The sequence below is a fragment of the Schistocerca piceifrons genome, chromosome 3 (assembly GCF_021461385.2).
Source record: "Schistocerca piceifrons isolate TAMUIC-IGC-003096 chromosome 3, iqSchPice1.1, whole genome shotgun sequence".
Lineage (NCBI taxonomy): Eukaryota > Metazoa > Arthropoda > Insecta > Orthoptera > Acrididae > Schistocerca > Schistocerca piceifrons.
The window spans coordinates 906,207,906-906,279,994 of record NC_060140.1 but is presented as its reverse complement, the minus strand read 5'-3'; the positions used below and the strand labels follow the sequence as shown (position 1 = coordinate 906,279,994).

The 72,089-nt window shown below is 39.0% G+C and overlaps 1 protein-coding gene across 2 annotated transcripts; it reads left to right on the top strand.

The window, feature by feature from the left end:
• Positions 1-16,549: 16,549 nt before the first annotated feature.
• On the top strand, positions 16,550-44,989 carry LOC124790018 (zinc finger protein 721-like). Of its 2 annotated transcripts, XM_047257569.1 has the most exons (3): positions 16,550-16,715; positions 16,817-16,942; positions 43,199-44,989. In XM_047257569.1, the coding sequence occupies exons 2-3, from the start codon at positions 16,882-16,884 to the stop codon at positions 43,489-43,491; spliced, it is 354 nt and encodes a 117-aa protein (XP_047113525.1). In that variant the 5' UTR covers positions 16,550-16,715; positions 16,817-16,881; the 3' UTR covers positions 43,492-44,989. The 2 variants fall into 2 exon arrangements, with proteins under 2 accessions (XP_047113525.1, XP_047113526.1); XM_047257570.1 differs by having other exon boundaries at positions 16,550-16,942.
• The last annotated feature ends 27,100 nt before the right edge of the window (positions 44,990-72,089 follow it).

The following is a 72,089-nucleotide window of genomic DNA, read 5'->3' as shown; positions in this document are numbered from 1 at the left end:
TTTCTGGGGGAGGTGGGGCTGCTGCTGTAACTGATGTTGGTTTTTCCTCACATACTGCTGGTTCTTCTGCTGTTGATTTAGATTTATTTGTTGTTGCTGTTTCCTCTGTTGTCGTCATTGTTTTTGTTGATGTTGTCGTTGGCGGTGGCATTGTCGTTGGCGGTGGCGGTACTGCTGCTTCTTTTTCTTCTGCAGGTGACATTATGCCTAAAAAATTCTTGGTGTGTTTATTGAGTATGGTTTCTGCTTCTTGGTGATGATCAAGTGGTGAAGTTATTTTTGGGGCTTGCAAAATTTGTGCTTCATTCACTACCGTCCTTTTGCCTTGAACCGTTTCATAATTTGAGGCTGTTTTACAATTTGATGGTTTGTTCCTGGCCTACTTGGTTTAAACCACTTCGTAATTTGCAACTGATTGTGTGCCTTACTGTTTGCTGCTTGCCAAAAACGGTTTGTAATTTGCCTTAGATTGCTACTTTTCCTGGTTTCTTTATTGTCAGGTGAGATACTAGTAAATATTTTATCAGCAAGAACCTCTTTTCCTGATGCATTTAAATGAAGGCCGTGAGCTGTATAGAACCTTCACTCTAAAATGTTTGTGTCTATAACATCAACATTCTGGAAATGAGTACATATTTCCATGAAACTCTTATTAGCGACAGTAATTTCGTGGTTTATGCTTGATCAACTCAGTAAGTCATGACGCTGTGGGACATTCACAAAGAGAATATTTGTTTGAGTTAAATTATTTAGACAATTTCGCAGTTCTGTGCTAGCCTTGTATGATTCATTTCTATAAACTTCATTAGCTCCTCCAAGCAAAACAACAAAATCATCCTTAGTCAAGCTAGTTACTTCATTAAATTTTGTTAGGTTTGTTAGTTCTCATAATGGGGCTCCAGGCTTCACAAATCCACATGCCTGAAGTTGTATTTTTCTGCTAATACTGCAGAAATTCCCCAGGTGTGACTATCCTCTAATACACAGATCTTCTCATGTTTTCCAATTTTTGCACTCAGGGGATCAATTAGCAACGGTCTGTTAACTTTATGTGATTCATTTCCAAACTTTTTGGCTCAGACTGGCATGTTCAGAGTATCTTCAGCATTGTGCACAATAAGGTTTTTATGTACTTGTGATTGACTGTTTTTAGGCACTAAGGTTTCACTGTTTTTACACACAGAAGTTTCAGTTTTATTTTGAGATTGCACTTCCTGGTAACAGTTTTATTCTGTTTTCCACTTGTTTCCTGATGACAAATCTTCTTTGTTCATCAGCGTCTCACATATTCGCGATTGATGTTTCTTTATGTCCATTTTTAAAGCACCGATTATAAATTGTAAACTGAAAATACATCAATTAAGCCTTGAAATTTCATCTTTACAATTTACACACATTTTCTTTTTACCACCGAAATTTACTTTATTCCGCGAAGAAGTACGATTTACTTTTACTCGCCACCATCTTGCTGAGTTGATGTCATTTGTGTAAGAGGGTAGGTTATGTGTAATAAGTTGAAGGTCTTGGCCCATGACGGCAGAGGTTGTCTCTGTGGGGCCACAGTAACCAGCCGAAATGGACTGTCCTGATGGTAGTGTTTATGTACTATAGGAATCCTGTAGAAGGTAGGAGAGCAGGGAGTGGTGGGGATGAGGAGAAAGGTAGCCTAAGGAGAGAGGTTCCGGGATGGACCTAAGGATTTCAGGAGGGACTAGAAATCATGCTGAATTGCTGGAATGGAGTCAGTGTGACAGGGTTTATAGACATATGTGTCTGACAGCTGATGGAGGCCCTCTGCCGTGTAATTCCTCTGCTTAGTAAGCATGCTGTCAGAGCCTTTGTTGGCAGGTAGCATTGTTAAGGTCAAAATTAGGTTTTAGGTAGTGTATTCTGGTTATTTCTGTGAATGTGAGGTTGGTTTACATGTTGAGGAATTTGGGGAATGGTGGCGAGGCAAGGTTCGATGTTAAGAAATTCTGGGAAGCTAACAGAGGATGATTTGGGGGCAGTGGGAGTGGATCGTGGTTAGATGGAGTAGTAAATTGAGTCAGACAGGGTCAAATGTTGGTTTTTGGATCAAGTCTGGTTGATACTGTTAGTGATGAAAAAGTATTTCCACTGGAAAGAGTGGAAGAAAGAGAGAGCTCAGGATGGTTGAATTTGGGAGTGGTGCAAAAGTAAAAAGTTTGGAAAGGACTGATACTTCTGTGAGACAGAGGCTTTTGGTGGATAAGTTCATGACTGTGTTGTGTGTCAGTTTAGGCTCTGGATTCTCTAGGGTGGCAGGAGTGAGTTTCTGAGGGTGTAGCAAATGCAGTATGTCAGCAAGCCAGAATCTGGCAGCTATGAGGAGTTGTGGGGGGAGGTTTAAGGGAGGTCCTGCCAGTGGTGGTGGGTAGTGGTGGCCAAGGCAGGAAAGTTTCGTGGATATAATTTTCAAAAGAGTAGTATTCAATGTCTGTAATTTTGTTCATCAAAATATCAAAGAGTGGGATAATCCCATGGTTAAATAACACAATTACTCTTTATTACAAACCAAGTGTAACATAGTAACAATGATGAAGAAACCAAAGATACATGCCTTATAATCTCTCAAGCTGACCATATGTAAGTGCCCCCTGACATGTTCATATATTAAAAAGAAGGTTATCAATAGCGTTGCCACTTTTTGATGTAAGAAATAAAGGATATTTACCTAAAAATATTGGATTTTTCACAAAAATAAGCAATAGTTTATAAATGCTTGGAAATCACACATTTCATAGCAAATTTAACTACATTGTAATTAGTGTAATTAATGGAAATATGTAATTATTGAAATTCATAAAAGAAACTAATAACTTACACCCTCTTATATGTGCATGCAGTACAACGACTTAGGTATGACAACACATGTAGAAAAAACATTAAAGAAATCCCGCTTTTTATCCATATGTACTTGATTGACTGATCTGGCCGTGTAACATTCACCAAAACAGTCTTGCTGTGCTGGTACTGCGAGTGGCTGCAAACAAGGGGAAACTACAGCCATAATTTTTCCCGAGGGATTGCAACTTTACTGTATGGTTAAATGATGATGGTGTCCTCTTGGGTAAAATATTCCGCAGGTAAAATAGTCCCCCCTTTGGATTTCTGGGTGGAGACTACTCAGGAGGGCATCATTATCAGGAGAAAGAAAACTGGAATTCTACAGGTCGGAGCGTGGAATGTCAGATCACTTAATCAGGCAGGTAGGTTAGAAAATTTAAAAAGGGAAAAGGATAGGTTAAAGTTAGATATAGTGGGAATTAATGAAGTTCGATGGCAGGAGGAACAAGACTTCTGGTCAGGTGAATACAGGGTTATAAATACAAAATCAAATAGGGGTAATGCAGGAGTAGGTTTAATAATGAATAAAAAAACAGGAGTGCGGGTAAGCTACTATGAACAGCATAGTGAATGCATTATTGTAGACAAGATTAACATGAAGCCCATGCCTACCACAGCAGTACAAGTCTATATGCCAACTAGCTCTGCAGATGATGAAGAGGTTGATGAAACGTATGATGAGATAAAAGAAGTTATTCAAATAGTGAAGTGAGATGAAAATTTAATAGTCATGGGTGACTGGAATTTGATAGTAGGAAAAGGAAGAGGAGGAAAAGTAGTAGGTGAGCATGGAATGGGGGTAAGGAATGAAAGAGGAAGCCGCCTGGTAGAATTTTGCAAAGAGCATAACTTGGTTCAAGAATCATGAAAGAAGGTTGTATACATGGAAGAGGCCTGGAGATACAGGAAGGTTTCAGATGGATTATATAATGGTAAGACAGAGATTTAGGAACCAGGTTTTAAATTGTAAGACATTTCCAGGAGCAGATGTGGACTCTGACCACAATCTGTTGGTTATGAACTGTAGATTAAAACTGAAGAAACTGCAAAAAGGTGGGAATTTAAAGAGATGGAACCTGGATAAACCAACAGAACCAGGGGTTGTATAGAGTTTCAGGGACAGCTTTAGGGAACAACTGACAAGACCGGGGAAAAGAAATACAGTAGAAAAAGAGTGGGTAGATTTGAGGAATGAAATAGTGAAGAGGGCAGAGGATCAAGTAGGTAAAAAGGTGAGGGCTAGTAGAAGTCCTTGGGTAACAGAAGAAATATTGAATTTAATTGATGAAAGGAGAAAATATAAAAATGCAGTTAAATGAAGCAGGCAAAAAGGAATAAAAACATCTCAAAAATGAGATCAACAGGAAGTGAAAAATGGCTAAGCAGGGCTGGTTAGAGGACAAATTTAAGGATGTAGAGACATATATCACTAGGGTAAGATAGATACTGCCTACAGGAAAATTGAAGAGCCCTTTGGAGAAACGAGAGCCACTTGTATGAATATACTTCACCAGCGGCTGCCTTGAGCAGCCGCTGGTGAAGTATCAGTACAGCAGCAGTGCAGTAGTGAGTCGCATATTTAGCTTTCATATTTGTTTTGTAGTTTGATTCTTAATTTCTTTCTGAGTGTTTGTGCACTTGCATATTTAATTACATAAAATCCTTGCTTATTCTTGTATTTGAGGGGATTAAATTCTTATTGATAGCTGTAGAGTATAAATTCGCAGAGCCATTAGATATTTGCAGTAGGATGGATAGGGTGTGTGTATGCTATGTGCGGGTGCAGGAGGAACTGGCCGCAGCTCATGAGCAACTGAGTGTGCTGTTGGCCATGGTCAGCCGCCTTCAGGCTGCTGCCTCGCCGTGCAGCGACGGTGGAGGGTCTGGCACGTCGCTTGAGACACCCCAGGTGTCGCTTCCTGCGTCCGCTGACTCAGCCGCCGAGGCACCTTCTAGTGTACCCAGCATGTTGGGGCTGCCCTCACCTCAAGGCGGAGGGCCAATGCGGAGGCTGGCCAGCTGGCCTCACCCATTCATCCTGTCAGTGGGCAGGTGGCCACTCCTTCAGCAGGGCCTGAGCAGGCACACAGGGGCAAAGGCTTGCTGGTTATTGGGAGCTCCAACGTTAGGCGGGTGATGGAACGCCTTAGGGAAATAGCATACAGGGCTGGAAAGAAATTCAATGTGCACTCTGTTTGTCTGCCTGGGGTCCTCATCCAAGATGTGGAGGCGGCCTTGCTTGCGGCTATCGAGCGTACGGGGTGCAGTTGTCTGCAAGTAGTTGCTCGCGTCAGCACCAATGATGCCTGTTGCTTGGGTTCTGAGGCGATCCTCAGTTCGTACCGGCGGCTGGAAGATTTTGTGAAGACCGCTGGCCTCGCACGCAGGGTGCAAGCAGAGCTCTCTATTTGCAGCATCGTTCCCAGATTGGATCAGGGTACTTTGGTTTGGAGCCGAGTGGAGGGTCTCAACCAGAGGCTTTGTCAACTCTGTGACGGTCTTGGCTGCAGATTTCTATACTTGCGCTATTGGGTGGGGAATTGTAGGACGCCCCTAGATAGGTCAGGGGTGCACTACACAAAGGAAGCGGCTACTCGGGTAGCAGAGTACTTGTGGCGTGCATATGGGGGTTTTTTAGGCTAGGCAGTAGTGCGAGGTGTCCTGATGAACACTCACCAGTCGATGTGCAGGCAGGGAAATCAGGACGCGCTCAGTATAAAGACTTTTCTGATATCAAGATATTATCAGTAAATTTTCAGAGTATTCGGAATAAAGTACCAGAATTTACTGCCCTCCAGGAAGCATGTGGCACGCAAATTATTTTCGGGGCTGAGACCTGGCTGAGCCCTGAGATAGGAAGTTCTGAAATATTTAGTGAGGGTTGGAACGTGTTTCGGAAAGACAGATTAGACACTGTAGGAGGTGGTGTCTTCATTGCAGATGACAAAAATATTGTGTCTACTGAGGTCGAAGTAGAGTGTGATTGTGAAGTTATCTGGACATGTTTAACAGGGCTAGGGGAAATAAAGTTAATTGTGGGGTGTTATTACCGGCCACCAGGTTCCACCATGACAGTAATAGAATCATTCAAAGGGAGTCTACATTTTGTATCGCAGAAGTACCCGGATCATGCTATATTAGCCGGAGGTGACTTCAACCTACATAGTATACATTGGGATGTCTATTGATTCATTACAGTTGGTACAGACAAGCCGTAGTGTGAATTACTTTTGAACACATTATCCAAAACTGTCTTGAGTAGCTAAATCGACAGCCAACGTGTAATGGAAATATTTTAGATTTGGTAGCCACGAACAGACCAGACCTCATCGACGGTGTCAGTGTTGAGACAGGGATTAGTGATCATGATGATGTCATTACGACTATGGTTACGAAAGTTAAAAAGTCAGTCAAGAAGGCTAGGAGAGTATTCTTACTAGAAAGAGCAGATAAGCATTTGTTAGCATCCCACTTAGTAAATAAATTGACTTCATTTACTTACAGTACGATGGACATGGAAGAATTATGGGCAAATTTTAAACACATTGTAAATCACGCATTGGACAAGTATGTGCCAAAAAAGTGGGTTATGGACAGAAAAGACCCACCGTGGTTTAACAGCGCAATTCGGAGAATGCTCAGGAAGCAAAGGCAGTTGCACTCGTGGTACAAGAAAGATTGGGAGAATGAGGGCAGGCAAAAGTTAGTAGAGATTCATGCTGCTGTAAAAAGAGTGATGCGCGAAGCATTCAACCACTACCACCGTCATACCTTAGCAAAATATCTTGCTGAAAACCCAAGGAAATTCTGGTCTTACGTAAAATCGGTAAGCGCGTCGAAGGCTGCCATCCAGTCACTCACTGATCAGTCTGGCCTGGCAATGGAAGGCAGCAAAACGAAAGCTGAAATTTTAAATTTAGCATTTGAGAAATCTTTCACGCAGGAGGATCGTACAAATATACCGCCGTTTGAGTCTCGTACAGATTCCCATATGGGGGACATAGTGATAGACATCCCTGGGGTTGTGAAGCAGCTGAATGGGTTGAAACTAAATAAATCGCCAGGTCCTGATGGGGTTCCAATTCGGGTTTACAGAGAGTACTCTACTGCATTGTCTCCTTACTTAGCTTGTATTTATCATGAATCTCTTGCCCAACGTAAAGTCCCGAGCGACTGGAAAAAAGCGCAGGTGACGCCTGTATATAAGAAGGGTAGAAGGAAGGATCCTCAAAATTACAGACCAATATCCTTAACATCGGTTTGTTGCAGGATTCTCAAACATATTCTCAGTTTGAATATAATGAATTTCCGTGAGACAGAGAAGTTGCTGTCAATGCATCAGCATGGCTTTAGAAAGCATCGCTCCTGCGAAACGCAACTCGCCATTTTTTCACTTGATATATTGCGAACCATGGATGAAGGGTATCAGACAGATGCCATATTCCTTGACTTCCGGAAAGCATTTGACTCGGTGCCCCACTGCAGACTCCTAACTAAGGTACGAGCATATGGGATTGGTTCCCAAGTATGTGAGTGGCTCAAAGACTTCTTAAGTAATAGAACCCAGTACATTGTTCTCGATGGTGAGTGTTCATCGGAGGTGAAGGTATCATCTGGAGTGTCCCAGGGAAGTGTGGTAGGTCTGCTGTTGTTTTCTATCTACATAAATGATCTTTTGGATAGGGTGGATAGCAATGTGCAGCTGTGTGCTGATGATGCTGTGGTGTATGGGAAGGTGTCATTGTTGAGTGACTGTAGGAGGATACAAGATGACTTGGACAGGATTTGTGATTGGTGTAAAGAATGGCAGCTAACTCTAAATATAGATAAACGTAAATTAATGCAGATGAATAGGAAAAAGAATCCTGTAATATTTGAATACTCCATTAGTAGTGTAGCGCTTGACACAGTCACATCTATTAAATATTTGGGTGTAACATTGCAGAGTGATATGAAGTGGGACAAGCATGTAATGGCAGTTGTGGGGAAGGTGGATAGTCATTTATTTATTTATTTATTTATTTATTTATTGTTCCGTGGGACCACATTTAGGAGAAGTCTCCATGGTCATGGAACGAGTCAATACATGAAATTATAACACGATTGTAGAAACACATAAAATGAAACAAGTCGTTAGTTTAAATAAAGAAAATAAAGAATGTAACACTGGAATTTGCTTAATTTTTTATCTCTTCCAGGAGCTCCTCGACAGAATAGAAGGAGTGAGCCATGAGGAAACTCTTCAGTTTAGACTTGAAAGTGTTTGGGCTACTGCTAAGATTTTTGAGTTCTTGTGGTAGCTTATTGAAAATGGATGCAGCAGAATACTGCACTCCTTTCTGCACAGGAGTCAAGGAAGTGCATTCCACATGCAGATTTGATTTCTGCCTAGTATTAACTGAATGAAAGCTGCTAACTCTTGGGAATAAGCTAATATTGCTAACAACAAACGACATTAAAGAAAATACATACTGTGAGGGCAATGTCAAAATTCCCAGACTATTGAATAGGGGTCGACAAGAGGTTTTCGAACTTACACCATACATAGCTCGAACAGCCCGTTTTTGAGCCAAAAATACCCTTTTTGAATCAGAAGAATTACCCCAAAAAATAATACCATATGACATAAGCGTATGAAAATATGCGAAGTATACTACTTTTCGTGTTGAAATGTCACTTATTTCAGATACTGTTCTAATGGTAAATAAAGCGGCATTTAGTTTCTGAACAAGATCCTGAACATGGGCTTTCCACAACAGCTTACTATCTATCCGTACGCCTAGGAACTTGAACTGTTCCGTCTCGCTTATAACATGCCCATTCTGTCTGATTAAAATGTCAGTTCTTGTTGAATTGTGGGTTAGAAACTGTAAAAACTGAGTCTTACTGTGATTTAGCATCAAATTATTTTCCACAAGCCACGAACTTACTTCATGAACTACATTATTTGATAATGTTTCAATATTACACACAAGATCCTTCACTACCAAGGTGGTGTCATCAGCAAACAGAAATATTTTTGAATCACCTGTAATACTAGAAGGCATATCATTTACATAAATAAGGAACAGCAGTGGCCCCAGCACCGACCCTTGGGGAACGCCCCATTTAACAGTGCCCCATTGGGACTGAACATCATTACCACTCTCAATATTGCGGAGGATTACCTTCTGCTTTCTGTTCTTAAAGTAGGAGGCGAACCAATTGTAAGCTACTCCCCTTACTCCATAATGTTCCAACTTCTGCAGTAATATTTTGTGGTCAACACAGTCAAAAGCCTTCGTTAAATCAAAGAAAACACCTAACGTTCTCAACCTTTTATTTAATCCGTCCAAAACCTCACAGAGAAAAGAGAATATAGCATTTTCAGTTGTTAAGCCATTTCTAAAACCAAACTGTACATTTGACAGCAAATTATGTGAATTTAAATGCTGCAGTAACCTTGTATATACAAGCCTCTCGATAACTTTAGCAAACACCGATGGCATAGAAATAGGTCTATAATTGTCAACATTATCCCTGTCTCCCTTTTTATAAAGTGGCTTCACTACCGAGTACTTTAATCGGTCAGGAAACCGACCACTGCTAAAGGAAAAGTTACAGATATGGCTAAGTACTGAGCTAATATACGTGGAACAATACTTCAGTATTCTGCTAGATACCCCGTCATATCCATGAGAGTTCTTGGTCTTTAGTGATTTAATTATTAACTCAATCTCCCTCTTGTCAGTATCATGGAGGAGCATTTCAGGTAACAGTCTCGGAACACTTTTTTCTAAGAGCGCTATATGATTCCCTGTTGGGACTAGGTTTCTATTTAGTTCACCTGCTATATTCAGAAAGTGATTATTAAGTACTGTACATATATGCGACTTATCAGCAACACGGACATCCCCACTACGCACTGATTCTATATCCTCGACCTGTCTCTGCAGACCAGCCACTTCCTTTACGACTGACCATATGGTTTTAATTTTATCCTGAGACTTAGCTATTCTATCTGCATACCACATACTTTTTGCCTTCCTAATAACTTTTTTAAGCACCTTACAATACTGTTTGTAATGGGCTGCTGCATTTAGATTTTGACTGTTTCTAACGTTTTGATATAATTGCCACTTTGTTCTACAAGATATTCTTATCCCTTTAGTCAGCCACCCAGGCTGCCTGTTTGTGCTAGTACCCTGTTTTAAACGTTCTAACGGAAAGCAACTTTCAAAGAGCACGAGAAAAGTCTTGAGGAAAGCATTATATTTATCGTCTACTGTATCAGCACTATAAACATCTTGCCAATCTTGTTCCTTGATAAGGTTTACAAAAGTCTGTACAGCAACTGGATCAGCTTTCCTAAAAAGTTGGTAACTATATTTAACATGTGTTGAAGCACAAAAATCTTTTAGACTTAAAATTTGTGCATCATGATCTGAAAGGCCATTTACCTTTTTGCTAACAGAATGCCCTTCTAATAATGACGAATGAACAAAAATATTGTCTATGGTTGTTCTACTGTTCCCTTGTACTCTCGTTGGAAAGAATACGGTTTGCATAAGATTATATGAATTAAGGAGGTCTACCAGCATCCTTTTCCTTGCACAATCACTTATACAATTAATATTGAAGTCACCACATATAACTAACTTTTTGTATTTCCTATAAAGTGAACCAAGAACCTCCTCTAGCTTTAGCAAAAATGTTGTGAAATCGGAGTCTGGGGATCTATAAATAACAACAGTAAGAAGTTTAGCTCCACTAAATTTAACCACACCTGCACAACATTCAAACACCTTTTCAGTGCAGTACTTTGAAACATCAATTGACTCAAATGGGATACCGTTTCTCACATACATGGCTACTCCCCCACACCGCAAAGAGCTCCTAGAAAAGCTGCCAGTCAACCTGTATCCTGGTAAAGGAAGCCTCTGAATTATCTCCTTATCTTCGGTTCATTGGTAGAATATTGGGAAGATGTGGTTCATCTGTAAAGGAGACCGCTTATAAAACACTAATACGACCTATTCTTGAGTACTGCTTGAGCATTTGGGATCCCTATCAGGTCGGATTGAGGGAGGACATAGAAGCAATTCAAAGGTGGGCTGCTAGATTTGTAACTGGTAGGTTCGATCATCATGCGAGTGTTACGTAGATGCTTCAGGAACTCGGGTGGAAGTCTCTGGAGGAAAGGAGGCGTTCTTTTCATGAATTGCTACTGAGGAAATTTAGAGAACCAGCATTTGAGGCTGACTGCAGTACAATTTTACTGCCACCAACTTACATTTCGCAGAAAGACCACAAAGATAAGATAAGAGAGATTAGGGCTCGTACAGAGGCATATAGGCAGTCATTTTTCCCTCATTCTGTTTGGGAGTGGAACAGGGAGTGAAGATGCTAGTTGTGGTATGAGGTACCCCCTGCCACACACTGTATGGTGGATTGTGGAGTATGTATTTAGATGTAGATGTAGAATATCAAGAACTCAGATGGAAGTCCAGTTCTAACCAAAGAAGGGAAAGCAGAAAGGTGGAAGGAGTATATAGAGGGTCTATACAAGGGTGATGTACTTGAGGACAGTATTATGGAAATGGAAGAGGATATAGATGAAGATGAAGTAGGAGACATGATACTGCATGAAGAGTTTGACAGAGCACTGAAAGACCTAAGTTGAAATGATACCCCAAGAGTAGACAACATTCTATTAGAACTATTGATAGCCTTGGGAGAGCCAGCCCTGACAAAACTCTACCATCTAGTGAGCAAGATGTATTAGTCAGGCAAAATACCCTCAGACTTCAAGAAGAATATAATAATACCAATCCCAAAGAAAGCAGGTGTTGACAGGTGTGAAAATTACAGAACTATCAGTAACATGAATTCTTTACAGACGAATGGAAAAACTACTAGAACTGACCTCGGGGAAGATCAGTTTGGATTCCATAGAAATGTTGGAACACTTGAGGCAATACTGACCCTACAACTTATCTTAAAAGATAGATTAAGGAAAGGCATTAATGAAAATCAGGGTAACAAAGTATCTAGTAAAATATGAACTAATAAATAACAGTCAACAGGGTCTTAGAGCAGGATACAGTACAGAAGTAGCCATCTCAGACTACACAACCAAAATAGTAAGAAATTTGGAGTTAAAATAAACATGTTGTTGGAATTAATTCAGGTTTTTCCTAAGCTTTTGATACAGTGAACCATGAAATACTACTAGGGAAACTTGAAGCAATAGGCATTAGGGGAATTGTCAAAAAATGATTTGAATCCTACTTGCAAAAAAGGTCACAAGTTGTTGAGCTTAGGTCATCTCACAATTTTCATAGTTTTAAATTCATATCAGAACCGAAGCAAACTGAAGTAGATATTCCACAGGGCAGCATCGTGGGTCCAACTGTTGTTTCTAATTTATATTAACAGGTACCAGACAACTCAACCAAAAGTCTGTTATTTGCAGATGACACAAGTATCATAATTAGCAATATAAAATAATCTTTGTGTTCTACAGAAGAAAAAGTGTTCTCATACTCACAGCCATGGTTTTATTGAAATAAGCTGACTTTAAATACAAAAACAAGTAACATCATATAGTATGCAAGTAGGGGTCAAGTGTAAAATATATGCATGATGCTGGAAAGCAAACAAATACAAAAGGTGTCTACTACAAAGTTTCTGGATTGACCAACATTTAGACTTGAATGATCATGATGTGTATCTTACACAGAAACGCAGTTCAGCATGTTCTTTTTTCCTTAAAAATAATATTCAAGTTATGGGGCCCAGAATGTACTAGAGCTGTGTACTTTGATTAATACCAGTCAGTTGCAAGCTACGGCATACGTTTTTGGGGCAAAATCTAATCAAGATTAAAAGAAATATTTATTATACTGAAAAGAGCTATTTGTTTCACAACTCACAGTGCACCATGAACACACAGTAGACCCTTATTTAAACAGCTAAAGATGCTAACAATACCATCTATGTATCTTTAAAAATGCCTGTAAATGATCAGTAAAATTCACTGTAATTTTCAAACCAACTCTAACTACCATAATCTACAACACAAAGCGTTGTAAAGACTTCCATAGCAAAAACCAGAAGTCAGAATCATGTCAGCCACTTAGGAATAAAGCTTTTAAATGCACTTCCATCCCAAATTAAAGAGCTGGAAGACAAAAGTTAATTTAAGCATGAAGTAAAATACTACCTCATGGATAAATGTTTCTGCAGTATCAGTGAATATCAGTCACAGACAATAAATTGAAACCTTTACTTGCTTTCAATAATTTAAATGAATTTAAATTTATTTTCAAATTGTAAAACACACATAAAAATTCTGTTAAGTGCCCCCAACATGCATAAGGCACATTTAATGCCCTACATATGTTTGTCATGAGTATGTCCTTTTTTGGGTACTAGGTGTTTGTTCTCTATTTATGTACTATGCGTATGTAATGTGTTTTGCTTGTTTATCATGTTTTGTGTTGTTATCATGTATCACAAGTGTGATCTTTTGGATGATGAATAAAATAAATAAAAAATAAATAAATAAATAAATGAAGAATGAGCTGACCATCTACAGGGCTTATGACAGTAAATATTAATGATGTGAATGTTAGTCTCAACTGTGTTATCTACCATAATTTTGCTATTGATTAAAGCTTCTAATAATTGGGGTTTGACCAAGCGAGGTGGCACAGTGGCGAGAACACTGGACTCACATTCGGGATGACGACGGTTCAATCCCGGGTCCGGCCATCCTGATTTAGATTTTCTGTGATTTCCCTAAATCACTCCAGGCAAATGCTGGGATGGTTCCTTTGAAAGGTCACGGCCAACTTCCTTCCCCATCCTTCCCTAATCCGATGAGACCTATGACCTCACTGTCGATCTCCTCCCCCAAAACAACACAACCCAATTGGTTTTGATCTTTTAGAAATTGTTTGTGGAAGCCTAATAACAATCAAGAAGAAGAAAGCTAAAGAAGAAAATCTGCAAGACTAATGAGGCATATGAACAAGTTATGTTGGCTGGTTTATGAACCATATTTGGTGAAATGGTCTTTTACCCATCATCACAACAATTTCAGGCTACAGTGAAGAACAAATTGCCAGTGTGCTTGAAATGCTGTTGATTGAATTGTGGAAGAGTAGATTAATGCCTAAAATGCCTCTAAAGCAAATAAAAAGAAGTCAATATTTTGACAGACAAGAAAAAAAGGAAACTAAATTAGTTTCAACGTTGAGTTCAGGCAGACTAAGAGGATATTAGATGTGCCAAATCAAGATAGAAGTCACATGGCCAAGATGCAGAAATATATTTCGGTTCTTGCAGAATCAGGATGATAGATATAGAAAGGAATGTAAATAGAAACAATTAAACGTGAAAAAGAAATTCAGATTGTTTAAGTATTTCAAAAGAAGTCTGCCAAGTCAAACAGCAACTGGTTAGTCTATTCAATTTGTTTGTCACATCCAAGCAAGACCAGCAATTGTATCAGTGTACAAACAAACTCAAAGTAGGTGGATATTCATACCACATGACACATCATCATTAATGGTGAACAAAAAGTACGTGAGAAGCATATGAGTGGGAATATATTTGTATGATATACTAAGAAGAGAAGTGTTGTGCATTAGAAACCATATCTCTTTCTTTTATATTATCAGTTTTAAAGTTTAAGAAATTAACTTGTGTTTAGGCTATATGATTAGGTTTTCTGGACACCAGATGAAGTATGATTTGCATAGTGATATTCATTTGTGCTGTATGAAGTGACAGTATAAGGTATTTTAATATGTGACTTACATCAGATGCTATTACATCAGTTAAATTTTCCTTTTATAATTGGTACACCATTTTCAAGCTCTAAGAGAAATACTGTCTTTTGTATCACTCTTTATGCTCATATTCTAACAGAACTTATAGGGAGTAAGTTTTCAAAAAGTTCCTAATTTATATTATTTGTGTGAAGTACATTTTCAGCATCTTACTTCAGCAAAACAGTAAGGTGTTTAACTAAACTTGAATGTAGGAGAAGTGTGGTTCAAATCCTCATTCAGACATCCAATTTAAGAGTTTCTGCAGTTTCCTAAAATCATATGGGGTGAAATTAGCCCAGTCTGGATGGTGTATGAGAACGCAACTTCCTTCACTTGTTTGAATCATTTCACAGCCCTCTGAAAAACACAGATATTAAATGTACATGCTACATAGTAATACAAAGACTTTAATATCATACAAGCCTTCTGGAGTACTTGACGTTTCAGAGTTGAAATTAGACTTCATGTTTTTTCTTTGGGTAGAAGAAATTCACATAGTTTCATTAGAAACTTTATGTAGTGTGATGAAATGAGATCAAGTGCACACATGATAACCTTGATGTACTTAGAAAGTGCCTTAGTTAACCTTAGTTAAGGACCATCTTATAAGAATCATGATAATTTTTATTTTGTTACAGGCCAGCTAAAGACTACATTGAGATAACTATTTATTTCTCTTTTCCTTCATGTTCCACTGAAATTCTTTGATTTTATCAGAATGAGTTCTTTTCCTCTCATCCAATCATTTGAAATGTTTGTTTATCTTCCTGAAAACCTTTAAATTTCTAGACTCCTAGTCTGAGTTTCTCTCTATTGAGTAAGGTTTCTTGTTCAGTCTGCGCTTCTTCTAAGTCCTTTTCTGTCCTGCCTACATATCCATTTTCTTTGTCTGTTTTCCTGGTCTGGAAGAATGTGTAGAACTTCTTTGTTAATGTGTCTTCCTACATTCTCTCTAGTTGTCTTTAGAGGGTAATACATCTTTTCTTGCTCTCATCTGCTATTTATGATTTAATTTTGATAAATTTTATAACTTTTTTGAAACTATGATATAGGTAGGGTGTGCATAAACACTTTCTTTTCCATTTCCTCTGTATAATTTCAAGTTTCAATAAAGAGCAGCACCCCAAAGCGGAATAATGGCAGCCTACTTTACACAGAAGTCCCATTACAGCAGAAAGAAAATGAGTGTGTAATTGCTGTTAGATATAACTGCAATGTATCATGTTTGTTGTTTGTAAGAACTTGAAAATTATCCTTGATACAGATGGACCAATTGCTTATATTTCAAAATAAAACAAGTAGCATGAAAATTTATTATTAATAAATGTGTTATACTTTTAATTATGTTTTTATGTTTGCTGTTGGTTGGTAGTGATCAAATATTTCATATTTGTAATTTTCAAGGAACATTTAGAAAGTTAATGCCCAAGAGTTAAAGTAAGTAAATGCAGTCAAAAACAGTAAGAAGATGTGTTTGTCTTAATGTAGCATGAATTGCCAAAATTAAGTTGTTATATTATTTTTAATTCTCATTAAGCTGCCATATACAGTATTAGCAATCATGTTTCCTGTTCATTGACCTTTAACCACTGCCACACATTACTATTCATAAGTGATCTGGTGTAAGTTGTCATGTATTATCAAAAGCTTTGGAACTCAAGTAAGTGTTTATTGTCTTTAATCTTGTGCTACTAAAATATTTAAAACAGTGATAAAAATCTTTCAGCGAATATTTTCTAAAATAAATGCATCACACACGTATATTGTGATTGTTTGGCAATAAGTAAATGTGATTCCATAATGTCTGCATCTTCCTTAAATTACATGAAATTTGCAATTTGTTGTTTGCCTTTATACTGGAAGACATTTCTCAGGTTCATTACAAACTTTTATTCAGAAGATCAAGGATTAATATTTATGCAAACAGATTCAGATATGATGTTTTCAATTACCTTGATGGTCCTTCTGTCAGAGAGGAAAGAACTCATCTGGGACTGACACGCATCTGCTGGGCTTTCTCATAAAACTGTGAGAATATATTGTAGCTAATATTCCTAATAGCATTTCATTAAAGGAGTACTCTGACCTATTTTCATGCTGATATTGACTTGATTCTTACTTCTTCACAGGTTGGAGTGTTGATGATGTGGATGGACAAAGACCAGATAGACATCAGACATTATTTATCTGCAGGATGTGTGGGAGAAATTATGTTTACAAGAAGAACTTACTTAGGCACATCCGTGTAGAGTGTGGTAAAGAAGCTACATTTTCATGTGAATATTGTGATTTTGTTACGAAATACAACTTTTGCCTACAAAATCATATTCGTCGACTACATATGCTACAGATTTCATAAGTAGTCATATGCCTGAAGTAAAAGTATTCCCACTTGCTTTTTATGTTTAATGTTACTACAATATCTTTCTTCCGCATCACATGTTGAACGTCTATCATCAGTCAGCTGACAATACATATTGGGTCTGCTTTTTAACAGAAGCATCTGAAACTGAACTGTCATTGTGTATAAATCTTGAAATTTCATAGTGTACAATATTGTCTTTTTCTGATATGTGTGTGTGTGTGTGTGTGTGTGTGTGTGTGTGTGTAAATTTATGAAACATTGTGAGTCAATAAAACAGCAACTGTTATGTTGTTCTCTAAGATCATGTATGAGTACTTGTTCTTTGTGTCTTAAATCATTGAGCTTGAATGTTTTTCCCTATGAATGTGACATTAATAACATTATTTATTTAAATATGTATTTGATTTTATATCCACTTGCCTTTGAATTCTTTTTTTCACCTTGAAATTAATTTTGTCACTGAAGTGTCTAAGAGTCGATCAGAATCTTGAATCTATTGGATGGTAATACATATATGTATTCAAATGAATGGAATTGTTATAGCTTGAAATATGAGACAACTAAAGTTGATGTAATGTATGGTAATTAAAAACAGTATCAGTTACTTCTGTAATTTGTAATTTCAACACTTGCCAAAATCTTTAATAGCTTTTCTGGCATGACATTGTAGAATAGTTACAATAAACCATATAAAGCAATGGATCCAAAAATAATTGTGGTGAAAGAGAGACTGAAAGTAGTTACCAAAATACTTGTAGACTTAAGACTTTGTCAAAGTCACCAGTCTCAAATTAAAAGAAACAAATTCTATCCAAATAATTGCATGGTACACTGCACAGTTAAATAATGGAAAATCCAGGATGGAAATGACAATGTTAAGAAAAGGATAGTTACTGCTGACCATATTGTGGAGATGCGGAATCGCAGATAGGTTCAACAAAAAGATTGTCAGGAAATAAGCTTTCTGCCAACAAGGTCTTCATCAGAAATAGAGGACACACACACACACACACACACACACACACACACGTGACCACAATCTCTGGCTGCCGAGGCCAGACTGCGAGCAGCAGCGCATGACGGGAGAAGCAGCTGGGTGGTGGGGTAAGGATGTGGCTAGGGTGGGGAAGAGGAGGGATGGCAGGTAAGGTGTGGGGGATGGTTGTGGAAAAGGTGAAAAGTAAAAAGACTGTGGTTGCATTGGTGGAATACAGGCTGTGTAGTGCAGGAATGTTTACAGGGAAGGGACTGATTGGTAAGGACAATGACTAATAAAGTTGGGGCCAGGAGTGTTACAGGAATGTAGTATATATTTCAGGAAGGCTTACCATCTGCACAATTCAGAAAAGCTAGAATTGGTGGGAAGGATCCAGATGACATAGGCTGTGAAGTAGTCATTGAAATGAAGAATGTTGTGTTGGACAGCATGCTTAGCACCTGGGTGGTCCATCTGTTTCTTGGCCATAGTTTGTCAGTGGCCATTCATGTGGACAGACAGCTTGTTGATTGTCATGCCCACGTAGAATGCAGCACAGTGGTTGCAGCTTAGATTGTAGATCATATGGCTGGTTGCACAGGTAGCTCAGCTTTTTATGGGATAGGTGATGCTTGTGTGTGGACTGGAGTAGCTGGTGCTGGGAGGATGTATAGGACAGGTCTTGCATCTGGGTCTAATACAGGGATAAGAGCCATAAGGCAAGAGACTGGGAGCAGGGGTTGTGTAATGATGCATGAGGATATTGTGTAGGTTCAGCGGGCAGTGGAGTAACGCTGTGAGAGGGGTGGGAAGGATAGTGGATAGGACATTTCTCATTTCAGGGCACAACAAGAAGTAGTCAGAAACCTGGCAGAGAATGTGGTTCAGTTGCTCCAGTCCTGGGTAGTACTGAGTCACAAATATAATGCTCCTCTGTGGCCAGACAGTCAGACTTTGGAAGGTGGCATTTGACTGCAGAGATAAAGCATAGGAGATCTGTTTTTGTACAAGGTTGGGAAGGTAATTACGGTCTGTGAATGCTTCAGAGAGACCCTTGTTATATTTCGAGAGGGACTACTTATCGCTTCAGATGTGACAGCCATGGATGGCTGGTCTGTTCCTGCAATATGTAGTACATTCCCTTAACCGTCCTGGCCTCAACCTTCACTAGTCATTGTCCTTACACGTCACCCCTTGCTGATCCCATTCGAGCACTACACAGCCCTCTATTCCACCAAAGCACCCACAGTCTCTTTACTTCTCTCCTTTTCCACTACTCCCCACAACCCTCCATCTAACTTCCAAACTGCACCCAGCTGCCCTATCCTCTCTCCACCTTACCCCTGCATGCTCCCACAAGCAGCACTTTACCGTTCCCCATCCCTACCCTGCTATCCTTCCTGCTCCCCCTCCACACCTCAGCCTCCTCCTTATCCCCACCACCCGGCTGCTTCTCCTGTCATGCGCTACTGCTCAGAGACTGTGGTCGTCTGTGTGTGTGTGTGTGTGTGTGTGTGTGTGTGTGTGTGTGTATGTGTTTGTTGTGTTTTCTATTTTCTATTTCTCATGAAGAAGCTTACTTTCTTACAGTCTTTTTGTTATACATATCTGTGGCTCAGCATTTTCACTATATGGTGAGTAGCAAGTATCCTTTTCATAATATCGACACTGTCTAATTGCTATTGTGTTTCCTCATTGATAACTGCTATTGTCTTTCCTCACTGATAATTGCTATTGTGTTTCCTCATTGCACCATGCCCCTCACACACATGTCATAGTATACAAAACATTACTTCTACTTTCTGTGTGTATGAAATGGAATGGCTGTTAGTTGTATAATGTCTTAAGTTAGTGATTTACAGTAAATGAAATTGTTACTAGTTCATTAATAGTTTCACTAATTTTTCATTGTTTCTGAATTATCATAGAAGATGATAGCTGCTCTCTCCATAAAGCTTCAATTCTACAATTTGTTCCACATCCTGTATGTTTTTGCATCAAATGTTAACGGTACTTTGAATAACTGTGTATGTATTAACTCTAGTGTCAGCCTCAATCCACTTTCCCTTTCAGAGTAATTGGTTTTTGGATGAAATCATTGGCTAAAACAATAATCTGAGCTAACTTCACAGCTTTGGATGCTAAAATAGTGCATAACAGGGTATATGAATGAGTGCAGTCTACAATGAAGTCACTAAGACTGATTAAACATTTTCAAATTATGCTAGTGCATGTTATGTAGAGACAGTTAGTTGTTAAATGGTAAATGATTTTGTCTGCAACGAATTCTTCTTAGGAAAAAGAAGTTATGGAACATAATAATGAAATTAATGATGTATTTGTACTGTACTGCTTTCTCTCTGTGGATTATATGCAGACTATAGCACCACCTTATAATGTTACATAAAAATATTTGTGCACACTGTAAGAATAGTGATTTCATATTGGTTTCCAAACTTAAGTGCTCTACCTGCCATTCAGCATTAAACATTGGTGATTAATTCATTATCTGTTAATAACAGAAAATTTATCAATTCAAATTTAATTTGATCTTGTGAATATCTTTTTGTGTATTGTAAAATAGTGGGTGTCCATTAAAGAATTTCCCAGCTATACATTTTAATTATGTCATCTGTAAGCATTGTAGAATGTTGGTTCAAACTCACAATTAAAGAGGAACTGAAACTGTTTTACATAACCACATGAGCAAATACTGCTTTGTTGTTTTCCTGTTTGCAGCAACACATATAAAAAATGTCAACTCCTGAGTGTAAGGCGTATTGTGTTCTGCAGTTTTCTAAGTCTGCATCTGTAATTTCAGTTCAATATGAATTTTGTCCAAAGTTTAATCTGACTCACCATGTAGCAAAAGCATCTGCTGATGGTATAGTCAATTCAAAACAACTGGATGTGTGTAAAAGGAAAGATATGGGAAACCAATAGTTTCTGTAGATGATGTTGACTGAGTCAGAGCGTCTTACCTTCTTAGTGCTAAGAAATCTGTTCAGAAAGCAATTCTTGAACTTAAATTGCCAAAGACAGATGTGTGGAGGGTTTTCAGAAAACATTGACACGTGTCTGTACTGGTTACAGTTGGTACATGCTTTAAAGCCAGACCACTATGGTGCATGTTATGACAAGTTAAATGTTGCAGCAGGAAGATAACTTTCTTGACTGTATGGTGTTCAGTGATGAGGCAACTTTTCATCTAAGTGTCAGCAGTGTGCAAGTAGCAGCATTACTGCATTTACTAGGCAGTCTTGTATTTTAATAACCATTTAAATTTTCTGTCGAATTGTTTGTGCTCTCTGTAAATTAGTTCAGATGTATTTAGCATGGATAGGAACTGCGACTGCTGTGTTCGGATGTGGGCTGAGTTGGCATCCCTTCGCTCCCAGATTCAGGCAGTGTTGGCTTCAGCTTGAGGCTGTTGCCAATGGGCATCACTGTGGGGGTCCGGATGGTGGTTTGTCGGGAATGGCCAGCTCGTTCCACGCATCCCCCAATCGAACTACAGCTGTGGCTGTCCAGGATACTGCCCACATTGAGGCTGACCCCTCACCCATGGTAGAGTTGGAGGTCGTCTTGAGGTGTGGCAGGGGGTGAAAGACATTCCGGAGGGCTGAACAGAAGGCCTCTCCAGTTTGTCTGACAAACCGGGACCAAGCAGCAATCAGTATTGTAATTGTAAACTGTCAAAGCTGCGTTGGTAAAGTACCAGAACTTCAAGCACTGATAGAAAGCACCAAAGCTGAAATCATTATACATACGGAAATTTGGCTGTAGCCAGAGATCAATTCTGCCGAAATTTTTACAAAGGCACAGACGGTGTTTAGAAAGGATAGAGTTCATGCAACTGGTGGTGGCCTGTTTGTCGCTGTTAGTAGTAGTTTATCCTGTAGTGAAATAGAAGTGGATAGTTCCTGTGAATTATTATGGGTGGAGGTTATACTCAACAACCGAGCTAGGTTAATAATTGGCTCCTTTTACTGACCTTCCGACTCAGCAGCATTAGTGACTGAACAACTGAGAGAAAATCTGGAATACATTTCACATAAATTTCCTCAGCATGTTATAGCCTTAGGTGGAGATTTCAATTTATTATATATAGACTGGGACACTCAGATGTTTAGGACAGATGGTAGGGACAGAGCATCGAGTGAAATTATACTGAGTGCACTATCTGAAAATTACCTCGAGCAATTAAACAGACCCGAACTTTTTGACTCTGTAAGCGCAGAACAGGGAATCAGTGATCAAAGGCCATTGCAGTGTCCCTGAATATGGAAGTAAATAGGAATATAAAAAAAGGGAGGAAGATTTATCTGTTTAGCAAGAGTAATAGGAGGCAGATTTCAGACTACCTAACAGATCAAATTGAAAATTTCTTTTCCAACACTGACAATGTTGAGTGTTTATGGAAAAAGTTCAAGGCAATCGCAAAATGTGTTTTAGACAGGTACGTGCCGAGTAAAACTGTGAGGGATGAGAAAAACCCACCGTGGTTCAACAACAAAGATAGGAAACTACTGCCAAAGCAAAGAGAGCTTCACTGCCAAAACCTCTCAGACAAACAGAAGCTAAATGATGTCAAAGTTAGCATAAGGAGGGCTATGCGTGAAGCATTCAGTGAATTCGAAAGTAAAATTCTATACTGACTTGACAGAAAATCCTAGGAAGTTCTGGTCTTACTTTAAATCAGTAAGTGGATTGAAACAGAATATCCAGACACTCTGGGATGATAATGGCATTGAAACAACAGGATGATATGTGTAAAGCTGAAATGCTAAACACCTTTTTCCAAAGCTGTTTCACAGAGGAAGACCACACTGCAGTTCCTTCTCTAAATCCTTGCATGAACGAAAAAATGGCTGACATCGAAATAAGTGTCCAAGGAGTAGAAAAGCAACTAAAATCACTCAACAGAAGAAAGTCCACTGGACCTGACAGGATACCCATTTGATTCTACACAGAGTATGCAAAAGAACTTGCCCCCCCTTCTAACAGCCATGTACCACAAGTCTCTAGAGGAATGGAAGGTTCCAAATGATTGGAAAAGAGCACAGGTAGTTCCAGTTTTCAAGAAGGGTCGTCGAACAGATGCACAAAACTATAGGCCTATATCTCTGACATCGATCTGTTGTAGAATTTTAGAACATGTTTTTTGCTCATGTGTCATGTCATTTCTGGAAATGCAGAGTCTGCTGTGTAGGAATCAACATGGATTCCGGAAACAGTGATCATGTGAGACCCAACTCGCTTTATTTGTTCATGAGACCCAGAAAATATTAGATACAGGCTCCCAGGTAGACGCCATTTTCCTGGACTTCTGGAAGGCGTTTGATACAGTTCTGCACTGTTGCCTGATAAACAAAGTAAGAGCCTACTGAATATCAGACCAGCTGTGTGGCTGGATTGAAGAGTTTTAAGCAAACAGAACACAGCATGTTGTTCTCAATGGAGAGACGTCTACAGATGTTAAAGTAATCTCTGGCATGCCACAGGGGAGTGTTATGGGACCATTGCTTTTCACAATATATATAAATGACCTAGTAGATAGTGTCAGAAGTTCCATGCAGCTTTTCGCGGATGATGCTGTAGTATACAGAGTTGTTGCAGCATTAGAAAATTGCAGCGAAATTCAGGAAGATTTGCAGCGGATAGGCACTTGGTGCAGGGAGTGGCAACTGACCATTAACTTAGAAATATGTAATGTATTGCGAATACATAGAAAGAAAGATCCTTTATTGTATGATTATATGATAGTGGAACAAACACTGGTAGCAGTTACTTCTGTAAAATATCTGGGAGTATGCGTACGGAACGATTATAAGTGGAATGATCATATAAATGATTATAAGTGGAATGATCGTATAAAATTAATTGTTGGTAAGGCAGATGCCAGGTTGAGATTCATTGGGAGAGTCCTTAGAAAATGTAGTCCATCAACAAAGGAGATGGCTTACAAAACACTCGTTCGACCTATACTTGAGTATTGCTCATCAGTGTGGGATCCGTACCAGGTCGGGTTGACAGAGGAGATAGAGAAGATCCAAAGAAGAGTGGCACATTTCGTCACAGGGTTATTTGGTAAGCGTGATAGTGTTAAAGAGATGTTTAGCAAACTCAAGTGGTAGACTCTGCAAGAGAGGTGCTCTGCATCGCGGTGTAGCTTGCTGTCCAGGTTTTGAGAGGGTGCGTTTCTGGATGAGGTATCGAATATATTGCTTCCCCCTACTTATACCTCCCAAGGAGATCACGAATGTGAAATTAGAGAGATTCGAGTGCGCATGGAGGCTTTCCGGCAGTCGTTCTTCCCGCGAACCATACTCAACTTGAACAGCAAATGGAGGTAATGACAGTGGCACATAAAGTGCCCTCCATCACACACCGTTGGGTGGCTTGTGGAGTATAAAGGTAGATGTAGTTGCTAAATACCCGTAATATTTCTATCGGTGGGTCAGAACATCATCATGAACTCCTACAACATCAAAAATATTCCCTAAAATTAACCATTTTCTGCGCTGTGTTCTGGTGCTAAGTGTAGGACCATCCCCCCCCCCCCCCCCCCCCCCCCCCCCCTCCTCACTGAAGCTACCGTAATTGGGGTGGCTTATCTGGATATGTTGCAAGAATGGCCCTTTCCATGATTCAAAGGTGAACCTGAAGCCTTTATTTTGCAACAAGATGGAGCCTCTCCCATTGGCATCTCTTTATATGAAAGTGGCAGAACGTTGGAGTGCCTAACCATTAGATTTTAACAATACCAGAGAAGGAAAGTTGCTACTCACCATATAGCGGAGATGCTGAGTCGCATAGGCACAACAAAAAGATTCACACAATTGAAGCTTTCGGCCATTAAGGCCTTTATTAGCAGTAGACACATATACACACATGCGTGCACACACACAGACTCACATAAATGTTGATGTGAGTCTGTGTGTGTGTGTGCCTATTATATGTCCTATTATGCTGTTGACTTTTAAAGGGCCAGGTGTTAGGCAGTTACTTAGTGTGTCTATAGTAACATTTGATCATTTCAGTCTGACAGTACAGGGTGTAAGGTGCAGTCATAGGCTAGAAGATAAATAGAATAAGACCTTATTGCTAGGTTGTAGCCATGGGCCACAAATGTCAGAACCAGTACAGAATCCTTTGTGTAATGATTACTATGTAATATATTTTTAAGCCAAGAACTGTGCTCAGTAGTGCCACCTGTGCTTTGTCCCATACTGCCTTGAGCTGTACTGCATACAATTTGGCATAACAGTTAGCTTTGCTGGCTGGCATGCTGCATGCTATCAGTTCTAACCCTTCCACCATCATTTATTTCTTATATAGTGACTATAATTTCTGAAAGGTTCTAGAACTTTCTTTCATTTAAAATGTGTGTAAACTGTGGAATATTTGATGTTTGTATAAATAGCAACACATAATTTCCAATAGTTGGTTTATCTTCTATCGGTATGTTGGTGTTCGTAATAAACATTTACTTCATTGCTAACCCAGCTTTCAAATTTGGACTGACTGTGGATTACAAAGTGACATTGTTTGGTGGAGCTGCCAAGTACTTTCAAAAGTCTGCATCACCATGACTCCAATTAGGCAACATAAAAGTTGTCACTTACATGAACAGGAGCTGGAATACCAGCTATGCACCATTTCTGAGTTCCATACATTCAGGAAAGCAATTGGTACAAAAACAGTAGCAAGTCAGATGCACATCAAGTATCCATCAGTGTTTTCTGGAGACACTGGTCAGGACCCAACAAAATGGCTGGAAGGATTTGAGTGAGTCACCAAATACAACAGGTGGGATTACATTATGTGTCTGATAAATTTGTACTTTTACCTGAGTGGCATAATGCAGCAGTGGTCCAAGAATAGGCAAGAGAATATTTTTAGCTGGGGCAAATTCCAGGCTGAACTGAAGAAATCTTGGTGACAATCAGCAGCAAGTCTGCTTAGCAGAAGAACAACCAAAGAACACGGATCACCAACATGGTGAAATGACACAGTCTTACATAGATAATGTTCTGACTGTAGCCTGCATTTGGAGTCCAAATATGACAGAAGCCAACAAAATTATACACTTTATGAAAAAAGTCACAGATGACTTGTACCAAGGTCTTACAATAAAGGGTGTCGCAACAGCCAAAAAATTCATAAAGTGGTGCCAGCACACCAAAGAAATGCAGTAGAAAAGGAGTCAGATGAAAGAAGTGTGACTGAATCCCGAATGTTGTCTATGGCAGTTGTGGAAGACCACCACAACCTCACTTTGCTCATGATGACTTTTCAGTGACTACTGTACTGCCAGACATCAACCGTTCCAATAGTCCTATTCATCTCAGTCAACAGCAGACAGTTACATTCAAGCTGAGAGATGAAAGCCTTTGCTGTACCCTGGACAAGATCACTACCCATCACCATACAGAAGTAACTAGTTGCTTGCCTAGTTACCAACTTCAGGAAAGTAAACAAGGCAACCATATGTGGAGGTAAGGTTGCTACAGATGAAAATCCTCTATGGATTACAGTTACCAAGATGTCAGAAGATCTCATCAATGGCCAACATATCTGGGCATTAGTTCTTTTTCTGTAATGTTGAGTGCTTATCACTGCGAGCTCAAGAGGTTGATGTTCCTTCACATGAAAGCGATTGTCATGAAGCTCACAAATGGGAGACATGCCCATCTGACAGGAATGTGCATAGCAAGAATAACAGTCAGTGACAGAACACAGCATTCAAATTTGTCAGTTTATCAAAATGTAATCATAATGTTGTTCTCAAAAGAAATGTCTGGTTGGCATTAAAAGCAGTCCTGTATCACAGACCAGAGCTCCAGATTGACAGAACTTTTCCAACAAGAACAAAAATACCCTGGGGAGCTGTTTCCTTTTGAAGACATTATTATCCAGCCATCATTAATGAGACAAATTGCAGTCATCACTCTCGATACCCAATTAAATTGTTGATTGAAAAAATATTACTCAGTGTCACAAGAGAAGTCCACATCCTAGAAATGATTGTTAACATTACAAATGGTGAAGGAAAACTTTGGGTCACTAATTGTCTCATGCAGGCACAACTTGTCCTTAATGGAATGTGCACAGCAGCGTCTGAACTAGTCCAGGATGGGCAGCACAGTGCTATCAACAAAGAATTGCCCTCCAATACCACTATAGAAAATGCAGTGGCAAAAGCCACTATCCAGCTGCCAAAAGGATGTGGCCTGACCAGGGAGCAACGTTAGCAAATTTTAGCAATTCTATGACAGTTTTTGGATCCTGGAGGGGAAAAAAAACATGAAAAAGTGGTCCATGATAAGACACTGTATCAACACTGTGGATCATCTATAAATTAGCTAGCACTTGTACAGGATGACACCAACTGAACAAAGTATAGTTCAGGAGGAAGTCGAGGAACTGCTGCAGTATCACGTAACTGAACCTGCAGAGAGTCTCTTAATCCTCTCCTCTAGTCCCTATTAAGAAGAGGTAAAGCACATGTCATTTCTGCATCAACTACAAATGACTGATAATAATCTTGAAGAAAGATATCTACCCATTGCCATGTATTGGTATCACTCTGGACTGCTTGAAAGGAAAAAAGTATTTCTCTACTGTGGACATTCAGATAGGCCACTGGCAAATTTGGGGATGAGACTGACCAGGGCAAGCACACCTTCATAACTCCTGTTGACCTGTATGAGTTCAAAGTTATGCTGTTTGTGCGGTGTAATGCTGCATCCACTTTCGAACATATGATAGTCAACCTTCTCTGACACTGTAAATGGATGACATGCCTTTGCTATCTGGGTGATGTTTTCAGTTTTTCAAGGACATTTGTAGAACATCTAAGCTACCTAACAACTACGTTGAAATGTGTTCGTACTGCAGACCTCTGCCTGAATCTGGAATAGTGTCTCTTCCTCACCCAAGAAATGAAAATCTTGGTGCTCCTAGTTACTGGTGATTGAGTCCATCCTTATACAGAGAAAATAAGTGCAGTCACAGTTTTTCCAGTTCCTCAGCACATTTGTGATATGAGACTTTTTTCAGAATGACCTCATACTATTGGTGATTCATACAGGACTTCTGTACCAGGAATGTCCCTTTCAAGAATTATTGCAAGGAGTCACAGAATAAGGCACAAGAAAGATCTTTCCTTGTCCTTAAGGAGGTGCTAACGTCTTCTCCAGCCCTAATGTTGTATAAATAGAAGGCTGAGACAGAGCTTCACAGTGATGCTAGCAGTTACACAATAGGTGCAGTTCTAGTACAAATTTAGGAAAGAGCTGGAAAAGTTATAGTTTATGCTTTCATAGTACTCACCAAGTTTGAGATGAATTACCTTACAACCTAAAAGAGTACCTTGCAGTTATCTGGGCCATCAATAAGTTCCATCTGTATTTATTTGGCAAACCATTCACCATTGTGATGGATTACAGTTCTCTGTGCTGATTGATTATCCTGAAGGATCTGTCAGGTCAACTGGTAACATGAGCACTGATGTTTCAGGAGCATGATGTCACAGTGATATACAAAAATGGATACAAACTCATGAATGCTGACTGCATTTCAAGGAATCCTCTGGGGGCACACAGCAGTGTGGACAAAATCTCAGTCATCACTTCATATAATAATGTTGGTGCTGAACAGAGAGAAGAACCAGCACTGCTGTAAACTGTAGAAGCCTTGAAGAAGCAGGACCTTACCAAAGGAGAATTCTAGAGCATTGTATAAGGAGCACTATTCCCAGGGGGGTGAAAATGTTTGCTCAACATCTTAACTCACCTGTGGTCAGTTATCCTGAAGTTTTCCCTTGGTGTTCAGAATCTGGTCACCTGGCATTTGTGAAGACTGTTAAACAGAATCAGATGCAGGTATCACTGGCCAGGTCTCTACTGATCTGTTAGATACTACAAGGGTCAGTAAAAAAGTAATGCTCCATTTTGTTATTATTATTGTTTATCAAGAATTTCAAATGCAACTACATAAATTGAAAACCACAACATTGACAGTTAATTTGTGACCATTCAGGTAATCTCTGTCCATTTCCACTGTTTTGGAGCATCTGTTAACAAGGGCTTGTGCTCCAGTGTGGTAAAATGCATAGTCCTGGTCAATTGACATACAGATGTTTTCATGGCCTCGTCATCTTCAAAGTAAATCAACCAACAAGCTTCTTTTAGTGGCCTGAGCATACGAAAATCTGATGATGCACGGATTTGAACTATATGGTGGATGAGGCAAGACTTCCCATTTTTCACAATCTCTTCAGTGGTGTGACAACTGGTGTGTGGTCTTGCATTGTCATGCAAAAGAAAATCCGCCATAGCTTTTGTTGCATGAACTTGCTGAAAATGTGCTTTAGCTGTTTGAGGGTTCTGATGTATTTTACTGAATTTATTGTGCATCTCTGCTCCAAAAAATCAACAACAATAACACACCCTGTATCCTAGAATATTGTAGCCATAACTTTCCCTGCCGGCTGCAAGGTTTTGAACTTTTTTTTCTTTGATGAGTTTTTCTGATGCCATGTCAGTGACTGCCTCTGTGCTCTTTGATTCTGGTTAAAAAAATTCCAGAAACTCCTCTCCCTCCAAACAGAGCAAGACCTGGGAGGCAATTGTTTTTCTTGTTTCTTTATTCTGTTGGGGTAACATTGAGTACCCAAGTTGTTGTTCAGTCATCATCACACTGAGGGAGGTAATGCAACACAAATCATCTAGATCTTCCAGCAGACACCACAAAAGATATCATCAACTCACTGAATGTTGTATGGAGTCACTGCAGTCCCTGGCCTGCCACTCCCCATTTTGTCAGCCAATGGTGTTTGCCCTTCAGCTTCGTTACAGTGAGGAACCCATTGTCTAATAGTGCTGGTATCCACTGTGGCATCATCACATATAATTTTCAGTGTTTTGTGAATGTGGACAGGCATTTCACCTTCTGCATTTAGGAGTTATATCACAGAATGCTGTCTAATATGAACATCAAAGTCAGCCATTATGCGAGTGACTGCAGTAATGACATCTGCTGATGTAGAAAGTTAATACTGCAATATGTTGGAGAAGAAGCTTTGTGGAATAGTGCCATATTCAAATTTTTCATTTAAAAAACTTTATTTAAAGAGAAAGAAACAAGAGGCATTACTTTTTGACTAACACTCATATGCAAGCCACTGTAAGGAATGGTAGCAATGCTAGCATGTGCTACATTTCCTCTGGGGTTAAAGAATGACACCTGCAGCAGTACATTTCACTATACAGCAACCAACCTCTTGGGTAGTTTCCCAAAATTGAAAATGGGAGTCAATGTATAATAGTTTACCCTTGCCTCACCAAATATGCTGTCTACCAAAGCTGTGCTGACTACTGAAGCTTCAAAAATTGCAACATTCCTTATAGAAGGCATAATTTTGAAGTGCAGGTCACTTGAAATGGTGATATCTGATCATCATCCACAGACAAATGGCCTCATCCAACACTTTGATAAGACATTGTAGATATGCTCTTGATGTAAATTGATCTGTAACAGATAGATGAGGATGCAGTACTGCCCTTCGTGGTTTTCACATACAACAGAGCGAAGCAAAACACTATAGGCTTTGAGGTATTCTTTCTGCTCTATAGTTGCGAGTTTGAAATGACAAGGGGTACACTGTTCTCATTTCAACTGTTTCAACTGAACTATTCATAGAGTGACTGTGTGATACACCTCATCGCCAGGACCAAAGAAGCAAGATAGCTGGCTCGTGTGTGGACTCTGGATGCCCAGGACAGGGACCTTATGCATTATAACATCAAACACCAAACTGTGGAATATTATATGGAATGTGAGACTATTGGAAAAATTACTAAAGCACTTCTTTGAGGTGTGTCATATCCTTTGTCATTTGTCAAACTTCACATACGAAGTTGAGTATTTTGACCCTTTGTCAAGAAGACAATAGTGCAGATGTGTCTTTTTGTCATAAATATGAAACCCAACTACAGTCCTGAGACGCAGACCGAAGATGAAGGCTTCTCATTCAGGTTAATTAAATACCCACTCAACAACTGCGAAGCTTTGATGGAAGAGGCTATCTTCGACACTCATCATAATGAAGAGGACATGACAACATGACCAGAATGCGAGGATCCACTAGTGCTACAATACAGAGGACCACTGGCAAGATCTAGATCCTGGGTGCTGTAGTCAACTCCAATGATAACTTCATGTACAACTTGGCATAATGGTTAGCGTTGCTTGCTAACATTTTACAGATATGATTCTTCAGTTTCTCCTGGTGTATTTGTTGCTCGAACAGTCCACAGGTATACAGCCGGTTCATAGTGTCCAACGGGACACTATGAACCAGCAGTATACCCGCCCGTTGACTGTTCGAGTATTTTACAGATAGTCTGTTAAATCTCAATCACCAGTAATTATTTATTATATAGTAATTATCATTTCTGGAAGTTGTAGAAATTTCTTGTGTTTGTAATGTTTGTATACTCTGGAATATTTAATGTTTATATAAATAGCTGTAGGCTCCATCCAGGAGTTGAGTTCTCTCCTACATGTAAATTGTTGTTCACAATAAATGTGCTTTCAGGACAATGTTGTACTTGATTTAACTTGATTTATGTCCGTGCTTTCAAACTTGAACTTGACAGTGGATTACATCATGACATTACAATAATAGTACAAAAGCAACCTTGATTATACAGTTCATCAAAACACCTGGTGGTGTTGACAGGATTGATCACTGAAAAAGTTTGCCCTTTTCATGCTAACAAATGGCAGTTTGAAATGGATCAATGCTGAACAGTCCATGCTGAGATGGTGAAAGTGTATGGAAACAATGTATCATCAAATGACACAGTGGTTAGGTGTTCCCGACATTTCCTCTATGTCATAGACTTAAGTGATAAAAAATAAAGTGATAGACTATATTTTTGTGAAGAATTGGGAACTGAAAGATAATTGGAGGCCCTGTAGCTCAAAAACCAATGTATTGCAATTGAGGTAATAGTGGAAAAAGTGAAACCAGTGATAAATCAGTTTTAAAAATATGGCGCAACAGTTTGAACATGATGGAGGTCACCACCAATTGCAGTCCATGACTGTACACACCCATTGAAAAATGTCAAATCAAAGCAGCAGTGGAAATGTTCCATCTGTGTCAGGTGAATGCAGATGACTTCTTTCATGTCCTAATCACAGTAGATGAGTGTTGGTTGTATTGCTGTAACTGTGTGACAAAGGAGCAAGCAGTTGATTCGCCACACCTGAAAAAGGCAAAGTCCAACCACTTCTGGGCAAAGTAATGCTGGGTGTTTCTGGGACTGCAGTGGTGGTACTAGCAGATTATGCTCACAAGATACAAGCCATCAAAGGAGCTTACTACTAAAATCTCTTGAGAATGTTACAGAAACATTCACACATGCTGCATCTTTGTTCTGTCAAATTTTGCCATACCCTTATATTCCACTGACATGATACTCAGTGATCTCCTTTTCTTTCCTTGGCCAAAGAAACCATTGAATGGCAGGCATTCTCAGTATGTCAACGATATGGTGTTTGAGGGGCAACATTCCCTGAACAGCCAAAGTATAGACTTATACAACAAAGGTCTCCACCAAGTTATTCATCACTGGGAAAAGTTCATTGCATTGTAGAGTGAATGTATAGAGAAAAATTAAGACTATCACCAAGGTTCACTGTCACAACTAGATGTATTTGAAACTTTATTACTAACCCTCATATTACCATGATTTAAGTTCAAAGACTACTTTTTTAATAACATTTGGAAAATTTTTCCACTGATTTGTCATCTTTATGCTGTTATTATTTAAGTGTACAATGAAATTATATGGGCTCTCATTGCCGGCTCTTTTACTATTGTCCACACAGCTTTCATTTGATCGTCTTGCATAAGTGATGGTCAAACAAATGAACAAATTTTAAAAAATACATAAAGCTGTGCTGTCTGTAATAGTGTTATTTTATTTTGCTACCAGTTTCGGTAGCTACCATTGATGATGCTGCAAAACTCAAACTGGTAGCAAACTAAAGGAGAGGGAAAGACAAAAGGATGTGGGTTTTAAGGGAGAGGGTAAGGAGTCATTCCAATCCCGGGAGCGGAAAGACTTACATTAGGGGGAAAAAAGGACAGGTATACACTCACGCACACACACACATATCCATCTGCACATACACAGACACAAGCAGACATTTGTAAAGGCAAAGAGTTTGGGCAGAGATGTCAGTCGAGGCGGAAGTACAGAGGCAAAGATGTTGTTGAATGACAGGTGAGGTATGAGCGGCGGCAACTTGAAAGTAGCAGAGGTTGAGGCCTGGTGGGTAACGAGAACAGAGAATATACTGAAGGGCAAGTTCCCATCTCCGGAGTTCTGACAGGTTGGTGTTAGTGGGAAGTATCCAGATAACCCGGACAGTGTAACACTATGGCAAGATGTGCTGGTCGTGCACCAAGGCATGTTTAGCCACAGGGTGATCCTCATTACCAACAAACACTGTCTGCCTGTGTCCATTCATGCGAATGGACAGTTTGTTGCTGGTCATTCCCACATAGAAAGCTTCACAGTGTAGGCAGGTCAGTTGGTAAATCACGTGGGTGGTTTCACACGTGGCTCTGCCTTTGATCATGTACACCTTCCGGGTTACAGGACTGGAGTATGTGGTGGTGGAAGGGTGCATGGGACAGGTTTTACACCGGGTGCGGTTACAATGGTAGGAGCCAGAGGGTAGGGAAGGTGGTTTGGGGATTTCATAGGGATGAACCAAGAGGTTACAAAGGTTAGGTGGATGGTGGAAAGACACTCTTGGTGGAGTGGGGAGGATTTCATGGAGGATGGATCTCATTTCAGGGCAGGATTTGAGGAAGTCGTATCCCTGCTGGAGAGCCACATTCAGAGTCTGATCCAGTCCCGGAAAGTATCCTGTCACAAGTGGGGCACTTTTGGGGTTCTTCTGTGGAAGGTTCTGGATTTGAGGGGATGAGGAAGTGGCTCTGGTAATTTGCTTTTATACCAGGTCGGGAGGGTAGTTGCGGGATGCGAAAGCTGTTTTCAGGTTGTTGGTGTAATGGTTCAGGGATTCCAGACTGGAGCAGATTCGTTTGCCATGAAGACCTAGGCTGTAGGGAAGAGACCGTTTGATGTGGAATGGGTGGCAGCTGTCATAATGGGGGTACTGTTGCTTGTTGGTGGGTTTGATGTGGACGGATGTGTGAAGGTGACCATTGGACAGATGGAGGTCAACGTCAAGGAGAGTGGCATGGGATTTGGAGTAGGACCAGGTGAATCTGATGGAACCAAAGGAGTTGAGGTTGGAGAGGAAATTCTGGAGTTCTTCTTCACTGTGAGTCCAGATCATGAAGAAGTCATCAATAAATCTGTACCAAACTGTGGGTTGGCAGGCTTGGGTAACCAAGAAGGCTTCCTCTAAGTGACCCATAAATAGGTTGGCATACGAGGGGGCCATCCTGGTACCCTTTAATTGTTGGTATGTCTGGCCTTCGAAAGTGAAGAAGTTGTGGGTCAGGATGAAGCTGGCTAAGGTAATGAGGAAAGAGGTTTTAGGTAGGGTGGCAGGCGATCGGCGTGAAAGGAAGTGCTCCATCGCCCTCGTACACTGTGTATGTGCGGATGGATATGTGTGTGTGTGTGCGAGTGTATACCTGTCCTTTTTTCCCCCTAAGGTAAGTCTTTCCGCTCCCGGGATTGGAATGACTCCTTACCCTCTCCCTTAAAACCCACATCCTTTTGTCTTTCCCTCTCCTTCCCTCTTTCCTGATGAAGCTTGAATTTTGTGTGTATGTTTGTGTTTTTTTTGTGTGTCTATCGACCTGCCAGCACTTTCGTTTGGTAAGTCACATCATCTTTGTTTTTCGATATAAAACATTCCACATGGGAAAAATATATCTAAAAACAAAGATGATGTGACTTACCGAACGAAAGCGCTGGCAGGTCGATAGACACACAAACATACACACAAAATTCTAGCTTTCGCAAGTAACGGTTGCTTATATATATATATATATATATATATATATATATATATATATATAAAAAACAAAGATGAGGTGACTTACCGAACGAAAGCGCTGGAAGGTCGATAGACACACAAAAAAACACAAACATACACACAAAATTCAAGCTTCATCAGGAAAGAGGGAAGGAGAGGGGGAGACGAAAGGAAGTGGGTTTTAAGGGAGAGGGTAAGGAGTCATTCCAATCCCGGGAGCGGAAAGACTTACCTTAGGGGGAAAAAAGGACAGGTATACACTCGCACACACGCACATATCCATCCACACATACAGACACAAGCAGACACTATATATACACACACTCCTGGAAATTGAAATAAGAACACCGTGAATTCATTGTCCCAGGAAGGGGAAACTTTATTGACACATTCCTGGGGTCAGATACATCACATGAACACACTGACAGAACCACAGGCACATAGACACAGGCAACAGAGCATGCACAATGTCGGCACTAGTACAGTGTATATCCACCTTTCGCAGCAATGCAGGCTGCTATTCTCCCATGGAGACGATCGTAGAGATGCTGGATGTAGTCCTGTGGAACGGCTTGCCATGCCATTTCCACCTGGCGCCTCAGTTGGACCAGCGTTCGTGCTGGACGTGCAGACCGCGTGAGACGACGCTTCATCCAGTCCCAAACATGCTCAATGGGGGACAGATCCAGAGATCTTGCTGGCCAGGGTAGTTGACTTACACCTTCTAGAGCACGTTGGGTGGCACGGGATACATGCGGACGTGCATTGTCCTGTTGGAACAACAAGTTCCCTTTCCGGTCTAGGAATGGTAGAACGATGGGTTCGATGACGGTTTGGATGTACCGTGCACTATTCAGTGTCCTCTCGACGATCACCAGTGGTGTACGGCCAGTGTAGGAGATCGCTCCCCACACCATGATGCCGGGTGTTGGCCCTGTATGCCTCGGTCGTATGCAGTCCTGATTGTGGCGCTCACCTGCACGGCGCCAAACACGCATACGACCATCATTGGCACCAAGGCAGAAGCGACTCTCATCGCTGAAGACGACACGTCTCCATTCGTCCCTCCATTCACGCCTGTCGCGACACCACTGGAGGCGGGCTGCACGATGTTGGGGCGTGAGCGGAAGACGGCCTAACGGTGTGCGGGACCGTAGCCCAGCTTCATGGAGACGGTTGCGAATGGTCCTCGCCGATACCCCAGGAGCAACAGTGACCCTAATTTGCTGGGAAGTGGCGGTGCGGTCCCCTACGGCACTGCGTAGGATCCTACGGTCTTGGCGTGCATCCGTGCGTCGCTGCGGTCCGGTCCCAGGTCGACGGGCATGTGCACCTTCCGCCGACCACTGGCGACAACATCGATGTACTGTGGAGACCTCACGCCCCACGTGTTGGGCAATTCGGCGGTACGTCCACCCGGCCTCCCGCATGCCCACTATACGCCCTCGCTCAAAGTCCGTCAACTGCACATACGGTTCACGTCCACGCTGTCGCGGCATGCTACCAGTGTTAAAGACTGCGATGGAGCTCCGTATGCCACGGCAAACTGGCTGACACTGACGGCAGCGGTGCACAAATGCTGCGCAGCTAGCGCCATTCGACGGCCAACACCGGGGTTCCTGGTGTGTCCGCTGTGCCGTGCGTGTGATCATTGCTTGTACAGCCCTCTCGCGTGTGTGTGTGTGTATATATATATATATATTGTTTGATGATTTACCCCACACATTCCAATACAATCAACTCATTTTAAGATTTATGTTGCCAGCAGAGAATTCTTTTTCAATAATGACAAGCTGCTGCCATAAGACAAACATAATCTTATATGATGATGGTTTAAACAATAGTCTGACTTTTGCCTAACCATTTATAACATGCAGAACTGATATAAACACATCACTTCTCAGTATAATTCTTATGATATGTAGATATGAATTTCATTGATTTATAAGTGCTTGATTGCATCATTTTTAATAGAAGTATTTTGCTTTGAAATGTTGCCACACTTGCGCTGTTTTTTGTACCTCTTCTTCAGATAGGAAATGTTTTCCATCAAACACTGTTTTCAGAACTGAAAGACTTGGTTACTGGGGTTAATGTCTAGGGAATATGGTAAATGTGGAAAACACTTAAATTTAATATCTTGGATGACGTCAAAATTCAGTTGAGTCCTCATTGTTTAGTTTTTTTGTGCAAAGGAAGAAGTTGAATTAAGAAGTCTACATCAAGTACTAAATGATCTATTCCAGAGCAAAAATTTATTTCTGCAGACAATATCCGAGACTGGGATCTAGGCTTTCTGTGCAATATACTTTTTTCTATAAGTAGCACGAAGACATGCTTTAGAGATTCTGTAGAGTTTGAAAGTGAGTGAACCTATTAGTCAACACCTGAAACAATTTTGGTTGATTCTGTAGGATAATGTACTGGCCATTAAAGATAGATGGCTTTGCTGTACAGTGTAATCTCTGTTGCAAAGTGGACCCTTCTATCTGGAAATTTGGTTCTGTAAGTGGCATAGTATTGCTGTTCTCATTGGCTACTTAAATTGGAAGATACAGGCTTAGAGAAAATGTTGAATCATCAGCTCGTCTGTGTATGGGACACTGGTTGTTTCTTAGACATTGGTATTACAGTTCCGTAAAGATAGCGTAATGCATGAGTACACAGCATGTTCCATATGGGTATACAAAAGGCAGGTAACATGTTGTATGAGCTGCTTTTTATCTTATGACACAAAGATTGTAATAGTAAAGTAAGTTCTTTGCCAGCTTAAGATATCAGTCTATTCCAGGGTTGGTTATAATCTTCATATTGAGTCTCCTTGTCTACCAACACTTCAGATACAAAGGCTGTTAACAGAAGTTTGAAGTGAAGTTTTACATATTGACTTTTTATAAATAATTGTCGCTGTTTTTACTGCATCTCTTCATGATTGTAACCTACAAATAAAACCATAGTTTTTCCAAATCATGTTGCAGATGACCACATGCATCATATCACATCTGCTGAAGTTACACCTGTAGAAACTTACTATCTTTTAGTGCACATGTCTTCAAGACTAAAAACATGGAAAAGTCACCTAGACAAAGGAGAAACTTTTCCAAAATTTTGAAATGTACTGCATTCAAACAATTAATATAAATGTTTGACTGGTGTGCTGAATCACTTCCAGAATAAAAAAAAATAAAAAATAAAAAAAACAATTGTTGACAATATGCCATGTTAAACACCACAGAAACTTGACACAAGGCTTTTTCTGTGTATATATGCACCATTTATCAGTAACAGTTTCATTGTCTTGGACTCAAACGTGATAACATTCTCTTGCAGTCAAGAAAATAGACACTTTTCTGTTCTTGCCAAAGTGAGGTTTTCATATTGAAATGGGTGAACTCCTACTACATACAGCCATGTTTTGTTTCATGGAGTTGGAACATTATTAGTAACAAATTGATATTTTATTATTGTGCCTATCGAGTATATTCACACAGATAGTTGCATTAGTTTTCTTGCATTGAAGGTAAAGCTATCCCAAACTCTAAGATTGGGTGGAACAGTGGAGTACGTTGAGCTAGGCATGGCTCTGTTGGAAGCAGTATGCCTTTTCTTTCCATAAACTGACTTATCATGAAAGTTATAGCACACCTACAGTTTAATATGGACTCCAAATTGCAGTGCAATTTGGCATTTTTCATGTTAATAAATGACTGCCAAAGTTGAGGGAAGGGATAACTGGCAGAAAAATCCTAGAATATACTAGAGACTGAACTCCAGACCCTCTGATTTCTATTGTGGCACCTACTCATTGAACAGGGCTATTTTAAGGTCGAAGTGACACAAACATATGCTTGGCTGCCAAGCTGAGAGGGGAGCCAAGTGAAAATTAGTCCACAGGGTATATCATGATTAGTTGCAAAAACAACCTATTTCCCTGTTCACTATATTTAAATTTGCTTAAAATCTGTTACCAAGAGCATAAGGAAAGCTTACTGATGTGTGACGAAGGGAGACCATGGTTGGAGAAGGGGATCGAATAATGTTCTCAAACCATCACAGTCAGTGTGATACACTTCTTCACATTATAAGATATAATATACAATGTTGGTCCTGTGTCAAGGAGTGTTCACTTGTCTGTGGTCATTAGGTCGAGAATTGCAGCAACATTCTGTTCAGTGACTGTTGAATAACTTGGACATTTATCACCGAGCACTGGAAACATTTCCTATAAGTAATGCTGTCTGAGAAAAGTTAAAGAGCAAGCCGCTATTCCTTTTTACAATTTGCAAACTCTTGGTATATAAAGATCTACAGCCCCTACAGTAATAGCAGAAGCACAAGCTTTTGGCTATGGTACATGTATGAAAAAGCTTAAACCTGCACCAGATGGTTGAAATCCAAGATGATATGATACAATCAGTCACAGCACTTTCCAAAGAGGGCTATGCTACTCACTGAAATGTTATGCAGAAAAATGAAATGGTCATTCCACATGGACGTACCAGATATGTCTTCTTTACTCTGAAGAAAACTGATAAGTCCACCTGGTACCTCAAATTGTAATACTTTTCTTGTACCCTTTTTTTCTGAGTCACTGGATGTTTCATGGATTGGTCAGAATAATAGTAATGTCCTTACGGAAGCTAGGACAAGTTCCCTACACCCTTGTCTTGCAGCCAGATCACTTGACAGCTCAGGAAATTGACAAAAAGCCTTTGGGAAGCAAAAAGTCCTGATATTTCTCTTTTCTTTATCCAGAACTTGTGTCAAGTAGATGATTCTCAACATTCTGCTGCAGAAAAGGCTCTTCCATTGTCCTCTTTCATATAACAAAGGATACATGTGGTCAGCTGCTGGAAAGAGATCAAAAGGTGGTTGATATGTGGGCTAATCCACATACACAAGTTGCAGTTTCCATGTAACCCCCACTGAATGAGCTTCTATTTATTTACCAGTCATTAGATATAATTAACTGATAGCTGATGCACCATCACATAAGGGACTGTCATGTACAATTTTATATACAGGACGGAGAAAAATTGTGTCACGAAATTTTAACCCTGGATAGCTGATGCCAATAGGAACCACAATTACTAATTTTGTGTAGGTTGACATTGCACAATTTTTCAACTATCAAAACTTGGCACCACGCGCTCCAATTGGCCCTGTTGCCGGATGCTCTGGACAATGCATGACTGCAAATGGTTTGCCTGCTGGAGACTAAATTGCAGGTGACGTGTGTGTGCTCTGAAGTGCAAATGTCTCTGATGTGAGGTGGAGACAAACAGCAAGATCTATTCAACACACGTGCATATTACACTGGGGCAGTGATGGGGTGAGGGGCATTTGTATGTGTGAACTGACAATTAGAGCACTGCCTGTCAACTGATGAACGATAACAGGGCAATTCCACATCAATTGGAGTGTGTGTTGCCAAGTTTCCGTAGTTTAAAAATGGTGTGTAGTCGACCTACACAACATTAGTAATTTTGGTTCCTACTAGCATCAGTTATCCAGGGTTAAAATAAAATTTCGTGACACAGTTTTTCTCCAGCCTGTATTTGTGGTACTTTACAATTAGTGCATGTACATACGTGACTAAATATGGAATAATAAAACTATGATTTCTGCAGTACAATTTTTTTTTTCAAATTAATGTTATTTTCATTAAAACACAGACTGTTTCTAACATTTGAATTTCGAGTAAATCTCAATTTCTTTGCTTACACACATTCATAAACTTTTGGAGTCTCTCTCTAGTAATCTACATATTCATTTAAGGAATAAAATAGATTCTATTGGAATATCTGTCTAACATTGTGTTTAAAATTGTAAGCACTTTCCGTCTGGTTAACACCATGTGGAAGGTGATTGTACAGGCAGATCTCCATGTATGTTACTCTTCTCACATAATGACTTGTCCAATGTTGTATAGGTCTCACTTTCCAGTAGTATCTTGTTTAGTATCATTATACCTCTCCAATTTTTAAAACTGACTAATATTTTTTCCTCTTGCATATTAACATTTTATATGTATATATATTTTTATTACTATTAAAATGTTAGCAGGGCTTTCATTTTGTGAGCAGGCATATATAACTTTAAGCAAAGCTGCACAAACCGTAATAGACAAGAGGCTCCACAGCTGTTTTAAATTTTGTTTCCAAACAGAATAAGGTCACATCATCCAACTTTTTCTGTTATTTACCTGCATCAGTACTCTGCAAGCCACATGATGGTGTATGATCATCGCATTACTGAGTGAGGATCTCAAGTGCTCAAATGGTATACTGAGGTACACTGAGGTTTGCTTATAGCATGGTATACACCTCATAGTACCATATGGAAACTACTTCATAGGCACTTCATATATCTGTAGCTTGTTTAATGTGTGTGAGGCATTTTGCTTGCCTGTTACTGAGCACAAGAGACCCTTTGCTGATGGTTTGCTGCAGATATTGCCATCTGTTATACTATCTTCAATTTTGTTTGCATATGAGCTAACATGTGGTAGGTAGGGAATAGCAAATTTTCATAACCAACCTTTATTGAAATTTCACATGTTACAATTTAGGTTTAGACTCCAGCAGTATTCTCCAGTTAATGTGTCAGTTGAAACTGTAGATCCTGTCTGGTAGGTCCATAATTTCTCCCAGCAAGTCTTACAGGCGCTACATAGAAGGACTTTACTCAACACACTTTTCCAGATTTGCTACATGAGATGTCCCTGTAAATAAGTGGGTTATGTGTCATTCTGTAGGCACTTAAAACAGTTTGTTTATATAGCAAAAATACTTAATTCAGAGAGAATTCATGAGCATGTTAAGGAAGCCTGAATTACCATTTGAAATTGTATAGGAGCATTTAAAAGGACGTCACTATTCACTGTTAACCAAAAACACTCATTCTGCATGTAGAATGTATTTCTGAGTTGTGAATTCCATAAAATGTCATTTCATGAATAATTAAGAAGAGTTTTCTAAAGTTTATTTATATGAACTGTTTCCTCTCTTTTAGTGTGAGGAATCCACACCCAAAGCTTCTAAAAGTTTTTTTGATACACCCTGTATGTAATATGTGTGTACGTATGTAATTTCTACCAAATAAAATCTCATCAGAAATGTGGTGAAAGAAATTTAAGATAACGTATAAGGATATTCTTTGTCAGGCTGTACAGTACCTGCATTACTCGACTGCCATGTTTGCGTAAGTTGACTGACCTACTATAGTAGATTTCATATTGAATATCAAACAAAAATGTGTATCATTTTGCTCAATGCTGTTAAGCATAACATCTCAGCCAGCTGTATGCTGCTGAGTACTAACATAAGGAAGTATGGAAATTCATGCCACATACAAAAATACAGCTCTTGAAAAGATATAGCATCAATTAACTTTCACTGTCCCCTGCTCCACTATGTAACCACTGACAGTCCTAAATTCATCATTTTCTTCTTTCTTCCTGCCCCACATATCCTTGTGACTCTTACACACACACACACACACACACACACACACACACACACACACAATCAAAGTACACTCTGCATAAATATGATCAATCTTTTGCATGGCGTTAACATCTCTAATAACAATGTGAATGAATGAATGTATGTACGTATGTATTTATGTATGAAAGGCTTGCTCTTAAACCATGTGGCATACCAATCACTCATTTATTGATACTCTTCTCAGTACACCATATTTTAATTGACTGTAGTTTATGTCATGAGGGCTCGTGTGTTGTGTCCCACAGGATCTGTTCACTATTTCAAATGACAGTGTTTTTGTATTACTGTTTTAGAATGCATTACATGGACAGATATTCTGCATATTTTAAATTGTGTTTATTCTTTTGCTTGTATCTCTCTGGGTTGAAGTTGCTCACAGTCTACATTAAACTGTTGGTCTGCCTATAATTGGTTGAGTAAGACAGTTCAGAAGGTTGAAGGAAGGCAAGGGCATACTCCCACCAATATGATCAATCCAAGTACAATACTGTAGTTTTCAAACCAAACTTGAAGCTGGGGACAGCTTTGCTTTTACTCTGTGATGTAGTATTAATTATACAGTGCTTGTTTTGCTGTAAAGTTTGCTGTATTTTTTAACAATTTTTCATTTTTGTTTTAGGTATGTTAGCATACAGCAACATGACATCAGCTTGGCGACTATTGGCAAGAAGTGGTGAAGATTTTCAGTGTCTCCGATGTGGAAAAACATATATGCACAAAGGCACTCTTAGTCGTCATGTCCAATATGAATGTGGCACAGTTCCACGATTCACTTGCAGAATATGTGGAGCAAGAAACAGACGTCGTTATGGTCTTACAAATCATCTCATCATGGTACATGGTGTGCAGAAGAAACAAGCTGAATTGAATATAACAGAAAAATATATAGAAAAGACTGAAAAATTTCAGTAGCAATGTAATTCTGTAGATATTCCTTCCTTCTCACTATGGCAAGAGTAATAGTTTTTATATAGCCAGCTACTGAAAATTTTACAGTTGCAGAAATAGTGAAATAATTTGATTGTATGGTTTTCAGTATTTCGGTGAAGGCTTTTGTTTTAATACTGATGTCTTACACTTAATTGTTCTTAATAAGATATATGACATACATGTGTTATACCTTTACACTATATGAGGAGACACACTTATAGACTTACGTGGTAGCTTTGGTGGTTAATTAGGGAAACATATTACAACAAAGATGTCTTTGGTTTCTTTCCCAGCTGTTCACTTTTGAGACCTAGAAATAGGAAAAAGTGTAGTTTGTCATCAGCTAATAAATAATTAAAAATATTCACAAGATGAGAGTGCATACTCACATCTATGTACAGAAAATATGTACTTAAAGGGAAGATGTGGAAACAGAAGTAACAGTGGTATCAAAAAGAACAGAAATTTCCATGTTTGCTTTTTTCATCTCTCAGGAAGTGATGACAAAGGAAATGAAAAGTGAAACAATACAAACAAGATCACAGTCACAACCTAGAAATTAAGAATGGTATTTTTATTATATTAGAAAGGAAGTCATGTAATGATACATTGAATTTTTTTGAGTAACTGAACTATAGATTCTGAGTTGAGCTTTCCCTTCTGGTACATTTTTGGTGTATTTACCTTTTCATCCTTTCCCTCTCCCCTCATTTCCTGTTCATAGACAATACCAAATCCTTGAAACTTGCACTGGTTTTGGTGCCAATGTCAGGTGCACTTTGATGTGTTTACAGTAAGTACAACTTTTTCAATATTAATCAGTTTGTTTCTTATGTTTAATTACTAGTTTTAAGCTGCATGTGTTAATCAGTTCAACAATAAGCTAATTTTATCAAATAATTACAATTTTATATAACAAAGAGACTGAAAGGAGACACTGTTGTCCAAGGGTTCAGTGAGAACTTATTGCTTAGCCACAGCAATTTCTGATCCACTGTGCCATTTTGTCCTCCATTTATATTACAACTTCATTTTCTCTGATTCCATAATCTTAACATTTATATCAAATATAGTTACTGTAATTATTAATGTCTGACAATCCTTCAAGGCTTAATAAATTCTCATTTTTCTTCCATGCTAGAACATTTCTATTATTTGCTTTTTGATGTAACACATTAGTTTTTGAAAACAATCCTAGATCTATTCCTTTACACAGATTGTTGGCATAAAACAGATTGTTGTCATACATCATGTTGTGAAGAGTGGTTCAGTAATGCTTTCCTTCTTTGTTGTATACAACAGTATAATTAAGAACTGATAATTGTGGTGTATGTAGGTTAATGCCTAAGAATGACTGCCAATTTCTCTGTCTTAAATAGATAGCCTGTTTCATATGCATGATCTAAATATTAACAGATTCAGTTATAGGTGAAAATGTGCCTAGCAAAAGTTACCATGAGTATTATTACCTGCTAGTCATATGAACCATAACTTAACATTTTTTGTAAGTGTGTTTTATGCATGTAACACACACTCATCTTATATTGTGATTATGCACATGTAACGGAATTTTCAAAATGAAATAACAGTCTAATAAAACTGGAAACAACTTTTATGCAACAAATGATATTTGGATGCTAATGAATTTCACATGTGGAGTTTTCTAAAATATACATAATCCTTTAAGACTTGTTGTTACATTACTTTTACTTGAGGTGTGGGACTTTATGAGATGTGTTTCTGAAATATCTCAACACTGTGATCCATGTGCACGTATGTTTCATTTTGTTTTAAATATGTCCCGTACAGGAAAGTTAATCAAGTTTTTTGGAGTTATTTAATGGCAATGACAGATCATTAACGTAAATTGAGGAAAGTGATAGTGAAGTATTTTTGGCACTAAGTACTATGATTTAAAATCAGAAGCCTGTGAAAGTTCACAAAAAATACTCACACTAGCTTTTACTGTCAGTTCACATAGCATTTTGTGCGAGGGAGTGAGTATAGTTTCTTTCCTGTTAAGGCATAACATACAAGGGCAAATGTTAAAAGAGAGGTCAGCATGTCATTTTGTGTAAAATCGCTGTGAATTATGTCACAAACAATTCTCTCAAAAACTTGTGAAAAAATTGGCAGGGAAAAGATAAGTCAACAGTTAGATGTTACTTGTTTGTCTTGTAGAATGTAACAATATTTACTTGAATTTACAAATGATTTTAATATCTTTCCTAATGTTACATAAAACTGTGAAGAATTTAAAATTTTTGGTCTATAATGATTTTTATAAATTTATTTTTTTTATATAAATTTATTTTTTTTATATATATAAATTTATCTGCACTTGTGTGTATGAAATCGAATGTATTGGCTTGTTGCAGTTATGATCAGTTCTATAGATTCTATACAAGTGTGATTTTTTAAGCCCTATTCTTTCAGATATTCTTTGGATACTTCTTTTATATTACTCCAGTATTGTTTAACACCGAAAGAACTGATACATTTAGAATTATTCTCATGTTGTATCTCATTAATTGATGTTTCTTAAGATTTTCAGTTTACTGTTTGTTTTGTTAATTCTGTGTGCAGATTACATTTTTTTGGGTTTTCTGCAGTACAGAGCTAGAAATTTCACTTCCTGTTGAGGGAAGAAATTTGCCTCACTACTATTTGCCAAAAAGGAGTAGTAAAGATGATGAGATACTGACACATAGTTCCTAGTCACTAGACTATGAGTCAATGTCCTCCATTCAGTCTCAAACTTCTCCACAATTGCTTATGGATTGAGGACATATGAGATTGTTGGCACTGATCTGTTTTTCACATAGAGTCATTAAGCTTAGCATCCCCATGGTGTCACTGTAAAGAAGTAAGCTATATGCCAGCATCAGATTTCATACTTTCATTTCTCTCTCATCTCCACTCTATCTCTGTTTATTGCAATTACTTACAGTGAACAGGTGCACACAAGGTACAACACTATCACTTTGCAAACATTAGGTGGCAATACCCATGAGGGATGAAAACTGTAATTGTGCGGCCAAATTAAATTTTAGCATTAGTTAGTCAGGGGGTCATATATCTGTTGTCTAATGTCTAATTGTAAATGTATGTAACTTTTTAATGATGACACCGACTACATTTAAAAATATTTAAATATGAATAAATGTATTCCATTCTACTCCTCGAGACCTTTCAATCGATATTGCTTATTATACATGAAGTGCTTCTGCTTGTTTCCACTGATCCAGTGCACTCTTTTTAGGTCTTTATTTCATGATTGGAGGTACTTTCTACCCCTATCATGTATGTTTGCTCTGGTTTTTATTCATCTCATACATAAACTGACACTGATTTACCATTAAAACAAGCTAAAAAATTAAATTTAAGCTTCTCATCTTTGTGACTGCAAAATAAACTACTCTCTATTGCTCCTGTTATAAGCTTCCTTTAAATATTTTAATCAATTTCATCACTTGTGTTTCTTACCTGCATAATTCATATGTGACCTGATACTAGTTCCCTGTCAACAAATTTTAAAGTTGTTCCCTGACCATTATAGTGTGGTTTATTGTATCCTGTGTACTTATTTTGTGGTCACATGCAGATGTTAGAAACATTTGTGATGTTAGTTTAGTTCAGCCAATTTGCCTGTGATAACAATGTTAGCATTGAAAACAAGTTAAAAATATCTACAGTGGTTCTGATTGCCTGTGTTTGTGACTAGATAATAGAAAAACCAATGTTGAAGCTTTTGCTTACATTCATTCATCTGTCATCCTTGAGTATTTGACTGCAAAAAGTAGTTTGAAATACTGCTTGTTATCTTTACGAAAGGTTGTATTTCTAGTTTTACTTTAGCTGCACACCGTTTACACAATGCTTTAATTTGAATATTCCCAAAAGAGCATTTTGTTTGCCAAAAAGTTGTTACATGTATGCATTTTGTTTAAGAACAGCTATATTGGTAATATTCTAGGTGTGTCTGTTAAGGCTTCATCCCCCCACCCCTCTTCCACCACACATCGAAAGGACAACCAGTAGAAATATGAAACAAGTCAAGATACTTCTAAATTAAAGAGAAGCCTCACTGTATTAACAATAAACTACAGCTCACTATATCCATTAGTTGTGCGTAAACAGCTACTTTGAAAAAAAGATGCTTGTCACTGAGTTATTTCAAATAGTTGCTCCTTATCTGCTATTGGTATCTTTATAGTTGCCTGATTATATTTGTACTTTCCTAAGAAAGTGGTCACCTACCTCTACAAACAACAGATCTCTGTGTATGATACACAACTACTTCTCCTGCAGTTCCATGATAGTCACTGCTACTTGCCATTTGGCTTACAGGAATTACAGTCTTTGAATCTAGAATATAAAACCGTCAGACAAGGGCTGCACCAGGGCTCTACCTTAGGTCCCTTGTTGTTCCTATTATATATTAATGACCTTCGAAATGCAGTGTCAGAAAATGGAAATTTTGTCTTATTTGCAGATGACACAAGTATCGGTATAAAAAAAAGTACCCGTGATCTCACTGAGCAGTCAGCTAATGAAATATTTGTTAGTATCAATGGGTGGTTCACAGCAAACGGATTGTCACTGAATTTTGACAAGACCCAGTACATACAGTTTAGTACCTCACAAAGAATACCTGACCCCATAAGTATAATGTATTCAAACAATGAAATTAAAGCTGTAGACAGTGTCAAATTTTTAGGGCTACAAATTGACCACAACCTAAATTGGAAATCTCACACCCTAGACTTAGTGAAACACGTTAGTTCAGCTACATTTGCAGTACACATGATAGCAGAAATAGGTGATTTAAAAATGAATAAGTTAGTTTATTCGGCCTACTTCCATTCACTAATGAGTGATGGAATCATCTTTTGGGGAAACTCCTCTCACAAAGAGAACATTTTCAAAATTCAAAAATGAGTCATTAGAATTATATTTGGTGTCAGTCCTAGATCATTATGCAGAGACCTCTTTAAGTATTCTAACTACTACTTCTCAGTAAATACACTCATTGATGTCCTTTGTCATTTCCAACATGTCACTTTTTACACAAAATAGTGCAAAACATGATTATAACACCAGAACCATAAACAATCTGTATATGGACTATAAAAGCTTCACATTAGTACAAAAAGGAGTCAAATACATGGGTACTCATACATTCAATAACTTATCAGAGCATATCGAAGGTCTTGTAAGTGCTAATGGTTGGTTTCAGAGTGAATTAAAGAACTTCCTGTTGGCCAAGTCCTTCTACTCCATCGATAAATTAAAAGAAAAAGCTTTGACTCTTTCCACTTCCCAGAGACTCCTCTCCAAGAGATCCATGTAAAACGATAAATGTAATGTAATCATTTGTAGGAGTGGATAATGACTATGTTTTCAATTTTCTTTTGAATTAACAGCCAAAAAGGAAACACTTCATTGATGTTTTTCAAGAAATAAACCAAGATGATGTTTCATTTTTCTTTATTATTGCAATTTCTGTCAAGTACTAACTAAGAATTAAGTTTTTGCTATATCACATGATTGGTGTTTATCCACTTACACAGTATTTTTACTACTTGCTTCTGTAGGATCTACATTATTTTCTGACAACAGAACACATTAGCAAGTATTTTATATTGTTACATTGATATTTATAATGACCACAGATTGTTAGTTATATTTGTATAATCAAGTCTTTCATGACTGAGAAAAATGATTTGTGGCTGAAAAAGAGACCTTGGAACATAATTTACTTATAATTTATTGTTCCTCTGTGTGACAGCATTGATAGCATTTCCAATGTGTCAGCATTGATAGCATTTCCACATAAGTATGGCATGTATTGGGACCAACATAAGTCACATCTTATAAAATGAACTGAACAGTGAATAAAGGTTCAGCTTCACCTAAGCACACATCACTGGAGCCATATGAAGCTACATAGCTCATATCAAACATATCATTTGTATAGAAGAGGAAAGTATAATTTGTGTAATAAATTCTCTTCATCATCTCTCTTAGAATAATAATGTGTATTCACACAGCCATATTGTATGTATTGATTATATTTCTGTGTTTGTATGTTTCTGCTCATAAGGTTGGTTACTGAAGCATATACAGTAACTTAAAACAGTGGAATTACAGAACAGTCTAATAAGTTGGTTGCAATTTTCATTGACTCCATTAAACTTTTCAGTGATTAATGTCTGGGAAAGGATGGGCTCCACTTAAATAGATTACATTGAATGACTTTCAGTAAAATGCTCACCGGCTTCTGCTGAATTGTTAAAAGCAAGGGAAACTGATAACTTCTGGAAGTTATACATGAAAAGTAATGATTAGAATTAAAACTGTAAATATAGTGGAAATAGTGATGCTCTTCAAATCATAAACAAACACAAAAACTCCATCCTGATGCATTTGAATGTGAATGGTTTAACAGCAGACTGTTGAAATCTCAGTTACTCTAAAATTGATGAACTGCAACTTTTACTTTCATAATTTGTCAACATAGAGGTAGTCTGCTTAAATGGACACTGGCTCGCAAAAGAATGCATAAAGATTTTAAATAAAATTCATAATTTTAAACTTATCAGCAGCTTTTGTAGAAACAACACATCTTATGGTGGGAGGGTCCTGTGTACTACTTGCTGCCTCTATAAAATATAAGGTGAAAGAAGATTACAGCTGTTCACACAAAGAATTTATTTTTTAAAGCTGTGATAATATCAGTTTGCACAATTCCTGGAAGTTCTCTCACCAAACTTATTTTAGACAAATTTTTATGCCCTTTAGAAAAACTTAGGAAGGAAAATAAGAACCAAATTGTGACTGCAGCAGACTTCAGTTTAAATACATTAGTTAAAAGCAGTGACACTGTAAAATTTCATGGTTTAATCCTGAAATCAAGGCTTAGGTTAAGCTTTATTTCATGCATTATAGAAAACTACCAGTCAGCAATCTGTAGGCCTATAGATGTTGTTCTTATTAATTGTCAGTTTGCTGAGACAACAAAGTTTTGTCTACCTCTAGGGAAATCCATCACTCAGATTTGTTCATTTGTTCACAGAGCACCCAAAAATAGAAAAACTGAAATATAAATTTTATATAACAAGAAATTTTACTAAAGGAAGTTTAGATTAATTTCTTGATAAGCTAAGTGTTATAAACTGACTTTTAGATCACTACGCTTCAAGCTGCAGAGAGACTGAAATATGTTGTTGTCAACCCCTTATTTAAGAAATGCGTCAGGAGAAATGTCAATGACTACAAACCTGTTTCATTGCTGACACCATATTCCAAAATGTTTGAGATGGTATTCTATTCTCGAATAGTATCTCACCCGAATAACAATAATATCCTCAGCAAATAACAGAGGAGCTGAAAATGCCATTTCCATGTTCATTCACCAAACTTTATAAGCATTAAATAATAAAATAGTACCAGCTGGTATTTCCTACAGTCTATCTAAGGAAGTTGACTGTGTCTATCACAGTATTCTCCTAGATTAATTGAAGTCTTATGGGACTGATGGTAAAGCCAACCAGTTGATACTGACATACCTAACCAAAAGAATGCAGAAAGTTGTACTTAGTAATTCAACTAGTGTAGTCCATGGATATTATTCTGACTGGAGAGCAACCACATATAGTGTTTCCCAAGGCTCAATCTTAGGTCGACTATTGTTCTTCATATATGTTAATGATCTAGTAGTGTGCGACAAGCAGAATTACTTCTTTGTGCAGGTGTCACTAATATTGTAATCAATCCAAGCATACCTGACTTTCAGCATCATTATGATTTATTGTGCAAAATAGTGTGTGGAACATGAAACTAACTAAGAAAAACTTCAATAAATTTTTCAATTGTTTTAGGCGCAAACAGGGAAACATTTCCTGCAAAATTTTATCAAAAGATAGTAAAGAGTAAAACGAATTGGAACACACCAGGAATATGAATTTCTAGTGCCAAAGCTTAATGTGAATAGAGACCTTCAATTGTAATTTATATTAAACTCTATAAGGCTGTGTTAAAAATGTTTTATTGGCAGCGGAAAAACTGATGAACAATAATGGAAATTCCTGGATGGAAAAATACATAAAATTAGGGAAAGACAACAACTTCACACAACCATACAGACACTGAAATGTACATTTGGGCCTCTGTGTGGTTGCGTGCTTTTACTCTTACTAGAAAAGAACAAGAGCTCAAAAGCTAGTGTTAACTGTTTCCTATTATGTGTTTCTGTGCACCACACACCAGTCCTCTATAGGTAAATAGTTGTGTTTCCCTTATTTTATGTAAAACTGACAAAAGTATATTCATATGCAAACAAAGAACTAAAACAAAGACAGTCTGTTCTCTAGTGAAATTAAAGTTGGAAGTAAATGTTAAATTCATAAATTAAGATTAAGGGTGATATTAATGTCAACCTTGTTCAGTTGTCAAATAGCTTCAATCAATTCTTTCTCACTGTAGCAAAATCTGATATAGGTATGACAGATCATCAGGACAATATAAATTCATGCTACATAAATTTGAAAGAAAATATTTGTTTAAAAAACTCACTTACACAGATGTGTAAGACACAATGTTATCATTAAAAAATAAAAATTCAGGTGGATAGGACAGAATACCCTCGATGATGATCAGAGCAGCAGACCATATTATTTCACACCCCTTGATTATAACTAGTCCTTTAAACAAGACTATTTCCCAAAAGTCCTAAAATTTGTTGACACGAAGACTCTATATAAAAAGGGATCACCAGAAGATATGGGAAATTGCCATCCTATGTTTTCCTTCCTGTCTTTTCTAAAGTAACTGAAAAATATGTGTCAAAGCAACTTGAAAATTCTGTTATAGAAAATGACATTACTTCTAAAGATTGGTTTGGTTTTCAAACAGGAAAAAGCACCATAAACACAATCAGAGTATTTACAGAAAAACAGAATGTCATGAGACCAGGGTACAAAGTTTCAAGAATATTTTGTATCTAATGAAAGCCTTTAATTCAATAAACCACTCATTACTACAGTAGAAACTTAAGAGGTGAATGACCAAAGATACTGCACTGCAGTGGTTCACCTCTTATCTGATAGAAAAGAAATAAACAGTTATTGTAACATATATTTCAGTTATCTGCTACTCTGAACAGAAAACAATTTCGCAAAGAGGTACCTCAGGGTTCGATACTGAATCTGTACCTGTTCTTGTTATGTGTAAATGATCTGTCATTAAATATTGATGCTCAATCATTCTTATTTGCAGATGGCACCTCAGTGCTAATACAAAAATATATTATAGAAAATAATTCAGATAGTGTACAAAATGTTCTAAGAAAACTGATTCTGTAACAATGGACTTTTGTGAATCACCAGCAATGTGCCCTGTAAAAATAGCTCATAATATTCAGTTGATGACAGGAGTAAGACATACGAAATTCTTGGTCCTAAACCTTAACAGTGTACCGAACTTAAAGACAAATTAAATAATATAGATTTTGCAATATTTATTTTATCTGGTTCCACTCATACAGACACAAGAAAGGCAGCCTATCATAGTTATTTTGAATTAGTTATTCATTATGGGATAATTTTCTGGAGAAATACTAGAAACAGCACAAGGCTATTAATTTTTCAGAAGAAACTCATTAGAAACATGTTTGCTGCCCATAAAAGTAAGGCACATGGCCCATTAATTAAGAAATTAAAAATAATGACAATTCCTTCATTGTACATTTTTGAACATTTTGTTTTTGTTTACAATAAATATTAACTTGAAAATTTCTGCTTTAAGCATAACTATGGCACTCATCACAAAGAGAACTTCAAACTTTCCTCTCATCACTTAAAGCTTTATGCTCAGACACCAATCGTGTAGAATAAATGGTACTACAGATTTTAACCTATGATACAAATAAATTTACATTTTATCATTATAATTTATGTTAAGAATGCACAATTTTTGTCTTCATTACTCAAATAGATGCCTTCTTACTCTAGGAATTCACTAATTTTATAAAACGATTGTTCTCTGAGCAATGTTTTTAGTTTCCTTATGTTATTAATTTCGTTTTTTATATTGATGGGAAGCTTGTTGTATACTTTTATTCCTGACTCGGTTACTCCCTTATGGACTTGTGTGAAAACTGCAGAGCCTTGGTGGAAATTTTTCCTGTGTCTTGTGTTATGCTTGTGAATGTCGCAGTTTTTCTGGAATAATTCCTTGTTGCTGGCTGCAAACATCATCAGTGAGTATATTCATTGATTTGTAACACTAAATATCCTGAATCTTAAAGAGATCTCTGTGGGATGTTCTGTCCCCAAGATCCCACTACTAACCTCCCGAGAAGATAATACCATAGGAGAGTACAGATTTGGAAATATGAAAAACATGGCAAAAGCAATATTTCTCTGTCAACAAGATGAGAAATAGCTTTCAGAGCAAAACATGTTATGCTAAGTTTTTTGACCAGTTGATCAGTTTGCTCTTTCCATCATAGTTTGCTGTCTATCTGGATGCTAGGAATTTTGTATGTGTGATTCATAACTTTTTGGTTGTCAGTCTCCTTGTTTACTATCGGAAACGGTATAATGTTAGTTTTTGAAAAAAAAAAAAAAATTTGGGTTAGGCTTTTTGCAGTGAGCCATTTGTGTACTTGGTTCATGACTGTTAGGGCTGTATCTTGCATTGTGGAATTGAGCCCTTGATCAGAATACTCGTATAACCAGCAAACATGCCTATTTTTGCTGTGTCATTAATTGTAACTGATAGATCATCGATATAGATAAGGAAAATGGGTGGGCCAAGGATTGAGCTCTGGCGGACTCCACATTTTACATTTCCCCAGTCTGAGTTTACTGTTACACCTGTGTTCATTAAGACAACTGTGTTTCCTGTTCAAAAGTCACAGGCCTGTGAGCCCAAGAGTACACACATTATTGTTGACCCTCACAAATATTGAGATAGGTATAATCTTCTGAAGAAGGGAGCTAAGTGATCAAAACCATTTAAGGAATTAAATTCCCAATATAAACTCATTGCTGATTATTTCAATACATACAACTACAGTTGCTGAGGATGGATAAAATGCTAAAACAAAAATACATTACACTACAAGAGAACTAATAAATGAATGTTCCTTCCACAGATCCGAAATAAGGTGGTTCTCATGCAATTAGAGAAGTCAGAAATGTAATATGTTAATTAATTAATTAGTGCATATGTAATTCCAGTGCTATTAGTCAGGCAACTTCTAAAACAAAAAGTTTGGAGCACATACTTACAAATATCATATTACAGCACTGAAGCTGTTCCATTATCAACTATTTCATAGCATTTATGTTATGTTATATAGCTAGTAATAAGCACATCAGTTATTCCTGTCAAAAAATTCATCAGAGTGTAGATGGAGTTGACAATCAATAAGTCTTCTAGGATCCTCTGAAAAGTACTTTCTTTTTATTGTTATCTTTAGTCCAAAAGGAAATTTGATGCAACTCTCCATGCTAACCCATCCTTTGCAAGCCCGCTCACTCAACCCCTTGCAACCCAAACAGATACTCCCTGATTCACTTCATTACCTCTTCATAAGTTACGCAGTTTACCATCTAACCTACAGCATTATTTGGTAGAACCATATTTCAAAAGCTTCTTTTCTCTTCATGTCTTTACTGTTTATGTTCGTGTTTCACGTTCATATAAGGCTACACTTGAGACAAATACCTTAGAAGAGACTTCCTAATACTTAAATGCTTGTTAGAGATTAGCATATACTCTCAAGACAAAAAAAAATGACACTCCATGAAGGAATTACGCAAATGGGACAAAAATTGGTAGATGTGATGGACATGTATAGACATTTTTTTTTTTAATGAATGATTTATTCAAGAGAAAAAGCTTCACAAATTGAGCAAGTCATTAATGTGTTGCTCCACATCTAGCCCTTATGCAAGCAGTTATTTGGCTTGCCAATGATTGATAGAATTATTAGATGTCCTCCTGAGAGGTATCATGCCAAATTTGATCCACTTGTTGCGTTAGATCTTCAAAATCTTGAGCTTGTTTGAGGACACTACACACAATGCCCCAAACAGTCTCAATTAGGGAGAGATCTGGTGACCTTGATGGCCAAGATAGAGTTTAGGAAGCATGAAGACACGCAGTAGGAACTCTTGCCATGTGCAGGCGGGCATTATCTTGCTGAAATGTAAGTCCAGGATGGACTGTCATGAAAGGCAACAATATGTGGTGTAGAGTATCGTTGACATACTGCTGTGCTGCAAGAGTGCTGTGGATGACAATCAGTGAGGTCCTGCTGTGAAATGAAATGCCACCACAGACCATCACTCCTGGTTGTTGAGCTATATAGTGGGCAACAGTCAGTTTGGTATACAACCGGTGTCCAAAGTGTCTCCAGACATGTCTTTGTTGGTCATCAGCACTCAGTTTGAAGCAGGATTCATCACTGACGACAGTTCAATTCCAATCAATGAGATTCCAGGCTGAAGAAGTGTCTGGAGATGCTCTAGATAGTGGTAGGATATCAACCAGACTGTCGCCCACCATATGGCCCAACAAGCAGGCCTGGGTGCCATTTCATTTCATAACAGAACCCTTCAGTTGTCATCCACACCATTCTTACAGCACAACAGTACATTGATAATATTCTATGCCCTGTTTCATTGCCCTTCATGGCAAGCTATCCTGGGATTATGTTTCAGCAAGAGTATGTTTGCCCAAACATGACAAGGGTTTCTACCATTTTTCTTCATGCTTGCCAAACTCTTACCATGACCAGGAAGGTTGTCAAATCTCTTCCCAACTCTGAGCATTATGGACAGTGCCCTCCAACCAGCTCAGGATTTTGACAACCTAATGTACCAATTGGACAGAATTTGACACTGTATCTCACAGGAGGACATCCAAAAATTCATTAATCAGTGCCATGCTGAACAACTTCTTTCATGAGGGCCAGAGGTGAACCATCGTGTTACTGACCTGGGCAATTTGAGAAGCTCTTTCTCTTGAATAAATCACTCAATTTTTTCTGAAATTGTAATCATTAGTTTGTCTGTAGATGTACGTCACATTTCCCAGTTTCCATCCAGTTTGGATAATTCCTTCATGGTGCATCACTTTTATGTCTTGTCTTAGAGTGTATTTGTCTTGATATTGACAATCTCCACATTTATATCACCTTTACTTCCACTAGCATTGGTTATTTTGCTGCACAAAGAGCAAAACTATTCAAATATTTTTAGTATCTCATTTTCTAGTCTGATTCCTTCAGCATCTTATAGAGTAATTTGACTATCTTCCAATGCCACTGTTTTATTTTTGTTGATGTTCATGTTCACCTTCTAATACATTTTCAAATGATATCAATTCTGTGCAGCTGATCTTCCAAGTATTTTGCTGCCTCTGACAGAATTACAGAGTTATCAGCAAGTATCTTCTTCTTGAACTTCAATTGATCTAATTTTGTTCTTGGTATCATTCGCTGCTTGCTCTAAGTATACGTTAAGTAGTAGGGGGATAAGCTACAACCTAATAGTAGCTAAACTTTTTATAATTGATGACAAAATATTGAAGATACGTGTTCCTTAATAATGGACACTTTTCTGGACCAAATTGATTGACTTCAGGGTACTTCCTTTAAGTATACTAACAGTCAATTATGGCTAGTGGTAATCCACTGTTTACACATATACAGGGTTATTACAAATGATTGAAGCGATTTCACAGCTCTACAATAACTTTATTATTTGAGATATTTTCACAATGCTTTGCACACACATACAAAAACTCAAAAAGATTTTTTAGGCATTCACAAATGTTCGATATGTGCCCCTTTAGTGATTCGGCAGACATCAAGCCAATAATCATGTTCCTCCCACACTCGGCGCAGCATGTCCCCATCAATGACACAGAAAGAAATCGCATGGGGTTAAGTCGGGAGAGCGTGGAGGCCATGACATGAATTGCTGATCATGATCTCCACCACGACCGATCCATCGGTTTTCCAATCTCCTGTTTAAGAAATGCCGAACAGCATGATAGAAGTGCGGTGGAGCACCATCCTGTTGAAAGCTGAAGTCGGCGCTGTTGGTCTCCAGTTGTGGCGTGAGCCAATTTTCCAGCATGTCCAGATACATGTGTCCTGTAACGTTTTTTTCGCAGAAGAAAAAGGGGCCGTAAACTTTAAACCGTGAGATTGCACAAAACACGTTAACTTTTGGTGAATTGCGAATTTGCTGCACGAATGCGTGAGGATTCTCTACCACCCAGATTCGCACATTGTGTCTGTTCACTTCACCATTAAGAAAAAATGTTGCTTCATCACTGAAAACAAGTTTCGTACTGAACGCATCCTCTTCCATGCAACCGCGCCAAAAATTCAAAGCATTTGACTTTGTCATCGGGTGTCAGGGCTTGTAGCAATTGTAAATGGTAAGGCTTCTGCTTTAGCCTTTTCCGTAAGATTTTCCAAACCATCGGCTGTGGTACGTTTAGCTCCCTGCTTGCTTTATTCGTTAACTTCCACGGGCTACGCGTGAAACTTGCCCGCACGCGTTCGACCGTTTCTTCGCTCACTGCAGGCCGACCCGTTGATTTCCCCTTACAGAAGCATCCAGAAGCTTTAAACTGCGCATACCATCACCGAATGGAGTTAGCAGTTGGTGGATCTTTGTTGAATTTCGTCCTGAAGTGTCGTTGCACTGTTATGACTGATGTGAGTGCATTTCAAGCACGACATACGCTTTCTCGGCTCCTGTCGCCATTTTGTCTCACTGGGCTCTCGGGCGCTCTGGCGGCAGAAACCTGAAGTGCGGCTTCAGCCGAACAAAACTTTATGAGTTTTTCTATGTATCTGTAGTGTGTCGTGACTGTCACATGTCAATGAATGGAGCTACAGTGAATTTATGAAATCGCTTCAATCATTTGTAATAGCCCTGTATTTTACCAGTATCTTATACACATAGGAATTTTCCTTTTCCCACCTGATGTCTACCGGGAAACTGTTGTACATATTGATAACTATTATATATGTTGGTACTAGAAAGCAAAACTCAGCTTTGAACCTAACCTTCATATGGGGTACTATATATTTACCTGTATTTTAAAATCTTCATCAATCAGTACTTAAGATAAAATAAATTATTTTTTGAAATCCTGTGAATATAATGATTCATAAATATTTTTATTTATTTTTATAAATAAAGTGATCTTTTTTGAACAATTTTTCTTTTGTAAGTAAATTTCATTGCACAAAGTATTAAGATATGGTATTGTAGTGTTACCTTTATTATCTTCTCCTCATTAGCTATTGAAACAACCTCGCTTTGTAATGTAATTTTAATTTTCACCCAAAGGCACATTCAACACAGCGCGGAAAAATACACATCTTTCGTATCAAGACAAGAGAGAGAGTGCCATCCATTAGTTCTTAAAAACAAAAACCTACGCAAAAGTAAAAAGACGAACAAAATTATGTATAAAAATCGGTCGCTGGTGCAGTGCTCTTCTGCGTGCGCGATCGTAAATTATATCTTTGTATTGGCGGAGGCGCGGAAGTCAAAGTACCATTACAGTATATTTAAATTACATAATATAACTGCCACTAAGAAATTCTCATTTTTAAGCAGTTGTATCACAATACTAGTTTTAGAAATACCTTGAGTATTGTCTTTCTTTGAACAGAGCTTTTTAACAAATTCCTTGATATCATAATGGACAAGTGTACAATCTATCACGGAATATCAACTTTCCCAGCACAATTCATGGCGAAATACTCTACATAACAAAAAAGGGTAACACCCAGAAGGCTTAACTTTGTATATGCACATACCAGCGGCTGATATGTAAGTTATTAGATCTACAGTTTTTAGTGACCATTAGAGTGCATTACTGTTGTTATTTGGCTTTATAGTGTGTGTAAGCAGCATGAACAGTGTTAGATGTTGAGTGATCAATGTAAAGCACTCAGACATGCTGCATACTCATGTGACACTATTATCAGCATCTGACCGAGTTTAAAAGGGCCTCATTGTGTGTCTCCATTGGACCAGCTGGTTGAATCGAACAATATCCAGATTTGTGGGTCATTCAGATGTGACAGTGGCATGTTATTTGACAGATTGGCAACATGATGACAGGCATAATTGTTATCAAGATTCAAGTCAACTACATCTGACCACCACAAGGGAGAATTACCGTATTTTAAACCAAGTACGTCATAACCTTTGTCATCTGAGCCAGCCAGCTGAGAGTAAGGGACTTCTTGCAACATTCTGTGTTGTTGTTGTTGTTGTCTTCTGTCCTGAGACTGGTTTGATGCAGCTCTCCATGCTACTCTATCCTGTGCAAGCTTCTTCATCTCCCAATACCTACTGCAACCTACATCCTACTGAATCTGCTTAGTGTATTCATCTCTTGGTCTCCCTCTACGATTTTTACCCTCCACACTGCCATCCTGCTAAATTTGTGATCCCTTGATGCCTCAGAACATGTCCTACCAACCGGTTGCTTCTTCTTGTCAAGTTGTGCCACAAACTCCTCTTCTCCCCAATTCTATTCAATACCTCCTCATTAGTTATGTGATCTACCCATCTAATCTTCAGCATTCTTCTGTAGCATCACATTTTGAAAGCTTCTGTTCTCTTCTTGTCTAAACTATTTATCATCCATGTTTAACTTCCACGCATGGCTACACTCCATGCAAATACTTTCAGAAACGACTCTGTTAACAAATTTCTCTTCTTCAGAAACGATTTCCTTGCCATTGCCAGTCTACATTTTATATCCTCTCTACTTCGACCATCATCAGTTATTTTGCTCCCCAAATAGCAAAACTCCTTTACTACTTTAAGTGTCTCATTTCCTAATCTAAAACCCTCAGCATCGCCCGACTTAATTCGACTACATTCCATTATCCTTGTTTTGCTTTTGTTGATGTTCATCTTATATCCTCCTTTCAAGACACTATCCATTCCATTCAGCTGCTCTTCCAAGTCCTTTGCTGTCTCTGACAGAATTACAATGTCATCGGCGAACCTCAAAGTTTTTATTTCTTCTCCATGAATTTTAATACCTACTCCGAACTTTTCTTTTGTTTCCTTCACTGTTTGCTGAATATATAGATCGAATAACATCAGGGAGAGGCTACAACCCTGTCTCACTCCCTTCCCAACCGCTGCTTCCCTTTCATGCCCCTCAATTCTTAAAACTGCCATTTGGTTTCTATACAAATTGTAAATAGCCTTTTGATCCCTATATTTTACCTCTGCCACCTTCAGAATTTGAAAGAGAGTATTCCAGTCAACATTGTCAAAAGCTTCTCTAAGTCTACAAATGCTAGAAACATAGGTTTGCCTTCCCTTAATCTACCTTATGAGATAAGTCGTAGGGTCAGTATTGCCTCACGTGTTCCAATATTTCTATGGAATCCAAACTGATCTACCCCGAGGTTGGCTTCTACCAGTTTTTCCATTCGTCTGTAAAGAATTCACGTTAGTATTTTGCAGCCATGACTTATTAAACTGATAGTTCGGTAATTTTCACATTTGTCAACACCTGCTTTCTTTGGGATTGGAATTATTATATTCTTCTTGAAGTCTGAGGGTATTTCGCCTGTCTCATACTTCTCACTCACCAGATGGTAGAGTTTTGTCGGGACTGGCTCTCCCATGGTCGTCAGTAGTTCTAATGGAATGTTGTTTACTCCAGGGGCCTTGTTTCGACTCAGGTCTTTCAGTGCTCTGTCAAACTCTTCACGCAGTATCATATCTCCCAGTTCATCTTCATCTACATCCTCTTCCATTTCCATAATATTGTCCTCAAGTACTTCGCCCTTGTATAGACCCTCTATATACTCCTTCCATCTTTCTGCTTCCCCTTCTTAGCTTAGAACTGGGTTTCCATCTGAGCTCTTGATATTCAAGCAAGTGGTTCTCCTTTCTCCAAAGGTCTCTTTAATTTTCCTGTAGGCAGTATCTATCTTACCCCTAGTGAGATAAGCCTTGTCCTCTAGCCATCCCTGCTTAACCAATTTGCCCTTCCTGTCAATCTCATTTTTGAGTTGTTTGTATTCCTTTTTGCCTGCTTTATTTACTGCATTTTTATATTTTCTCCTTTCATCAATTAAATTCAATATTTCTTCTGTTACCCAAGGATTTCTACTAGCCCTCATCTTTTTACCTACTTGATCGTCTGCTGCCTTCACTACTTCATCCCTCAAAGCTACCCATTCTTCTTCTACTGTATTTCTTTCCTCTATTCCTGTCAATTGTTCCCTTATGCTCTCCCTGCAACTCTCTACAACCTCTGGTTTAGTCAGTTTATCAAGGTACCATCTCCTTAAATTCCCACCTTTTTGCAATTTCTTCAGTTTTAATCTACAGTTCATAACCAATAGATTGTGGTCAGAGTCCACATCTGCCCCTGGAAATGTCTTACAATTTAAAACCTGGTTCCTAAATCTCTGTCTTACCATTATATAATCTATCTGAAATCTGTCAGTATCTCCAGGCTTCTTCCATGTATACAACCTTCTTTTATGATTCTTGAACCAAGTGTTAGCTATGATTAAGTTGTGCTCTGTGCAAAATTCTACCAGGCAGCTTCCTCTTTCATTTCTTAGCCCCAATCCATATTCACCTACTACATTTCCTTCTTTCCCTTTTCCTACTACCGAATTTCAGTCACCCATGACTCTTAAATTTTCGTCTCCCTTCACAATCTGAATAATTTCTTTTATTTCATCATACATTTCTTCAATTTCTTTGTCATCTGCAGAGCTAGTTGGCATATAAACTTGTACTACTGTAGTAGGCATGAGCTTCGTGTCTATCTTGGCCACAATAATGCGTTCACTATGCTGTTTGTAGTAGCGTACCTGCATTTCTATTTTTTTATTCATTATTAAACCTACTCCTACATTACCCCTATTTGGCTTTGTATTTATAACCCTGTATTTGCCTGACCAAAAGTCTTGTTCCTCCTGCCACCGAACTTCACTAATTCCCACTATATCTAACTTTAACCTATCCATTTCCCTTTTTAAATTTTCTAACCTACCTGCCCGATTAAGGGATCTGACATTCCACACTCCGATCCGTAGAATGCCAGTTTTCTTTCTCCTGATAACGACGTCCTCTTGAGTAGTCCCTGCCTGGAGATCCGAATGGGGGACTATTTTACCTCCGGAATATTTTACCCAAGAGGACGCCATCATCATTAACCATACAGTAAAGCTGCATGCCCTCGGGAAAAATCACGGCTGTAGTTTCCCCTAGCTTTCAACCATTCGCAGTACCAGCACAGCAAGGCCGTTTTCGTTTGTGTTACAAGGCCAGATCAGGCAATCATCCAGACTGATGCCCCTACAATTACTGAAAAGGCTGCTGCCCCTCTTCAGGAACCACATGTTTGTCTGGCCTCTCAACAGATACCCCTATGTTGTGGTTGCACCTACGGTACGGCTATCTGTATCACTGAGGCACGCAAGCCTCCCCACCAACGCAAGGTCCATGGTTCATGGGGGGGCATTCTGTGTTATCCCACACTATTGGTCACAGATGAGCAGCTTCTTTACTAGTGTATTACTGTCATATAAGTAGGCTGCTGTTAACACCACAACAAAAAGTATCTGCATTTAGAGTGGTGCTGTGACCAAGCTGCATGGAATGCTGATCAGTGGTGTCATGTGCTCAGCAATAAATTCAATTTTGCACTACAATGGATGACCATCTTTACTGACTGTGGCAGGGACCTTAGAGATATATGTTAGTGTTACTCCTGGTGTTGGGATGTGGTTAGCCATCAGGTATGACTTCAGGTCACAGTTGTCTGTGATTAAGGGAAGCCTAACAGCACAGTGGTACATCACATACATCGTCCATCCTCATGTGTTACCTCTCATTCCAGAGTATAATGGAGCCATTTTTCAACAGGACAATGTTTGTCCAAACAGGGCACCTGTCTCAATGAACTATCTGCATGATGTTGAAGTACTCCAATGGTCAACAAGGTCTGCATATCCATACCTGATAGAAAATGCTTGTGAGCAGCACTATCATCAACTTTGTCGCAGAGGTGGTGTAGAATGTCACTAATCTCTCTTTTTGGCTTTATGACACCTACTGTGTACGTCAGGCCACCACTTCTTGCAGATGTATGTTGCAGGTGGCCACAGTCCCAGCCCATTAGTAACAACACCCTTAGAAGGATGTAAATAGCAGACTCAGCACAACTTGCCAGGCTGCTTTCAATCAAGTCTCACACTGCCTCCAAGGCATCAGGTGGCACCAGCCTCTTCAATATGTGCCCTGCAGATTGGTGTAAACAGTGCATGCAGCCTGCTGATTGTAGCCCCTGCAGCAACTTGCCTCCACCACTGTGGAATCCATCTCCTGTGGTGCTGGCTGCCTTTATCATCAGCCCTGTCATGACCAGTCCTGTTGATGCCAGTGCCAGCCCTCTCAACAATGATGCCAATTTCGTTGCAGCCAGCAATGTTAAATCTGATACTGGCCCTTTTGACACCAGTACTCTCATCATTGGCTTGGTCAATGTCAGCCCTGTCAATGCTGTTGATAGCCCAGATGCCACCTCTGCTGCAGGTCCTGTGTCCTGTCTCACTGTCCTCACTGGTGTCACCGCCATAGTAAAGTTACACATTTCTCAGATTTCCATTGTACCTTCTTCTTTTTCCTTATCTTCTGTGTCTCCTGTGTTCATTGTGCACACACTCTCTGGGGACTCCTCCCCTTCATCTGGTGCAACATCACTGCTCTCTCCTCTGTCTGCAATGATTGCTGGTCACATCTCTTTGTCCTGGACCACCACTCTTTCGCTCTCGGTGGCACCTTCCTTCCCTTCATTTTTTCCTTTCCAAAAGTGTGTGTTGTTCTGCCAGAGTGTGATGCATTCAACTTTCCTTGATTCTCTCCATTGGATGCTTCTGGGGCCTTTTGATGCTGCAAGCATAGCCGCCGTTTCTTTGACAATGCTCGCACATCATCCAGATGTTCTTTTTCCCATAAGGCTTTGCAACTCTTTCCAGGAAGCCTCATCTTTGCAGATACCATGCCCTCTCTGAGAAGTTTTTGCCCTCTCTTTCTTAAGGTAGAGGAATATGGTATATGCTGGGCTGCTACCTTGTGATTGTGGCCACCACTCATATTGATGGGTAGTGGCAGCGGTAAGATGGGAGATTTCTTTCCTGGAGCAGCACTGCAAGTACAGCCTTCATTTGTGAATTCCTTTTATGAGCTCCAAAGACGATTGACTTACTTTCATTTACCTATGTGGTTAGTCTTACCTGTTTGTGTGCTTACTAGGACATGCTAGTATCTTAATAACTGTATAGTGTAGAGTTTTGCCATCTTTAGTGTGGATGGGGACTGTGCTTGCTGTGTTCCAATGCAGACTGAGTTAGTGACCACTTTCTCACACCTCCAGCCAATGCTGGCTTCAGCCCTGCAGCTTGAGGCTGTTGCCAGTAGGCATCACTGTGGGAGGCCGGACTTGGGGATCGAAGGGTTGCCCAGCATGTCCGACATGTCACCCAATCTGCCCCTGTTTTGGCTACCGTGACCACTGCCTGCACTCCGTTTGGCCCCTCTCCTGTCATTGAGGGAAAGTTGTTCCCAGGTATAGCAGGCAGTGAAAGACTTTCTGAGGGGCTGAACGAAAGGCCTTCCCAGTTTGTCGGGCAAAAAGGTTTCAGGCACTATCTGTGGCTACAAAAGATCCAGAGCCAGGTGCTGTAGCTTGTCCTGTTTCAGAGGAAACCCCTCAGCCTGTAAGATCCAGGAAGTCACAGAAAGTGAGACTACTAGTAGTTTGAAGCTCTAATGTTAGGTGAGTAATGATGACCCTTAGGGACTGGGCTGCCAAGGAGTGGAAGAAGTCCAGAGTGCATTATGTGTCTATACTGGGTGGAGTCATCCCAGGTGTGCACTGGATCCTTCTGGATGCTATGGAGAGCACAGATCACAGCCATCTACAGGTGGTGGCTTATGTTGGTTTAACGATGTGTACTGCTTTGGATCAGAAGAGGTTGTGTCTGGTTTCCAGCAGCTATTTGAATTGGTAAAGATTGCCAGTCCTGCTTGCTGGATGAAGGCAGAGCTCACCTTCTGTAGCACTGTCAACAGGAATGATTGTGGACCTTTGGTGCAGAGCCCAGTGGAAGGTCTGAATCAGAGGCTTAGGCAGTTCCACAACTGTGTAGGCTGCAGATTCATCAGCATTTGCCTTAGGATGGTGTGGTATCAGATCCTGTTTAATAATACACAGCTCCTCTACATACAGGAAGTGGCTACACAGGTAACTGGGCAATGTGGAAGGGACTAGGCACTTCTTTAGGTTAGAGGGTCTCAGGAAACTACAGAAGTGGTGTCATTCTACAATATAAACCTACCTATCTTGTGTTCAAACCTAGTAATTAACACCCTAATTCATGATCAATTGTTTATGATATTTTATAGGTCTTGATCAAAAATGTTGTTAAACAATAATTATGTTAGTTGACAAATCAATAAATTGCCATAAATATATACTGTAACCACATAACAGAATTGCAATGTATTGTTATGTTTAGCAATTAGATTTACTATGTACCACAATAAGTGAATATTGGGTTGTTACATTGCAATGGAAAATTTAACTTTTTCTTAAACGTATTTCTATTCACTCTGAGTCTTGTTTTGCCCTAAAATAAAAAAGGGCAAAATTGAACAAAAGCAAGGACAAGTTATTGATAACTCCTAGGACTAAAGAATCTTGTGTAGGAAGAGGGAGCCCTACACAATTCAGAAAACAAGCAGTAGTCAAGATTTGAAACTCTGTTACCACTAGTAATGTAAAATCCTCGAGCCTATCACAAATAAAGTGAAACTCATGTATTGTTGTCAAAAAATAAAACACTCCAAGAATATGGCAAAACTACTTGGAACATTATTAAACAGGAAAAAAGAAAAATAATGATCCAAACAACATAAAATAACCTAAAGAGCGCATGGTATTCATCAGATCACTAAAAGATATATGGAGTGAATCTTGGGCTGACTGCTTAGGGTTACCCTTAAGTTATCTTTGTAATACATCAATGATTCAGGACATATTTCCTGATAGACTTAAATAAGCTAGGTATAAGAAAACTACCTCAGATTACAGATCTATATTACTCCTTTCAATCATTTCACATGTGTTTGAGAAAATGGCCTGTGTCATAATACTAAGTCATGTAACTGAGCAGAATTTGTTAACTTCCTCTCAGCTTCTTGCTCATGGAGGATTCTCCACTTAGACAGCAAAGATCTCACAAATGAAGTGCTGGTAGAACAAAACAAGAAAAATTATCATCTTGATGTATTGTGTGATCTTGCCAAAGCCTTTGATTGGGTGGATCACAAAATCTATGTATGTCATGGCATTAATGTTATCCTTCTTGCATGGATGGGATGTTAGAGACAGAAGCAGGAAAGAGAGGTTTTCATTTGTTGACTGTATTTCAATAACTTTAAATGGCAGTTCAAAAACTGTAATGTTGCTTTTGGCACAAATTTGTCAATCGAGCATCCAATTTAATTTTAACCAGACACAATTCAGATGATAGCTACAAGTGGTTCATTGCTAACAGTTGAAGCCTTAATCTCATAAAGACCCATACCATACAATTTCAGACAAGTAGTAATGTCATGATGGGACTAAGTAGACACTGTTGTACACTAAACAAAACACTCTTTGTGACATTCCTTGGGGTCCAGCTGGGTGTTGTTGTTGCTGCTGTCGCTGCTTCTACTGCTGCTGCAGATTTGAATCCAAAGACTGATTTGAAGCATTTCTTCACAAAATTCTATCCTGTGCAAGTATCTTCATCTCTGATTGTAACCAAGCAATGTGGCACAGTGGTTAGCACACTGGACTCAAATTCAGCAGGACAAAGATTCAGATCTCTGTCTGACCATCCAGGTGTAGGTTTTCCATTTCTGTAATTTGCTGGAATAGTTCCTTTGAAAGGCTTCCCTATCCTTTCCTAACCTAGGCTTCAGTTTTTCCTCTAATGACCTCATTGTTGATGGGATATTAAACTCTAGTCTTCCTTCATCTCTGAATAACTAATGCATCCTACATCCATTTGAACCTGTTACTGTGTTTGTCCCTTGGTCTCACTCTACAGTTTTTACTCCCCACACGCTCTTACATTGCTGATAATTCCTTCATGCCTCAGGAAGTTCCTATCAACTGATCCCTTCTTTTAGTCAAATTCTGCCACAAATTTGCTTTTTCCCCAATTTTAATTAATACTTCTTCATTAAGTATTTGATCTACCCATCTAATCTTCAGCATTCTTCTATAGCTCTACATTTCTAAACCTATACTTTTCTTGTCTGAACTGCTTATCATCCACACTTCATTTCATATGAGTCTACATGCCAAACAAATACCTTCAGGAAAGATTTCTTAACAACTAAATTTATGATGTTGCTGATATCTGATTTATGGCCATAAGGCCATGGCCCAAGGCATGATTCTGTGCCTAACAGTTCTTCTTCCACTGCTGGAGACTTCATCAAAGGCTTTGTCATCAGACCACTGCCTATGATTGTGGAGTCATGCCAACTTATGTTATGGAACTTGTAGTGGGTAAGAGATGGCACTGTTTGTTTTATTTAGCGTAAGGGCCCATAACATGTCTGATTTCAGTTCTTCTTTTCTTTTGGAATTGTTGCTGTGCTTTTATATTTTTATGGTCTCTTGTACATCTTAGCATAGTAATTATTAGATCTTGTGAAAACCACAGTGTCAGAGGAATGAATTTGGTAGTTTCCCAGTCCTAGCACATGATCTGCTACTGCTGATTTATCTGTCTTGTAACAGTTTCCCCATAAATTTATAATTTAGTGTTGTTTAGTCTTCAGTCTTGACATGGTTTGTTTATGGCATTTGCCATGAATTTACTGTTTGCCACTAGTTTTTCCTGTTAGCTTCTCTGTCAAATATTCTTTTGTACTTGTTTGTGTACACATCAAATTCAAGAACATGGTTGTTCTTTGCTTCCATCTACAGTTTCCACTTTGTAATACTAGAGCTCATGATGCCTTCAGTTACCCATGAGTTTGTTTCACTCTGTTTATCACATACTGTTATGAAGAAGAAACATTAAGGAGTCTCACAAGATTTGATATTGGATTCCCATCTGTTCCTTTTCTACATAAACAACCTACAACTTGCTGTTAATGTCCATTCAGTTTTATTTGTACAATAATTTTAATTGAAAATGACATGCTTGAAAGAATTCCAGAAAGTGCCAAAAATGCTTTAGAAAAATTTGAATCTTGGTTCCATAAAAATAGACTGAAACTAGATGTAATTAAAATCAAAATGATGCAATTTGAAGCTAAATCATTTGAATGGAGTGAAATAAAGGTAACATTCAATGATCAGGATACCAGAGAAGCAAACCGAGTAAAGGTCTTGGGCCAAAATTTTGACAAAAATTTAAATTGGGAAGTACACTTGGACTACTTAGCAAATAAACTTATCACTTTAGTATCTGCTATCTGTATTTTGGCAGATGCCACAAACATAGACACCAGAAAGATAGTCAGTCACTGCTACTTTGAGTCCGTTATTTGTTATAGCATAATCATCTGGGGAAATTCAGCAAATGTCATGTGTCTCATAGTATTACAAAAGGAAATAATTAGGAACATTTGTGTTGCCAAACAGTGGGTATCCATGTACTGCTTCGCATGGAGTGCATCCTCCGTTGGGTCAAACTGATGGAAGTCGGAAGGTCCAAGATCCAGGCTTCAGAGTTGACCACTGCACCATAAGGGAGAACATCAGACAGAATAACTCCTTCAGAGTCCCAGAAGACCATTGGCATGACTTTACCAGCTGACAGTGTGGCTTTGATCTTTTCCTTAAGAGGAGATGTGGTGTGGTGCCACTCAATGGATTCTTATTTTGTTTCCGGTCCAAAGTGATGACCCCATGTTTCATCACCTGTAATGATGATCAACAGAAAATTGCCACAATCACCTTCATAATGTGCAAGCAATTCTGCACAGGTGGATCTTTGTTGCTCTTTGTGGTCTTCTGTTAAGCAGCGAGGTACCCACCACACACACACCTTTGAGTACCCCATCTGGACAAGTGTGTTAGCACTACCAACAGAGACGTCCAGTTGTGCGGCAAGGTGTTTGATTGTGATCCATAAATTTCCACAAATGAGTGTCTGCACATTCCAACAGTGTAGGAGCCACAGCTGTGTACAGTCGACCAACACACAGGAGATCGGACAGGTGTGTGCACCCTTATTTAGATGATGACAGATGCCTTGCCCAATGACACACTGTACTTTTGTTCACTGCAAGATCTCCGTAGACATTCTGCAAGTGCCTCTGAATATGTGCAGTGCTCTGATTTTCCACCAAAAGAAACTCAATGACAGCTCTCTGCTTGGAACACACCTTCTTGACAGACACCATTTTGAAGGCTACATATAGTGCCACCACCTATCAGAAGTTCATGAAACTATAGGGGCTGAAGATGGAATATTCCATAATGTCCCACAGCAAATTCCACATTTTTTCAACCAGAATTGGTCAAGGAGAAAAAGTGTTGTATTATTTATTGAACACCCCTTGTAAATGCAAAGAATGATGAACAAAACTCTACATTGATAATAAATACTCTCTGCTAAACCAGTGACCCATCTTTTGTCTCTTCTTGTACTGTCTACTTGCACAGTAACTGTTGTCACCCTGCAGAACCCCCCCCCCCCCTTTTTTTTAATGCTAGGTGCTCGAGGAATATTGGGTTACTAGTACCAACCATCATGATGATTGGCTGGAAGGGGGAGGGGGTCATGGTGGCAGTAGCTGGTGAGATATTGTGTGCCTCTTGGCCTCTTGAGGCTCCTGGGAGGCTTCAGTGTCACTCGGCATTGTAGGCTCAGGGCAGGACAATCGAAAACTGACAGGATGGTTCTGTGGAAACTCCTTGTGTAGATAGCCAGGTTTTAGTCACTCTGTGCAGATTTCATTGTGCCTGGCATTCTCATTAAACTTGAAAGTGTTCTTTTTTGAAATCACCCAGTTGGGATCAGTATACAGTGGGTGTAACAGTGGGCATCTGGTATCATCTCTAAATCGGACATGTGAGAGGTGTGTCTGCATGCAAATGTCTCATCTGGTAGCTGAACTGTTATGCGAATTCTGTCACTGTGTCTAGAGTGATTTGTTGAATTGGTGCTAGTGCAGTGAGTTCAACTGGCATATGCAGTTCCTCACTGTTGGGCTGGCCAAGAGTGCAGATCTTCCTTCACTAATGTGTGTGGGCCTAACAATACTAGCAGCAAGGCATCCATCCACATTTAAAAGTATCATATCAATGCCGCCTTTACTGTGTGATGCCATCTCTCCACCTTTCCATTACTAGCAGGATGGTAGCTAATGGTGCAAAGATGGTTGCAGCTGCATAGCTGAAGAAGCTTGTTGAACAGCTGCAACACAAACTGTCATTCACAGTCACTCATAACAGTTTGGGGAATACCAATCCTCGAACACCATGAAAGCAACAGTGCCTTTGCAACCACTTCTGTGGGGCTGTCTGGTATGGGAGTAGCTTTAAGACACCTCTTAAAATAATCTACTGTACTAAGTAGATAGCAGTGACTATCAGAATAAGGCAACAGTCCTATTATGTTGAAGTGTATGTGTGAAAATCTTGCTTTTGGCACTGGAAAATGTGCGACCAGTGCTAAGGCATGTCAGCGAACTTTGCTGTGCTGGCAATTGAGGCAGGAGTGTGCCCACCCTTGACAGGCTTTCTGAGTTTCCGACCACACCACTCTGCTTGTCACTAAGCTTGCTGTTATCCTTATAAGCCTGGTTAAACAGTGCTTGGAGAAGTGTGCACTAAAATGCTACAGAAATGTACAGGCATTGTTTATCCTGGGATGCAATGCACCAGATACTCGTGGCACAATATGGAACAGACACACCTCTCAAATGCAAGGCTATGTGTTCACTTTGGAGCAAGTCATCTGGCACTGTGTCCTCCTGTTGCTTGGCTGCTGTCTTAGCCCATGGCACCAACTGTAGGCTGGTGCAATTTTGTGACAGGCAATCTGCGACAATGTTGTTTCTACCTGAAATGTGATGCACATTGGTTGAAAAGTGGGGTATATATTCCACTAGTCTACACTGCTGTGGTGACCCACGATCCATTGCACATTGGAAGAAACAAGTTAGTGGTTACTTGTCAGTAAAAGTTGTAAAACGTCTTCCTTTCAAAATGTTTAATGGCCTCGTAGATCACCAACAACTCACAATCGATAGTGCTTCATTGTTTCTGCTGTGGCACAAAATTATGTGAGTACAAGGCGACTGGTTGCTGTTGACCAAGCATTCTCTGCTCCAGTGCTGTACTGATTTCATTTTTGGTTGCATCCACCATTAGGGCCAAGGGCGTGCTCTTGCCTGAAAGTAGTGCAACAAGTGGTTCCTGCTCACTTGCCAGTCCTGGAGGGTGTCACCAGTAGTAATTTA

Coding starts and splice junctions, on each gene's coding strand:
- LOC124790018 (XM_047257569.1), top strand. CDS start 16,882: ATGTGTGGGAGAAATTATGTTTACAAGAAGAACTTACTTAGGCACATC. Junction 16,943..43,198: donor GCACATCCGTGTAGAGTGTG/GTAAAGAAGCTA, acceptor TTTTTGTTTTAG/GTATGTTAGCATACAGCAAC.